The sequence below is a fragment of the Neoarius graeffei genome, chromosome 9 (assembly GCF_027579695.1).
Source record: "Neoarius graeffei isolate fNeoGra1 chromosome 9, fNeoGra1.pri, whole genome shotgun sequence".
NCBI classification, from domain to species: Eukaryota; Metazoa; Chordata; class Actinopteri; order Siluriformes; family Ariidae; genus Neoarius; species Neoarius graeffei.
The window spans coordinates 73,240,710-73,312,798 of NC_083577.1; the positions used below are offsets into that span (position 1 = coordinate 73,240,710).

The 72,089-nt window shown below is 44.1% G+C and overlaps 2 protein-coding genes across 2 annotated transcripts; both read right to left on the reverse strand.

Annotated features, from left to right (window-relative positions):
* Positions 1 to 26,595: 26,595 nt before the first annotated feature.
* On the reverse strand, positions 26,596 to 46,591 carry LOC132891343 (sterol 26-hydroxylase, mitochondrial-like). Its single transcript, XM_060928857.1, has 9 exons — positions 46,334 to 46,591; positions 45,981 to 46,171; positions 30,685 to 30,884; positions 30,347 to 30,544; positions 30,027 to 30,190; positions 29,753 to 29,919; positions 29,316 to 29,397; positions 29,029 to 29,229; positions 26,596 to 26,724 (listed from the first exon to the last, which is right to left on the reverse strand). Exons 1-9 carry the CDS (start codon positions 46,589 to 46,591, stop codon positions 26,596 to 26,598), a joined length of 1,590 nt encoding a protein of 529 aa, XP_060784840.1.
* Positions 46,592 to 55,616: 9,025 nt separating this feature from the next.
* LOC132891344 (general transcription factor II-I repeat domain-containing protein 2A-like) lies at positions 55,617 to 58,200 on the reverse strand. The gene is made up of 2 exons (XM_060928858.1): positions 55,997 to 58,200; positions 55,617 to 55,883 (listed from the first exon to the last, which is right to left on the reverse strand). The coding sequence occupies exon 1, from the start codon at positions 57,881 to 57,883 to the stop codon at positions 56,003 to 56,005; it is 1,881 nt and encodes a 626-aa protein (XP_060784841.1). The 5' UTR covers positions 57,884 to 58,200; the 3' UTR covers positions 55,617 to 55,883; positions 55,997 to 56,002.
* Positions 58,201 to 72,089: the final 13,889 nt, after the last annotated feature.

Genomic DNA, 72,089 nt, shown 5'->3' on the forward strand with positions numbered 1-72,089 from the left:
CCATACAGTTTTGAAGCCATCAGTTCCAAAAACATTTATCTTGGTCTCATCACTCCAGACTATAGAGTCCCAGTAGTCTTCATCTTTGTCAGCATGGGCCCTGGCAAACTCTAGGTGGGCTTTTTTGTGCCTGGGCTTTAGGAGAGGCTTCTTTCATGGACGGCATCCACGCATGCCATTCCTCTGCAGCGTACGCCATATTGTGTCATGGGAAATAGTCACCCCAGTTTGGCTTTCTACTTCTTTAGATAACTGCAGTGAACTTGTATGCTGATTTTCTTCAACCCTGCTCATCAGAAGACGCTCCTGTTGAGTTGTTAACTTCCGTGGACGACCTGGACGTCTCTGTGAGATGGTTGCAGTTCCATCTTTCTTCAATTTTTGTACCACTTTTGCTACAGTATTCTGACTGATAAGTAAAGCTTTGCTGATCTTCTTGTGGCCTTCACCTTTGTGGTGTAAAGAAATTATTTTCTTTGGGGAATTCTGAAGAGACAAGTTGAGCATTGCTCTCCATCCAGCATCCAGTCACTAAAAGAGGTTATTGTTGAAGAATGGAAAAAGATTGATATTGCAAAATGTCGCCAACTTGTTCATTCCATGCTTAGAAGACTTGGTGCTGTCATTAAAAATCATGGAGGCCATACAAAGTACTAGATGTAGTAGCTTTTGTTGTGGGGTGTACTCATTTTTGCACCACCCTAATTTGAGTAAAACTGAAAAATGTGTAATCTAAAGTAATATTATTAAGCTTACTTTCACATTATAAGTTAAACAGATGTTATATTAAACTTTGTCTTGTCAACATTTTGGAAATTGTTTGTGTTCATTGAGATATTGTTTAAAATGTTACTTTTCAAAGGGGGTGTACTCATTTATGCTGAGCACTGTACTATATATTTTACACTATGTACTTGAATATGTACCACCCTGTTTTTTAAATTTATCTATCTATTTATTTTATTTTTTTAAGGATTGGAGCAGGTGGCACAGTGGTGTAGTGGTTAGCACTGTCACCTCACAGCAAGAAGGTCCTGGGCTCAAGCCCAGCAACTGGCAAGGTCCTTTCTGTGTGGAGTTTGCATGTTCTCCCTGTGTCTACGTGGGTTTCCTCCGGGTGCTCCGGTTTCCCCCACAGTCCAAAGACATGCATGTTAGGCTAATTGGTGGCTCTCAATTGACTGTAGGTATGAATGTGAATGGTTGTTTGTCTCTGTGTCAGCCCTGTGATAACCTGGCGACTTGTCCAGGGTGTACCCCATGTCTCGCCCATAGTCAGCTGGGATAGGCTCCAGCTTGCCTGCGACCCTGCAGAACAGGATAAGCAGCTACAGATAATGGTTGGATGGATTGGAGCAGTGGTGCTTGAAAGTTTGTGAACCCTTTAGAATTTTCTATATTTCTGCATAAATGATCTAAAACATCATCAGAGTTTCACACAAGTCCTCAAAGTAGATAAAGAGAACCCAGTTAAACAAATGATGCAAAAATATAATACTTGGTCATTTGTTCATTGAGGAAAATGATCCAATATTACATATCTGTGAGTGGCAAAATTATGTGAACCTTTGCTTTCAGTATCTGGTGTGAACCCCTTGTGCAGCAATAACTGCAACTAAACATTTCTGGTAACTGTTGATCAGTCCTGCACACTGGCTTGGAGGAATTGATCTTTGTTGGTTGACCATTCCTGGGGAGGGTAACGATGGTCATGAATTTCCTCCATTTGTACACAATCTCTCTGACTGTGGATTGGTGGAGTCCAAACTCTTTAGAGATGGTTTTGTAACCTTTTCCAGCCTGATGAGCATCAACAACGCTTTTCTGAGGTCCTCAGAAATCTCTTTTGTTCATGCCATGATACACTTCCACAAACCTGTGTTGTGAAGATCAGACTTTGATAGATCCCTGTTCTTTAAATAAAACAGGGTGCCCACTCACACCTGATTGTCATCCTGTTGATTGAAAACACCTGACTCTAATTTCACCTTCAAATTAACTGCTCATCCTAGAGTTTCACATACTGCTGCCACTCACAGATATGTAATATTGGATCACTTTCCTCAATAAATAAATAAATAAATAAATAAATAACCAAGCATAATGTTTTTGTCTCATTTGTTTAATTGGGTTCTCTTTATCTACTTTTAGGACTTGTGTGCAAATCTGATGATGTTTCAGGTCATATTTATGCAGAAATGTAGAAAATTCTAAAGGGTTCACAAACTTTCAAGTATCACTGTATTATATCAATACCTGAAACTCCCTCACAAACCTCAGGCTTTGATTCAAAATGTCTGGTTTATAGGTTTTACTATGTTCGACACATTTTGAATGTGATCTCTATCAAGTATAAAACTATTATTTGCTAATTTAAATTGACTCCTCTGACAACCTCTGACAGCAAAATTAAAAGGGAGATCCAGAATGTAACACAGACAAGAGGGTGTCCTGGGAGATAAAATGACCAGCCATGGAGCCCATGGGGTGGGGCGACAGCTTCCGGACGCTGGTATTGGAGGTCGGTTGGCCGTTGCATTTGGCCAGCAACTCCAGGATGCCTGCTGGCAGTGGCTGAGGGCGGAAGACCGTGATGCCAACAAGATCATCGATCTGGTGGCACTGGAACAGTTTATCTCTCGACTTCTGGAAGGAACGGCGGAATGGGTCCAGTGTCACCGCCTGGCATTGCTGGAACGAGCCATCGAGCTGGCGGAGGACCATCTGGAGGCGGCTCCAACGGCAGGCAGACGAGGCATCTCCCCTCGCTTCTCTTCGAGGGGAGATGCCTTGCTTCTCTTTGTGCACAAGGGGTGAAAGTGTTGTGTGTGCACGGGGATGTTCACCATTACCCTCTAGTGTTTGTCCATATTCTATTCCGGGGCCAAATGCATAGAATAAAGGCGGTGGTTAGTCCTTGTCTCACCCACTCGTTGATTTTGGGTACCAATTGGCCAGGGTTTAAAAAACTGATGTAATATTTAACACTTAATGGGTCCTGCACTAGTAGGTCACGGGAAGATCCCGGTGTGGTATTGACTGGAGAAGCTGTCACAGAGCTGTCTATGTCAACACTGCGTCAGAAAGAGGAGCAGCCCGCTCCTCCTCCCTCTCTCGGGGATTCCCTTGGGGATTTCCATTTCCCGTTAGAGCAGTCGCGAGATGAGACTCTGCAGCATGCGTTTGACCAAGTGAGAGTAATCGATGGCCAAACTCTTTAGCGAAGCACGGCACCGACCTTCCCTTATTTTTTACTATTATTAAAGATAGATTGTACCGAGTGATGCAGGACACTCAAACTAATGAACGAATAGCCCAGTTGTTAATCCCAAAGAGCCGTAGGGAACTCGTATTCCATGCGGCTCACTTTAATCCCATGGCTGGACACTTAAGGCAAGATAAAACACTAGGCCGAATAATGGCCCAGTTCTATTGGCCAGGGATTCGTGGGGATGTCTGTTAGTGGTGTGTGGCATGCCATGAATGCCAATTAGTAAATCCCGCGGCCACTCCAAAAGTGCCGTTGCGCCCTCTCCCTCTAATCGAGACCCCACTTGAGCGAATTGGGATGGATCTCGTCTGGCCATTAGATCAGTCAGCACGGGAATGTCGCTTTATTTTAGTTCTGGTGGACTATGCAATGTGATATCCAGAAGCAGTGCCTGTCCGCAATATCTCAGCACGCAGTATTGCAGAAGTGCTCTTCCGCTTTATCTCCTGGATCGGGATTCAGGAAGAAATCCTGACAGACCAAGGCACTACATTTATGTCATGCACACTGCATGAACTGTATGGGTTACTGGGGATTAAGTCTATCCGCACCAGTGTCTATCACCCACAAACGGATGGTTTAGTAGAACGATTTAACCAAACACTCAAGAATATAATCTGGAAATTCATAAATGAAGATGTGCGTAATTGGGATAAGTGGCTCAAGCCCCTGTTATTCGCAGTACAAAAGATCCTGCAAGCCTCCACGGGGTTTTCTCCCTTTGAATTATTATATGGGCGTAAGCCACGTGGCATTCTGGATGTGCTATGGGAAAATTGGGAGGATGGACCTTCACCTAGTAAAAACAAAATCCAGTATGTTCTTGACCTGCACGCCAAACTCCACACCCTCATGCACCTAACCCAGGAGAATTTGCAGCAGGCGCAAGAACGTCAAAGCCGGCTGTATGACAGGGGCACGCACCTTTGAGAGTTCACGCCGGGAGACAAAGTGCTTGTATTATTGCCCATGTCAAGCTCCAAATTAGTCGGCAAGTGGCAAGGGCCCTTCGAAGTCACACAGCGAGTCAGGGACGTTGACTATGAGGTGAGGTGAACGGATAGGGGTGGGGTGCTGCAAATCTACCACCTCAACCTTTTAAGGCAAGGCAAGGCAAGTTTATTTATATAGCACATTTCATACACAGTGGCAGTTCAATGTGCTTTACAGAAGTAAAAGCAGAACAGTAAACAATAGAAAATAAAATTACATAAAATAATTGGGGAAGAAAAATAATAAGAATTAAACAATAGTAGAAATAAAATAATAAAATGAAATAAAAGTTCAAAAAAGGAATCAGCCTCGAGATTAATTATTATTATGGGTTTAACTCATAAAGCGCACTCTTCCCGTGGCTCTTCCACGAGGATCACCAAAAATCGTCCCGCAGAGAAAATCTACGAGGATCACCAAAAATCGTCCCGCAGACAAAATCTACGAGGATCACATAAAGCGCGCTCTTCCCGTGGCTCTTCCACGAGGATCACCAAAAATCGTCCCACAGACACAATCTACGAGGATCACCAAATAAAATCGTCCCTCAGACAAAATCTACGAGGATCACCAAAAATTGTCCCGCAGACAAAATCTACGAGGATCACAGTAACAAAGAATTAAAGTAAAAGTAAAATAATTAAAATCCAAGATTAAAAGGAAATTAAAATAAAGAAAGTAAAATCATTAAAATTAAAAGAAATTGTTAAAGGAAATTAATTACTTAGGTAAAAATTAATCAAGTGAAAGCATCTGAAAACAGCTTTGTCTTGAGCCTGGATTTAAAACTAACAACAGTAGGAGCATTTTTGATATCATCTGGAAGTTGGTGCCAAAGCTTAGCAGCATAGCAACTAAAGGCTGCTTCACCACACTTCGTTTTGACAGCTGGTATTACTAGCAAGTTTTTCTCCTGTGATCTTAGAGACCTAGTTGGTGCATATAATTGAAACATATCCAGTAGGTAGCTGGGTTCCATCCCATTTAATGTTTTAAATAGAAGAAGTAGTGCTTTAAAGTCAATTCTATAGCTCACTGGGAGCCAGTGCAGAGACCTTAGGATTGGAGTGATATGGACTACCCTTTTTGTTCTTGTAAGAACCCTTGCTGCTGCATTTTGGATTAGTTGAAGCTCTTTGATGGTCTTTTTTGGAAGACCTGTGAAAAGGCTATTGCAGTAATCAACCCTACTGGAGATGAAAGCATGAATAAGTTTTTCTAGATCATGTTTTGACATGAGACCCCTGAGTTTAGAAATGTTTTTTAGGTGATAGAATGCAGACTTTTTTACCACTTTCATATGACTGTTGAAGTTAAGTTCGCTGTCAATAAGGACACCAAGGTTTTTGACAGTATCCTTTGCTTTAAGCCCCTTAGTTTCAAGAACAGTGGCAATCCTAAGCCTTTCCTCCTTTTTGCCAAATATAATTGCTTCAGTTTTATCTGCATTCAGCTGAAGAAAATTGTGAGACATCCATTTGTTAATTTGGTTAATGCATCTATGAAGAGACTCAGAAGGGGCATAGTCATTAGGTGACATAGCTAAGTAAAGCTGAGTGTCATCTGCATAGCTATGGAAGTTTATTGAGTTATTCTTAATAATTTGTCCAAGTGGGAGCATATAAAGGTTGAATAGTAATGGTCCCAGGATTGAGCCCTGGGGAACCCCACAGTTCAAGGACACGGGTGATGAACTGTGGCCTCCAATGGCCACATAAAAAATCTTTGTTGTAGGTAAGATTTTAACCAGTTGATTACTATACCAGTAAATCCAACCCAATGCTCCAGTTGATGTAACAGTATGGAATGATCTACCGTGTCAAATGCAGCACTTAAGTCTAAAAGCACCAAGACTGATGTTTTACCAGCATCAGAATTTAGACGTAGGTCATTCATGACTTTAGTAAGAGCTGTTTCAGTGCTATGATTGGCACGAAAACCTGACTGAAACTTATCAAAACATCCGTTTAATGTCAGGAAGGCAGTTAATTGATTAAAAACAATTTTTTCAATTATTTTACCAACGAATGGCAAATTGGATATGGGCCTGTAGTTGTTGAGTACTGAGACATCCAGGTTATTCTTTTTCAGTAGGGGTTTTACAACCGCTTTTTTCAGAGATGAGGGAAACATGCCAGTTCGTAAGGAGGTGTTGATAATCTGAAGTACTTCGTCTGATATTAGGTGAAGAACAGATTTGAAAAAGACTGTAGGTAAAATGTCCAGTTCAGATGTGGAGGAGCTGAGACTTTGTACTGTTTTTCTCAGAGTCTCAACATCAATTAAACTAAATGTTGACATTGTATTACGACCCCCTCTCTCGTTATCCAATGGTTCCAGATTTTGAAGTGTTTGCACCTGTGTGGCTATATTCATACGTATTTTATCAATCTTTCCTTTGAAAAAAGATGCAAAGTCGTTGCATGTGTTAACTGAGAGAAATTCAGAAGGCATTTGTTTTGATGGGTTTGTTAGCTTTTCAACTGTAGAAAATAGCACACGGGCATTATTGATATTCCTATTAATAATGTCAGCAAAAAAAGACTGTCTTGCTTTAGAAATGTCTAAGTTGTATTTACATAACATCCCTTTGTAGAGTTGATAATGAATCTGGAGTTTAGATTTACGCCATTTTCTTTCAGACTTTCTACATTCCCTCTTTAACATTTTAACTGTTGGATTTAGTTTCCAGGGTGCTTTTCCTTTGTCTATGACTCTTTTGGTTTTTAAAGGAGCAATAGCATCCATAATATGATTCATTCTTGAATTAAAAATTTCCATTAGATCATCTGCACAATCTGAAGATTGACATGGGAGTTCTGAGAGTGCCTGCTCAAAAAGAGCTGCTGTGCCATTGGTAATTACCCTCTTTTTTACAGTCACAGACTTGTTTTGAAAGTGAGGGGAAATGGAAACATCAAAGAAAACACAGAAATGACCAGATATACCCAGGTCCATGACACTAGTAGATACATTAAGACCCTTAGTGATGACAAGGTTGAGGGTGTGGCCATGGGAGTGTGTTGGCCCTTGTACATGTTGTGTTAGGTTGAAGGCATCAATCAGTGTAAGAAATTCATTTGCATACGTGTTATCTGGATTATCAACATGGAAATTAAAATCCCCAGAAATAATAAGATTGTCAAACTCTAAACAAATATTTGACAACAGTTCCCCAAACTCCTCTAGGAACAGTGGTGCAGAAAGTCTTGGTGGTCTGTAAATAGTCAACACTAATATGTTAGAAGAACATTTTAGGATTGCACTTAGGTATTCAAAAGATGTAAAATCACCAAGAGTTGTCTGTTTGTACTGAAAACATGCCTTGTATATATTTGCTATTCCTCCTCCTCGTTTATTGGCTCTTCCAACACTCATGAAATCAAAGAGTGGGGGAGTTGCTTCAATAAGAGTAATAGAGCTACTTGATTGTTCAAGCCAAGTTTCAGTAAGAAGCATAAAATCCAGTTTGTGTGTACCGATGAAGTCATTAATTAAAAAAGGCTTATTAAGTGATCTTACATTCTGAAGAGCTAGTTTTACAGTGAATGTGGGGATAATTTCCACAGAAGCGTTCTGTGGTTGTTTTGGAACTGGAAGGAGATTTGATGAGTTTACCCCATTGATAGGATAAGAACACCTCTCCTTCTTGTTAGCACAGGAATAGAAAAGTACGTCGTGGGTACCAGCTTATTTTCAAAACTACCATCTGGACCCAGATTATATCAGTTCGTTCCAACATGAAGGTCTTCACTGCTGCTGGTGAACTGTAGCTGTGCACATGGTCCTTAAGTCTTATCTGTAATCACAGGGGGAGGTGGTGCCCTCTGTTTCTTGGGTGCTGTGGCAGTTGGATATATCATTAGAGATTTTGGGGTACACAAGGCCTGACCATGAGACAGCTCTGTGTATGGTACTTGATTTGAGTGTCCTCTTGGGCTTGCCAAAGACACTCGGCTTAAAGACAATAGTCTCTCCATTTTCTCAGGAAAACGCAGTCTGGGGGGGTGAAGGAGATACAGAGGGGCTTGGGGTTACATCCACTGCTGTTGTTGGTGATTGCCTATTGCCAGTCTCAGGAGGTTGTGGTGATGCTTGTTTATCTGATTGTCTTTCTGATAGTTCTGCCAGCTTACCCGTTAGCTCAGATATCATGTTGCTAGCCTTGGAAAGTGACAGGGATGTGTGTGGTGATAGATCCACCCTCTGATCATTTTCCTGAAGTGTATTGGGGGCAGATGAGTCAGCATGATCCTCTGTAGTTGCTGGGGGCTTAGTTGCCTTCGTTGGTGACAAGGAGTTTTGCTTGAATCCATCAGAGTGAGCGTTAGTCCTGCTTCTTTCTGCCTGCAGATTCACTGCTTGAGTTTGAACCTCAGCAGTGTGTTTCCGTATTGTTTTTGAGCCTTTGTTGATGTCCCTGGAAGGTTCAGTTTGTACCCAAACAGAGTTCGTATCAGTGTTGTTAGCTCCTTTCAGTGCAGCTACAGAGCGCTTATCAGAGAGTGTACCCAAGGTCGGCATAGAATGGTGGACAGAGTGTTGATAATGGTCTGCCAAGACTTTGGCACCAGTCCAGCTGAGTTCTGTGCTATTTGGGCTGAAAAAGGCTTTGCGTTTCCAGAAAAGTTTAAAGTTGTCAATAAAATTAATGCCAGAGGAAAACCATGTCTTTGCAAGCCAGGTGTTGAGACTGAGCAGTCGGGAAAACCCGTAATTGCCGATCACAGATCCTGGTAATGGACCACTGATAAAAAAAAGGCATTCCAAGTCCGTTTAGGGCAGAAAAAAGGTCTTTGAAAGATTTCCTCACAGTGAGCTGTTCCCTGAAAACATCATTTGCTCCAACATGCACAATAATGTGTTTAATTGATTTGTAGTTTGACAGCATTTTTGAAATGTTGTCTGTAGTCTCTGAGATGGAAGCGTAAGGAAAACAGCACACAACCATGGACTCTCCTCTAATATTTTCCACAGTGAAATCACCCACAACAAGGGTTGTAGGATTAACAGGTGTTGGTGGCTGCTTTCTACCTCTACTGCGAGCTTTATTTTTGTTATTCAAATTCAGCCACTTTCTAGGAACTACTGGTTCCATGTCTGTAAGGCACTGAAATCCGTTCTGGAGTGTAATGGGCTGTGTATATCTGTAGTTTTCAGCCCGGTGGTATTCATAGACTGTAGGTTTGACGGCATCAGACCGCAATGGAGTTGAAGTTAATGCCCTTTTGTTTTTGGGTCTAGCACCTTGTCTTTTCCAGCAATCAGTACTCACATTTTGCTTTGTGAAGTCAACTGATTCATCCAAGTTCCCATCATTCAGATGCTGAACATTCCCCGCATTCCCTTTAGCGGTATCGGCTGCTGGACTCCCTTCAATCCTTAATAGATGGGCATTAATCATAGATTCCAGGCTAGAAATTCTTTTTTCAAGCTCAGTCCATTTGTTACTAGAGTTCCTTGGTTTCCCCATTTTGCTATAATCCAGTCTTCTGTGTCAGTTGCTTTGTCTAACTTCTAGGTTATCTTGTTGAATGTAAGTAAAAAGAAAGCAAATAAGAAAAAATAGAGAAATGGTGAAAAAAGCAGAAAAGAGGAGTTCAAGCAGGAGCAAAGCAAAAAGCGTCCTAAAACGCTTTTTAAAACGCTGGAATGAGGGGGTCCCCGTGGCGGTGGCGTTGGTAGTCCCGGAGAAGGCGGATCTGGGGCCGGAGGTGAAAAAGATAACATCTCGGACCACTCCAGTCCCTTGTGGAGACCACCTCTCACCAGCCCAACTCACAGAGGTGGCCAAGTTGAAAAAGGAATTTTCTGACGTGTTCTCACCCCTTCCTGGTCATGCCCATCTCATAGAACACCACATCGAAACACCCCCAGGAGTGGTAGTGCGTAGCCGCCCTTACTGCTTGCCCAAACACAAGAAAAATGTGGTTCAGGATGAACTTAAGGCCATGCTTGAAATGGGCATAATTGAGGAGTCCCACAGTGACTGGAGCAGCCCAGTGGTCCTGGTTCCCAAGGCCGATGGGTCGGTCCGGTTCTGTGTGGACTACAGAAAAGTCAACGCGGTGTCTAAAGTTGACGCATACCCAATGCCTTGCACTGATGAGTTGCTTGACTGGCTAGGCACTGCTCGCTTTTATTCTACACTGGATCTAACAAAGGGATATTGGCAGATCCCCTCGACTCCTCTATCCCAAGAGAAAATGGCCTTTTCCACACCGTTTGGATTACACCAATTTGTCATGCTCCCTTTTGGGTTGTTTGGGGTGCCCGCTCCATTCCAGCAGCTTATGGACAGGGTCCTCCGCCCTCACGCTGCCTACGCGGCCGCATATCTAGATGACGTAATAATCTACAGTCATGATTGGCCGCGGCACTTGGAACACCTGAGGGCCATTCTAAAGTCACTGAGGCGAGCGGGCCTCACAGCTAACCCAAAAAAGTGTGCGATTGGGCGGGTGGAAGTATGATATCTGGGGTTCCACTTGGGCCATGGGCAGGTGCATCCCCAAATTAACAAGACTGCAGCGATTGTGGTCTGTCCGAGGCCCAAGACCAAAAAGTAGGTGAGACGGTTCTTGGGGCTGGCTGGCTATTATCATAGGTTTCTACCTAATTATTCGGACGTCACCAGCCCGCTAACCAATCTCACTAAAAAGGAGGCTCCAGATCCGGTCCAGTGGATGGAGCAGTGCCAACAGGCCTTCTCTGAGGTAAAAGCTGCACTGTGTGGGGGGCCACTTTTGCACTCCCCTGACTTCTCTCTCCCCTTTATTTTGCAGACTGATGCATTGGGCAGAGGGCTGGGGGCCGTTTTGTCCCAGAAGGTGGAGGGCGAGGAGCACCCCGTGCTGTACATCAGCCGGAAACTGTCGATGCGCGAAAGCGAGTACAGCACAATTGAGAAGGCGTGTCTTGCCATCAAGTTGGCGGTTCTTGCCCTCCAATACTACCTGGTGGGGCACCCTTTCACTCTCTGTTTGGACCACACGCCCCTCCAGTGGCTCCACCGCATGAAGGATGCCAATGCGCGGATCATCCGTTGGTATCTTGCCCTCCAGCCATTTATGTTCGAGGTGATCCACAGGCCGGGGGCACAGATGGTGGTGGTGGACTTCCTGTCCCCTCAGGGGGGGAGTCAGCTTCAGGCCGGATGGCTCCCCGGCCTGAGTCAGGCGGTGGGGGTATGTGGCAGTGGGGGCGTGGCCAAGCAGCAGTCTGTGAATGGAGGGCGGGGTCGGGGAAAGTAAGTGGCTAAGTCATTCCACCTGTTGTCAATTATTGTGTGCCTGTGTGTGTGTATGTTACAGGAATGGAGCATAAAAGGAGAGAGAGCAGAGAAAAGGGGTCTCTCCCTGACCACAATGCATGTGTGAGTGAGTGAGTGAGTGAGTGAGTGAGTGAGTGAAAGAAAGGAAGAAGAAAGAATGAAAGCTGAAAAGCTCAATAAAGAGTGTGTGTAAACATCAACTCTCGACTGCCGTGCTTTTGTGCTCCACCCACATCAGGAACTGTTACACTTTGTTATGTTAAAATTACTTTGTATTGGTTTAACATTAACTTATATGTTGAGATAACAGTGCAGTTCTCACTTGGCTTGTGTTTCAGTGGGCAACAAAAGCAAGGAAGGATAATAACCTAGGACTATGAACCCTTGTAACACAGGCTGTTGTAACAAAAATGCACTTGGTTTAGAAGGCACACTTGAACTTTATTTTAAATTTACTTTTTATTGGTTTAACATTAACTTCTATGTTGGGATAACAGTGCAGTTCTCACTGGGCTTGTGTTTACTGGGCAACAAAAGCAAGGAAGGATAATAGCTGAAAAATATTAACCCAATCTCAGATAAAATCGAGAAAGCATTTCACTGTGTAATCACCTGTCACTGACCGGCTGCATGAATCTACAGCCTAGCCAAGATTCTGTGTATTCTCCTCATGACCATGGGTGGTGCTGTTGTACTTTGTTAAACAAAAATCCAAGATACTTGCCTTACAACATTTTGTTAAAAAAATGATCATGTGTTTTAATGCTCTTTGGTATTTTAGTCTTTGAAAAAACAGCACTCTTATTTATTCAAGCTGCCCATGCTCTAGCCACAGAATGTGCATGTGGCAGCGGGGGCGTGGTCAAGTGCCGGTCTGTGACAGGAGGGTGGAGTCAGGGAAGGTAGGTGGCAGAATCACTACACCTGATGTCAATTAACCTGTGTTTGTGTGTCTTCCCAGTGAGGAAAGCTCTTCCCCGAACCAGATGCCGGTTGTGTGTGTGCCTGTGGTTACATTGCTAGATGTTCACTGAAAAGTGTGACAATAAACAAACGCTTTACCAACCTGAACTCTGTCCTGCCGTCTTCTGTGCTCCGCCCTTCTGTGAGAACCGCTACAGTGGTGCTGAAACCGGGGATTATCTGGAGCGCAGAAGCCGAACAGGCCCATGGAGTCCTCCCCGTTCGCGGACCTGGTCCACACCCTCGCCACGGCCCAGCAAAGCCAGCACCAGGCGCTAGTCACCCTCCAAAAGGAGCAGGAACAGCGGTTCGAGGCCCTGGTGTTGGCCCAGCAAGAAGATCGTCAGGCGTTCTGGCATCTCCTCATGTCGGCGGGGCCCACCATTGCTCCCACCGCAGGCCCTTCCCCCCTCACCCTAACAAAGATGGGCCCGCAGGATGACCCCGAGGCATTCCTCACGCTCTTTGAGCAAGTCGCGGAGACCCCGGGGTGGCCGATGGAACAGCGCGCGGAGCGCCTCCTCCCCCTGCTAACGGGAGAGGTGCAGCTGGCCGCGCTACAGCTCCCCGCCGACTGCCGGCTGGCCTACGTGGACCTTCGCTGGGCCGTCCTCCAGCGTGTGGGGCACACCCCCGAGCAGCAGCGTCAGCGCTTCCGTGCTTTGTGCTTGGAGGAAGTCGGCTGACCGTTCGCGTTTGGTCAGCAACTTCGGGACGCCTGCTGGCGGTGGTTGAGGGCCGACAACCGTGACGCCGAGGGAATCATCGACCAGGTGGTACTGGAACAATTCATCGCACGCTTGCCAGCAGGAACCGCGGAGTGGGTCCAGTGCCACCGCCCGGCTTCGCTGGATAAGGCAATCAAGCTGGCGGGGGACCATTTGGCGGCTGTCCCGGTGGCAGGACAGCAGGACAGCCTCTTCTCTCCTCTCCTCTTCTCTCTCTCTCTCTCTCTCCCTCTCCTCCTGTGTCTCATCCTCGCCCCATTCCCCCACCATGGAGGCGGGGGCTGGCCCCACCCCTGCCGGCCTGCCGCACCTGCGGTGCCCTCCCATTTCTCCCTTCTGTGTCTGTCTCTCCCCCCCTCAGGTGAGTGAGCCCCAGAACACTGGTGTGGAGAGGAAGCCCGGGCCGGTTTGCTGGCACTGCGGGGAGCCGGGCCACCTCCAACAGCAGTGCACGGTAATGGAGGTGGGTGCGGTGGTTCGGATCCCTGATGCGCCAGGAGCCGCCCTCGATTGGGCTGGAGCGTATCGCATACTGGTGAGTATTCAAGGGGATACATATCAGGCGTGGGTGGATTCTGGTTGTAATCAGACCTCAATTCACCAAAGCCTGGTGCAAGAAGAGGCATTGGGGGGAGCACAGGGGGTGAAGATGTTGTGTGTGCACGGGGATGTTCAGAGCTACCCTTTGGTGTCGGTCCACATTTTTTTCCGAGGGGAAAAATTTATAGTAAAGGTGGCGGTTAATCCCTGCCTCACCCACTCGATAATTTTGGGGACTGATTGGCCGGGAGTCATTTAGTGCAGAGTGGGTTCTGCCATAGTTCAGCAGGGGGAGGTCCCGGTGTCGCCTTGGCAGGAGCAGCTGTCACAGAGCCGTCTACGTCATCTCCGTGTCAGAGTGAGGAGCCACAGGCTCCTCCTCCCTCTCTCGGGGAATCCCTGGCGGATTTCCCGTTAGAGCAGTCGTGAGACGAGACTCTGCGGCATGCATTTGACCAAGTGAGAGTAATCAATGGTCAAACGCTCCCGCTGAACGCCACCCAGTCCTTCCCCTATTTTTCTATTATGAAAGATAGATTATACCGAGTGACGCAGGACAGTCAGACGAAAGAGCAAATCACACAGCTTTTGATTCCAAAGAGCCACCGGGAATTGGTATTCCAGGCGGCTTACTTTAATCCCATGGCTGGACACTTAGGGCAGGATAAGACACTAGCCCGAATAATGGCCCGATTCTATTGGCTGGGGATTTGCGGCAATGTCTGTAGGTGGTGTACTGCGTGCTGCGAATGCCAGTTAGTAAATCCAGCAGCCATTCCAAAAGCGCCTTTGCGCCCTCTACCATTAATCGAGACCCCGTTCGAAAGAATTGGGATGGATCTCGTCGGGCCATTAGATCGGTCAACACGAGGGTACTGCTTTATATTAGTTCTGGTGGACTATATATACTATAGTATACTATATATACTATACTGAGATATATACTATATCTCAGCACGCAGTATTGCGGAGGCACTCTTCCGCGTCATCTCCCGAGTTGGAATCCTGAAAGAGATTCTGACTGATCAAGGCACCGTGTTTATGTCACGAACACTGAACAAACTGTATGGGCTATTAGGTATTAAGCCGATCCGCACCAGCGTGTATCACCCACAAACGGACGGTTTAGTTGAACGGTTCAATCGCACCCTCAAGAATATAATTAAAAAATTCGTAAGTGAGGACGCATGTAACTGGGATAAATGGCTCGAACCCTTGTTATTTGCAGTGCGAGAGGTCCCCCAAGCCTCCACGGGGTTCTCCCTGTTTGAATTATTACCGTATATGGGCGTAAGCCGTGCAGCATTTTAGATGTGCTGCGAGAAAATTGGGAGGAGGGACCTTCACCAAGTAAAAATGAAATTCAATACATTATTGACCTGCGCGCAAAACTCCACACACTCACACACCTAACCCAGGAGAATTTGTGGCAGGCCCAAGAATGGCAAACCCGCCTGTACGACTGGGGTACGTGCCTTAGGGAGTTCGCACCGGGAGATAAAGTACTCATACTGTTGCCCACATTGAGCTCCAAATTGATCGCCAAGTGGCAAGGACCCTTTGAGGTCACATGGCGAGTCGGGGACGTCGACTATGAGGTGAGGCGAACGGACAGGGGTGGGGCGCTACAGATTTACCACCTCAATCTACTCAAACTCTGGAACGAGGAGGTCCCCTTAGCATTGGTGTCAGTGGTTCTGGAGAAGGCGGAGCTGGGGCCGGAGGTTCAAAAGGGGGCATTGGCATCGCATACCTCTCCGGTCCCCTGTGGAGACCACCTCTCCCCGACCCAACTCGCAGAGGTTGCCCAGTTGCAGACTGAGTTTTCGGACGTGTTCTCACCCCTGCCTGGCCGCACCGACCTCATAGAGCACCACATTGAGACGCCCCCGGGGGTGGTAGTGCGTAGCCGCCCTTACAGGCTACCCGAACACAAGAAAAAAGTGGTTCGGGAAGAACTTGAGGCCATGCTCGAAATGGGCATCTTCAAGGAGTCCCACAGTGACTGAAGCAGCCTGGTGGTCTTGGTACCCAAGGCCGACGGGTCGGTCCGGTTCTGTGTGGACTATAGAAAAGTCAACACAGTGTCTAAATTCGACGCGTACCCAATGCCTCGTATTGATGAGTTGCTCAATCGACTAGGCACGGCTCGCTTTTATTCGACACTGGATTTAACGAAGGAATATGTGACCCCTCACCGAATCCAGGGACACATGTCGGCCGAAACGAATCCAAGATAATCGCAAAAGAAGCATTTTTTTTTCCAAATTTGTGATTTTTGTTTTTTTCCGTCATGTGCAAGTTGAGAGCTTGAAGAATGCAATCAGTATTTCAGATAATAGATTGTTTTGTTGGAAAAGCATACATTTTTTGTTGCAAATTGTCTCGTTTTTGTCAGGACTGTAGCCTGCTGGGGGGTGTGGGTAAATTACCATATGGGCCATTCACATGATGATTTAAGTCTTTTTTTTTTTTGCGAATCAGCTGTATGATACGGGCTGAGCGCATGGCTAATTAACTGCATACAGGCATGTAATTTCACTATGGAATGAGGAAGTTAAACAGAGCGCAGAGGAGCTGAAACACTGCGAAGCAAACAGACACTCGGTATTTACATCGGAGATAACCATTTCTAGCAAAAAAAAAAATGCAACCTCGTTTTCCAGATTGAATGGAATACTTGAATGATCGGATGATACACGGACCGTTCTAGGACTACTTTCCATCGGAGGCATTGATGTGTGCAAGGTGCTGTTTCTCTTTCTGATGGGATAAGTTTATTAATCTAAGGCTGTGTGGTTACTTTTGCATGTAACAGAGAGTGTTGTGGTTTGGTTAAGCCTAGGTCACAACCGGACGTATGATTTTTTGGCCGTGTGATTTTTGGCATTTCCCAAATCGCTGCGTTTTTTTTTTTGTTCATGGAGAAAGACGCGCGTTGGCCGTAAGTTTGTCTTGCAACCTGAAAAAAACGTAAGCGCCTGTAGAGTTTGTTTGACATGACAAAGAACCTCTGCGGCCGGTCTGCGGCTCGAAAATCAGCATGTCACACGCGCGCTCTCATGCGTTTCACGCGCTCTCATGCGTTTTTTGCATGTAGACCAGCCGTATGAGCACGTACGGCCGGTTGTGACCGAGGCTTTACATGAAACTAGCGTTGTGTTAGTTGTGTCATCATTGTGCTATCTTTCTTTCTTACAGTGTAGTTTTTCAACCACAAAACGTTAAAGTATACTTTAGGACTTATTTTTGTACTTCATAATTGTTTTGGGCATACTTTGCATGGAAGGAAAATTGACGTGGTGATCTTTGTTTACATGAAAGTAGCATCGTGCTAGCTAGTCGGGGGTAGGGCTTTCCTTAATATCATGCAGATGAGCACCATTATGTGCGGTGGGGGTATGTTGCAGCGGGGGCGTGGTCAAGCGCCGGTCTGTGACAGGAGGGTGGAGTCAGGGAAGGTAAGTGGCAGAATCACTACACCTGATGTCAATTAACCTGTGTTTGTGTGTCTTCCCAGTGACCGCGCCCTACTTAAGGAGGGAGAGCGAGAGCAGAGGAAGCTCTTCCCCGAACCAGATGCCAGTTATGTGTGTCTGTGGTTACATTGCTAGATGTTCACTGAAAAGTGTGACAATAACAAACGCTTTACCAACCTGAACTCTGTCCTGCTGTCTTCTGTGCTCCACCCTTCTGTGAGAACTGCTACAGTGCATTATTCATTGCTCATGAACTTTGTACTAATTAGCAGTGACTCTTCCCTTATGGAGGCAAGTGTACCTAAACCATGGCAGCAAAATGCCCATCATATTTTCCTTTAATTTGTCACTCATCTGTATTTTGTCATTGCAAAGATCCAAGACTTTAATTTAAAAATAATGCCAGGTCCTACATGTGAGCAGAAGAATAGATTTATTGATGATCCAGCAAATCATGAAATAAATAAGGTGGTCTTGAGAACAACTGAGTTGCTGAGAGTTCAGTTCTCCTTTTGATATTCTTTTTGGCCTTTCTCTAGTATATGCAATTTACTAGTATCAGTTGGCCACTCCTCTATATTTTTAGACAATGCTTTTATGATGACCATTGTTTTTATCTGACCATCCTTGTCCTCTTGACCAAACCTCACCTCTCATGAAGCCCATTATAATACATTTTTCATCGGTCAATAATAAAAAATAATATAGATACAGTATGTAGGCACTGCCTCAAAGTGGTGCCCCTGATGAGTGTAAGAACAAAATATTTGCAAGAGCACAAAATCAAGCTGAATAGAATAATATTATAGCATATGAACCATCAAATTGTGTAGCGTAGCATATTTCAGGTCAATAAATTGCTGTATTGTCTTGTGACCATGATACCAATAATGAGATACACATCACAGTTTATTCCATTCTTTGACATCGCATGCCATGCGCCAGAAACAACACCAAGACATTTATTTTGGTGTGACTCTGCTAGGTGCCTGGTCTTCAGCAGTGAACCAGTGCTTTCACTTTACATCGTTACTATATAGTTACAATTGAATGTCAAACTTGATATATCAAACAGTTGTCTGGTTACATATTTCACGTCCACATGCTTTGGGGCTCGGAGCGTGCAGCTGCAGTTTGTAAAGTGCGCTTCACACCATTAGGACTAATTACCATGCGCCTGTTCCTGATTAGAGCTCAGTCACAGCACATACATACAGTATGTATAAGGACTCTCAGTAACACACAGACTTTGTGAAAGCCTTGTATTTTATATTACTTTTCTGGCTTTTACTGTGTTTGTGTTTTTGGACTTTGAGTATTGTATTAGCTCTGATATCCTGTCCGGGCCTCGTTTGACCACTGCCTGTTATTCAACTCTGCCTTTGTCTATGTTATGAATCTGTTTGCTAGCATGTTTTCAATAAAACTCTTTCTGCGCTTACATCTGTCTACTGCCCTTACATGACAGAAACTGTCAGCTGTCCAATAAGCTAGTGGACTAATAATACAACCCCGATTCCAAAAAAGTTGGGACAATGTACAAATTGTAAATAAAAATGGAATGCAATAATTTACAAATCTCAAAAACTGATATTGTATTCACAGTAGAACATAGACAACATATCAAATTTCAAAAGTGAGACATTTTGAAATTTCATGTCAAATATTGGCTCATTTGAAATTTCATGACAGCAACACATCTCAAAAAAGTTGGGACGGGGCAATAAGAGGCTGGAAAAGTTAAAGGTACAAAAAAGGAACAGCTGGAGGACCAAATTGCAACTCGTTAGGTCAATTGGTAATAGGTCATTAACATGACTGGGTATAAAAAGAGCATCTTGGAGTGGCAGCAGCTCTCAGAAGTAAAGATGGGAAGAGGATCACCAATCCCCCTAATTCTGTGCCGACAAATAGTGGAGCAATATCAGAAAGGAGTTCGACAGTGTAAAATTGCAAAGAGTTTGAACATATCATCATCTACAGTGCATAATATCATCAAAAGATTCAGAGAATCTGGAAGAATCTCTGTGCGTAAGGGTCAAGGCCAGAAAACCATACTGGGTGCCCGTGATCTTCGGGCCCTTAGACGGCACTGCATCACATACAGGCATGCTTCTGTATTGGAAATCACAAAATGGGCTCAGGAATATTTCCAGAGAACATTATCTGTGAACACAATTCACCGTGCCATCCGCCATTGCCAGCTAAAACTCTATAGTTCAAAGAAGAAGCCATATCTAAACATGATCCAGAAGTGCAGACGTCTTCTCTGGGCCAAGGCTCATTTAAAATGGACTGTGGCAAAGTGGAAAACTGTTCTGTAGTCAGACGAATCAAAATTTGAAGTTCTTTATGGAAATCAGGGATGCCGTGTCATTCGGACTAAAAAGGAGAAGGACGACCCAAGTTGTTATCAGTGCTCAGTTCAGAAGCCTGCATCTCTGATGGTATGGGGTTGCATTAGTGCGTGTGGCATTGACAGCTTACACATCTGGAAAGACACCATCAATGCTGAAAGGTATATCCAGGTTCTAGAGCAGTATATGCTTCCATCCAGACAACGTCTCTTTCAGGGAAGACCTTGCATTTTCCAACATGACAATGCCAAACCACATACTGCATCAATTACAGCATCATGGCTGCATAGAAGAAGGGTCCGGGTACTGAACTGGCCAGCCTGCAGTCCAGATCTTTCACCCATAGAAAACATTTGGTGCATCATAAAATGGAAGAAACAACAAAAAAGACCTAAGATAGTTGAGCAACTAGAATCCTACATTAGACAAGAATGGGTTAACATTCCTGTCCCTAAACTTGAGCAACTTGTCTCCTCAGTCCCCAGACGTTTACAGACTGTTGGAAAGAGAAAAGGGGATGTCTCACAGTGGTAAACATGGCCTTATCCCAACTTTTTTGAGATGTGTTGTTGTCATGAAATTTAAAATCACCTAATTTTTCTCTTTAAATGATACATTTTCTCAGTTTAAACATTTGATATGCCATCTATGTTCTATTCTGAATAAAATATGGAATTTTGAAACTTCCACATCATTGCATTCCGTTTTTATTTACAATTTGTACTTTGTCCCAACTTTTTTGGAATCGGGGTTGTACTGTTTTAACTAGTTTTAAATGAAACTGTCATGAATATTTTCGTGTTAGTAAATAATCCCATGTTATTTTTAAAAAGCAAATTAAAAATAAGCGCTGGATAAAAAAAAACAAAACTATCTTATGTAAATAAAGGTACAAATTTTATTGTCCAGTGATCAAGCGTTGATGAGATATGTTGCCTTGCACTTACGATCGGGTACCCTGTGCTGGTACACATTCGTCGTTCAGACGGATGGACATTGTATGGTCAAAAAGCCATTAAAAACAGGTCGGTGCATTTCTCTTAAGTATGGGGTCATGCCAGGGCTTTACATTAACTTTTTTGCTCACCGGCCACTGTGGCTAATGGTTTTCCCGAGTCACTAGCCATTCAGCCTTTTCACTAGCCACAATTTTGTTGCCAGGAAATCAAAGTTTTTTATTCACCATGATATGTTAAAGTTTGGAAGATCTAGATTTAATTATGAATGAAAGCATATAATGTATCTCTACAGTAGCACTCATGTATTCAGTGCTGTTAAGGTAGCTCCCTATATGAAAACATGCAACCAATTCAGACAAAAATATAAACAGAGTATTCTGTTTACTGAACTCAAATTCAAGCCCCTTACAATATGAAATATCGTATAATATGAAAAATAACATTCAGTACAACTGAACTGATTCTAATATTAAAAATCCAGTTCAAAACATTTATCATTGAAAAACATTTGATGTTTTGATATGTAAGTATTATGTGTATTATCAAGTATTATTATGTATATTATGTATTATCTATTAATAGTGTGTGTGTGTGTGTGTGTGTGTGTGTGTGTGTGTGTGTGTGTGTGTGTGAGAACATGTGTAGAGAGAGGGACATTAAATGTCCTCATTATATTCATTATCAGATGAGTCTGAATGGTCCATGAAAAATGGTCTTCGTGACCTGAGGCTTCCAGCAGGCCATAAGTTGATAGCTGGGGCAAGATCAACTTCTTTCCAATCGTGTGAACGTTTCTAAACAGCAGCTCCATCCTCTCCAGCTCAGCCGACTTCATGACAGCCAGGGACTGAAAGCAGTGCTGTCCTGTAGTGAACCAGCCATCTTCACCTGTTTTTATGTTATAGTACCGATGTGTGCATTTGACTTTTCGTGGTCCTTTATAGTTTTGAGTTTAAAATTACTGGTGCCTGTCTTTGCCAGACTTTCTACAGTCTTCGCAGTACATGGTATTTTCGGTTTTGCTATGAACTAGCCAATCTCGCCCGAACTTCCATTTGTCATTGAACTGTCTTATCTTCCTATTAGTGTCTTGTTCATCTTCATGCCGTAGCCAGCTCTGAGGCCCCCGTGGTCTGGACCTCAGTCATTTTTAAGAGCTGAAAATACATTTGTACGCTAAATATTCAACTGGATAAAAAAAGAATAACATTAAAACGTCTCCGTAAAAAGTGCATTGTTAATGATGTTAAACATTGATTCTGTCTTCGGTGTCTGTTTCGTGCACGTGGCTCTAAGACCAAGAACACAAAACCGAATGAGCGCGCAACTCGGCAGAGGAATGCAGTGCAGGAGACACGGCTTTTCCATGGTAACCATCAGTGCACTTTCATGAAGCTGTTAAATTAACATTTTCGAAGCAGCACAGTTTTGTCCTCATTGCTTGGGCCAGATCAACCCATTAAACAAGCTTAAATTATTCTTACTCTTGCCACATACATGATTTTTTTTTCAAAACTGATGATATTCAGTTCAAAGACCATTAAAAGTAATTTCAGGAATAGCTCTCTTGTATGACGTGTAATTCACCCCTCTCATTTAAATAAGTCAAATTTTTCGGCACGCGCTTTGCGCATCACGGACCTTGGTGATTTTAAAATGCTGCTCCGGCCCTGCTCATCTCTGCCCCTTTTTTCCTGAGCAGCAGATTTGAAACTCCAGCTACAGTATATGCTGCCACATAGTGCGCTTGGTCATCAGAAACTTTGTTGCTTCGTTCATTAACCACAGGTTACCGTATCATTGATTTTATCTGAGACGTTAATGAACATTCTAAACAATTCTAACATGTTGTCAGAATGTTTATGCAGGTGCTCATGGGAGTTGTAGGCATGTAATATTACATTGCAATGCATTTATTATATCAGATGCCTTCAGAGAAAACTACAATTAAAATATATTGTCATACCACAGAATAAACCACCCGCCAAAGTGGCTAGTGGGACTAAAGTCATTACCCGCCAAAGCCGAATTTTACCCGCATTTGGCGGGTGGGCAGATGCTAATGTAAAGCCCTGGGTCACGCTCCACACATGCAAAGGATCTCTGCTATAAGGGACTTTCTGTCCCCACGAGCATATGTATCAGGGAAAAAAGTCTCTACAACACACATATGTAATAATGTAATGTAATAATAATGTAATGTATATAAAATCATTTTTACACAGGTTAGGTCAGTGGACTTGTATAGCCATGACAACTGTTTGTTTCTTTGGTCAATTAAGCATTTCTGTATATATTTGAAGGTATGATTTGGATCAATGCTTACTGTAGCTGGAAAATCCAACCATAGCTCAGTTTAGCTTCTTGGTATTTTCATTTAAAATCCCCTAGCACTTCATGGAGTCCATGATACTGTGTACTTGCCCGCCGATGGGGGGGGGGACAAACGGGTATGTTGTCCCGGGCCCAGGAATGGGGAGGGCCCAGAACTGGGCTCTCATGAAGTTGCGATTATTTTATTTCATTTCAAAATGTGTTGATTTGGGGCAGAAATGTGCTATACAGGGCTGTGAAATTTCCGCGGATTCGCGGAATTCCGTGGATTCTGTCGCGAAAAATATTATCTTCACAAAACGTCTATTTTTGCATTAAAAATCATTGGGGGGTGGGGGTCTAGTCGGTTTTAATCGCCTTGCACGAGACTGGCGGCTCAATACAACCAGACTCGCAGAGTTTTATGCCAGCTGAGCGTGGAACACGTCTTGACTGCGACAGGAGTGCATGACAGAGCTAAAAATAGCTATTGCGTGACCTGGCATCACGTATGTAAATTTTGTACTTACAGGGTGTAAGATCAGACATAGTCAAGATGCCATCAAAAAGGAAAGCTAAGGAGGTGTTTGAGAGAGATACAAAGAGGGCTAGAAAAGAACACACAGACAGACTGAAGGAAAAGATGAAAAAGAATAAGTTTGCAAAACTGAAAGAGATGGTGTTAAAGAAAAGAAAATTAAAAGACTTTCATTAGATGCTGTTTGACAGACTATGAACATTTTGTAAATAGCTTTAATAGAGGAATGCAAATACTATAGAACTAATAACTAATAGCCTTACTGAAAGATGAATTGAAAGAAATAGCTGGGAGTGATGCAAAGAGGAATAGAAGGAGCCAGAAGTAAAAGAAAAGATGTAAATAATATATTAGATAAGAAACATTAGTTTTTTAAAACTTTTGCTCCGTAGACAAGAGACATTGTGACAGATTCTTGGAAAAAGCCAGGACATAATACAAGAATTAAGTGTAATTTGGAAGACAACAGGTATCTCTCACTTAAATATTGAGCATGATTTTTCACAAAGTAATTTTGAAAGGCCCATCAAAGTTTTCTTTTATTAACATTTCTTTAAATTGTTATTTACACATTTTTTTTTACTTTTATTTTGATTAAGAGATAAAATACATAGGCACTTCTTAGATATTTCAAGGTATTTTACATGGATCTTTTATTTTAAAAGAGAAAACTGTTGATAGGTATTTTATATGGCAAAATGAAGACCAAGACTAGTCAAATATTTACTTGTTGAGATCAATTTTTTACTTGCAGGAAATGCTCAGAATACACCATATAACACCTAAAATGGCTTGGTGTCTGGGGCCCTGTGGGCCCCAGACTCCCGGCTTATGCTGGGGGGCTGTGCCCCCCAGACCCCCCCTTTTCCTTGGATTTCTTATTTACAATTTCACAGCCCTGGCTATATTTGCATTCAATAAATGATTTCTAGATCTTTTGCCTTTATTGTCTTTGAAAAAGGTGTCAAGAACCCCCTACCACCCCTAATGCAAAAATGGTTTGGTCTGACTCTTTGATTAAGGGGAAAAAAACGACATCGTTCGATCATAGCGCTTCGACAATCGGCGTGCGTGCCATTTGCCAACATGCACAAGTCAGGAGCACAGAAAAGAAAAGAGAAAAAGAGAGGAAGAAACTAAGAGACTCAGGGGCTCACTGCATAAATATTTTTAAAAAGATTCAGATGATGCAGCAGGTACTAGCAAAGGCAGTGGGGCAGCTGAGGCAGGTAAGACACAGCCAACTTTTTCCAGCCCCGTAAAGTAACCCCAACCAAGGCACACGCGGCACGCAATTCATGTTACAAATGAGGGGAGAGCAAGTCACACTGAACACCATATCAAATGCACAGGGCATTGAATCATTTCTTAACCACAATGGCTTAATAACATTGTGTTTCATATATCTGATTGAAGCTAAAATGAAATGGTTGTTGACCGGTTGAATGGTTTTTGAATACCTGTCATTTAAGGGTTGGAGTGAGTAGAGACTGGGATAAGAGAGGTGGGTGTGTGTGTGGGTTGGCCTGGGGGGGGGGGGGGGGGGGTTGTTGGGGGGGCCCATTCAGAGCATTTTGTCCCGGGCCCAGCCAAAGCTGTCAGCGGCCCTGACTGTGTATACTAACAAGGTTCCCAGGGCCTTTAATCATGAAGCAGACTGTATACTGTATCTTTGGTAAGGTGAAGCTACACTGAACTTTATTATATTACATCTCATAAAGTGCACTGGAGGGGCGGCACGGTGGTGTAGTGGTTAGCGCTGTCGCCTCACACCAAGAAGGTCCGTGTTTGAGCTCCGTGGCTGGCGAGGGCCTTTCTGTGTGGAGTTTGCATGTTCTCCCCGTGTCCGCGTGGGTTTCCTCTGGGTGCTCCGGTTGGTTTCCCCCACAGTCCAAAGACATGCAGGTTAGCTTTAACTAGTGACTCTAAATTGACCGTAGGTATGAATGGTTGTCTGCGTCTATGTGTCAGCCCTGTGATGACCTGGCGACTTGTCCAGGGTGTACCCCGCCTTTCGCCCATAGCCAGCTGGGATAGGCTCCAGCTTGCCTGCAACCCTGTAGAACAGGATAAAGCAGCTAGAGATAATGAGATGAGATGAGAAAGTCATCTCTCATCTCATCTCATTATCTCTAGCCGCTTTATCCTTCTACAGGGTCGCAGGCAAGCTGGAGCCTATCCCAGCTGACTACGGGCGAAAGGCGGGGTACACCCTGGACAAGTTGCCAGGTCATCACAGGGCTGACACATAGACACAGACAACCATTCACACTCACGGTCAATTTAGAGTCACCAGTTAACCTAACCTGCATGTCTTTGGACTGTGGGGGAAACCGGAGCACCCGGAGGAAACCCACACGGACACGGGGAGAACATGCAAACTCCACACAGAAAGGCCCTCGCTGGCCCCGGGGCTCGAACCCAGGACCTTCTTGCTGTGAGGCGACAGCGCTAACCACTACACCACCGTGCCGCCCAGATGAGAAAGTGCACTGGAAAAATAAACCAGTAGAAATACACTTGAGTGTGCGTGTGTTTGTGTGTGTGTGTGTGTAAATTAAATATCAGAGATACAAAATGCATGTCATAGAAAAATAATTATAGATAATTACTGATCACATGTAGTATTCATTAACCTGCAGTTAATGCAATGCTCAGACACAAACTGTACACATTATGTTCATGGCTCTTTATAGTACATTATATTGATAGAATATTCTTAAAATTTCAGGTACTATTTCTAATACTACACCATCATAACATGCCATTGGTGCTATCTGATTTTTTTTTAATCTAATGTTTTTTAGACACTGAAAAAGTGAAATTTCAAAATCACAAAAGTACATGCTCTATGTGTTTTACACTTGCATCAATACATACACACACACACCAATGTGATTACAGAGTGTATTTATGCAAAGAATTGTTAGAATGACTGAGATTGAGTTCCTTACAGGTGACAGAACAGTTTTTGTACATTTGCCACTTTTGGCCAAGCACCACTCTCTTCAGGTGCCTCGTTTATGAATATGTTAATATAATGGCACGACACTGTGATACCATAGCACTGTGCATGTGTATCTCTTTGGCAAATGAGACTTACAAAGAGTTTTTATGGAGGGTGTATGGATTTCTTCATTGGCTTTGTTTGGTGGATGTTCAAACTCAGCTCAGAGCAGCTTTAAGTGGTCATATTTTTCCGCTCCAGAAAGTGGAAATTGACTGTTCTGTCTGGTACAAGCCCGCTACGACTTAGAACTTTGAACTCTCCCACTTTAGAATCCAGCTTGACTTCAAACAGCTGTATGATCTAGATAATCAAAACAACGTGCAACATTTGAAAGCCTCAGATATCAGAAAAAATATCAAAACATAAAAATATGCACACACATATGAATGTGTGAAAATTCTACACACCCCTGTTAAAACTGCATGTTTTTGTGATGTAAAAAATATAGCCAAGTGTGGCAGCGGGGGCATGGTCAAGCATTGGTCTGTGAATGGAGGGCAGAGTCAGGGAAGGTAAGTGGCAGAATCACTGCACCTGACGTGAATTAACCTGTGTTTGTGTGTCTCCCCCAGTGACCGCGCCCTATACATAAAAGGAGAGAGAGAGAGTAGAGAAAGGGAACTCTCCCCAACCTGGACACTTGTGTGTGTGGGTGAGCAAAGTAAGCTGCTGAAAAGCGCAAAATAAAAGTGTTTGTAAGAACTCAGTTCTGGCCTGCCGTGCTTCTGTGCTCCACCCACCTTCAACTATTCCTACACCAAGATAAATCATGTCAAATCTTTTTCCACCTTTAATGTGATATAGCAAACAGGAAAAATTCAAGTGACATACAGATGTTTTGGGAAAAATGTTTTTGAAAAAAAAGAAAAAGAAATAACATGTGTGTGTAACAGGGTTAAAATATTTTATTTTGTTTATTTCATGTTTTATTTACATTTATATCACTGTATGTGACAGCTGAGTGTTTAGTTATTGGAAAAGAAAAATACATGTCATACTATATTGTTCCATTCGCTTGAATGTAAAATACTATATATAAAAGGTTATAATGGTTTCCTATGGTTCCATTCGCTTGAATGTAAAGTGGGTCTGTGGAAACCTATTGACGGGTGTTTTACCTAGAGACAGCCTTGTCAGTGAACCTGGGTTGGACAAGTAAATCCTGATTTATAATGATTGGACGAGAATTACCCAAGCCCGAGTCTGCGCAATGCATAAGGTTTTTCAGAATGCTGTTCGGGATTGAAGAGTGCAGACACACGGTTTAGCCTCGGAATACTAATGAGACCTTTTATTAGGTATATATCCGCTCCCACTTCAAGGGAGTAGCCTGTAAGATTTTTAAAGTGTCGGCTAGACACTTACAGTCAAACGAGAGTAAGGTAAATGGTTCTAGTAGGGAACAGTTAGCTAAACATAGTGGCTACATTGGATGCTAATGCACTGTAGATAGCTACCGTGCAGGTGCGTGGACATTGCCAGTGCTACTTTGGTTGACAACGGAGAGTACCGCTCAGCTGACAAAGCTGGGCAGAAGAGGCTCCATGGAAATCGACGTATCCCGCGATGGTGTGAGGCGCGAAGCTGCACCGCTGTGTAATGCTGGTGGCCACCGACGGCACTCAGCCTTAGTTCTACAGCAACGAGGTAGCTAATGGCGCCTGTTTTTTTCTTTGGCTCATTTGAGTGAAGCTGTTCGTGGCCTCTCCAATCACAAGCAACAAACAGGCCTGCAACGTAAAGACATTTACTGCCAGCACAGAAGTGTGTGCTGGACTGTGAACTGTGTGGTAAACTGTTGTTTGATTACGTATGGTTATGTTTATTGAATTGAAAAAGTATTGCGAATGTTGACGTCTAAAGCATATATGGAAGATAATTTGAGTTTACTCATACAGGATCTTTTAAGTTGCATGTGTGTACTGAGTACTGAGTTCAGTGTAGAAAACAAATAAGAGAAAGAAGCTGGGACGTTTAATTCAATCATTCTTTGTTACTTTTTGTTCATTAACGATTTTTTCCAGTAAAATACTATTGGGCTTGCTATACTTTATGGTGACAGTGTTTGTTTATTCGGGTACATTCATTTTCAGACAGTGTATATATACAACCCAATGACTATAATAATCTATTATTGGTAACTTAGACATTAAGGTAAAAGAACTCAGGGCACCCCTCATAAGCTTATATTTACCACCGTGATAAAGGGGCGCTACATGTGCACACCCCTTAACTAAACTTTTTATTAAAGCATGTTCTGCTTGTAATACAGCACTCAGTATTTTGGGTGTCCACCAAATGATCAAATCTTGATCTTTAACAATTTTATTTCATTCTTCCTTGCAAAAATGCTATAAATCAGTCAAATTACATGGGGATCTCCTGTGCACAGCCCTCTTGAAAGAATTCCACAGGTTTTCACAGGTTTTGTGTCAAAATAGACTGATATTTGGAACCATCTTTGATTCCCTTGATGATTAAAGTACATTTTCACAGTGGTGTGTAGAATTTTTTATATCTGTTGTAACTGCTGAATAACTGCTGTTAAATAAATAGACAGATAACATTTGTTATATGATCCAGTAAGGTCCTCGGGTTTCTTACCCTTGCCAGAGCCAAGTGTATCTCCAGTTGAGCTATTCGTTTACCAAGACACCCTCTCACTCCAAATCCAAATGGAATGGATCCAAATGGGTTAGGTTTCTCCCTCCCATCCCGTAACCAGCGTTCAGGCTTGAAGATGCTTGATTCAGGGAATACTGTCTCATCATGACTGATTGCATAATGATGCACTTCAAAGCTGGTCTGTTCATAAGAGTTGTTGATTAGTTAAACAGTGATTTATGGAGAATGATACATTTTATAAATAAAATAGGGAGAAAATACAGTACCTTCTTAGGGAAGAAGTGTCCTCCAATAATCACATCATTTTCTGATAAAAGGCGTACATTCTTGGTAACAACTGGGTACATTCTAAACATAATCATAAAATTATATATATATATATATATATATATATATATATATATATATATATATATATATATATATATATATATATGATGGATAAAATAATAAATAAATATATATATGATGGATAAAATAATACATTTATATAGATAAAATAGGTAGCAGACAATGACACATTAATGCTAAATATCCATACTGCCCAGGATATCAGTACACCTCTGAATTGCACTTGTCTTTGATGAAATATAGGAAAAAGTGAAATATAGTGAAAAACGCCATATGTCCTGGATATCAGGTACATGCTATATGGTACTTAAATACAATATGCAAGTACTTATTAATTTTCTTTTCTATAAACCTTAGAGTCTCCTTGATGACAGCCTTGAGGTAGGGCATGCTGTTTATGTCCTCAGCTGTTGGAATTTTGTCCCCCTTGATGATGCTCTTAATTTCCTGATACAGTGTGTCCTGTGACTTTGGATCTTGTGACAGCAGGTACAAGGCCCAAAACATAGTGTTGGATGTCTTAAGAGACAGGACAATTCATTTTGTTTTAGTTTTCATTATACTTTGATCACTGTAGGTTTTGTACTAATTAGCAAAATTAGATAGTAGTGTAAAGTTATCCTTACTGTGTCCACTCCTGCCAGAAGCAGTTCAGCAATGCTTCCATACACCTCCTTCTTGCTCATGTTGGTGTTGGAGAGCAAGTAGCTGAGATAGTCTCCTGCAACTTCCTGACCTGCATCCAGGCGCATCTGAATGTCCTCCATCTTCCTGTCAATGATCTTGCATGCTGTTCAAAATCATGCAGATATTTCTCTCAATAAACTCAAAGAAGAGGTAACAGACTACTATTAGACTAAAACAAAAAATAATAAGTCATATCTATGTGTGACAGAGGAAGAGAGGTGGGAAACTAATTGTTCCAACAATATTTTTATCATCTCACCAAATCTGAAGATTCCATCCCAACCACTTATGTAACACCGCCAGAATGGCAAATAATTGCGAGTCCACTTGGGTAGCAGAGACACAGGCAGAGTATAAGTGAATATCTGGACAATGGCATTAATGAAGTTTTGAGTCTCTGCTGGAATCTCATTTTCAAGACAGCCAGTACGAGTCTCAAACAGAATGCTGGAGATTCCTGAATAAGCAAGCATATGTCTCATCTTACATTTGTATCATCACATACAATATAAAACATGTAATTATATGAGCAGTCTATATATAATCCAGCTAGTTATAACTGTTGTGCAGTTATAATTAAGACTCAACAGACCATACCTTCTAGAGAGAAACGGTACAGCTCATTGGACATGTTGGGTACCAGGTCTCCAGTGGAGCTCATCTTGCGTAAATGGCATATCCGTTTGATAAAATCTGTGACCACCTCATTAACCACATTCTCATACTTCACAGTGTCCTTTGGATGTAGCATCCGTTTGTTCAACACTGATCGGAGTTTGTACCATTTCTCTCCTTCTCTAGTTAGACAAAAAAACCCACAACATATTACTATCAGAATTTCCCACGACTGAAACTTGTTGGTAGAAACTAGGAGAAGTGTTTATGAATGATTCAGGGGGGCCAGTGTTAGACAGGTGCTGTGGCATGCATCAAGGGTGTGGTGCATTATGAAGTGATTGAGACTACGCCTTACTCTTTACAGTGTAAACGCTGAAAGGCTTCTCTTTCTAGATGGTGAATATTACAGTCATTCTGGGTGCTCAGTGTCATTGTCTTTAATCCAAAGAATCCTATTTGTCATACAATTGCTGACATTTATGTATAAAGGATATTAAATAACAAACAGATGTACTTGGCATTGAAAAAAAATCAGTTAGTTCACTTTGTCTAATTTACAAATGAAAATATGTGCAATGTACATGGCATTGTGTAGAACTGAATGATATAAAGGTATCTATTTTGTGTATTTAAAAATAGTCAAGAACATCCAAATATTATATTGTACACTGTTTTTTATTTTAATTTTGATCATTATTATTTTTATTTTTAGCATTTGGTTCGTATGGCAACTGCATCTCTAAATCAGCACATACTCCTTGTGGCAGCAGGGGCGTAATCGAGCGTCAACTGTGGGCTGTGAGGAGTCGGGTAGAACTGGCAGATTACACATGATGAGTTTCACCTGTGTGTGATTACTGGCATTTTACTTATGTGTGTCATTTGTGTATTTTCAGAGAAGCCAGTAACCAGAGAGAGAGAGAGAGAGATAGAGAGAGCAATAAAGTGTAATGTGTGCATGTGTTCTTAGATTAGTGTGAAGTCACTGCAAAATGAAATTAAAGAAAAATAAAAATGCACTTTGAGTTGTCAAGCCTGTCATTTCCTAATTTCCCACAAGCCGCAAACAGTGTTACACTGGTGCCAAAACCTGTGTATTGACAAAGAAACAGCATCATGGATTCCATGCCAGTTGTAGACATCCTCCAGACCCTTGTCAGCAGTCACCAGACACAACATCAGGCCCTCATCACACTGCATGCAAAACAAGAGCATCATTTCCAAGTTCTACTGCAGGCCCAGGCAGAAGACCAGCAGGCGATCTGGAGCCTGGTCCAACTAGAGGATACTCCAGCAACTACTCCCTGCGATACTGTAGCCAAACTCCATATTCTGCTGCACTGAATGTGTCTGCAGGTTGACCCTTAGGCCTTCGTGGAGCTCTTTGAGTGTGTCACCGAACCGTTCTTGTGGCCAACCTCGCAGTGGATGATCCACTTATTGCTCCTCCTGTCGGGTGAAGCCTAGCTCATGGCTCAACAGCTCCCAGCTGCCAACCTGCTGGGGTATCCGGACATGAAGCAGGCTATTCTGCAGCAGGTTGGCTGCACCCTGGAACAACATTGCCAGCACTTCCACACACCGGCATACAAGGAGATTGGTTGCCCATCCACCTTTGCCCAACAGCTCCAAGATGCCTGCTGATTGTGGCTGCTAACAAAAGAGTTCGACATCAATGACATCATCGAGTGAGTGGTACTGGAGCAGTTTCTCATTCAGGTGCTTCATCCTGGGTCCATTGCCATGTGCAGCATCGCTGGAGGAGGCAATCTGGCTGTCCGAAGCCATCTGGCAGCATTTCTGGGAGCAGGCACTCTCACTCCTTCTGTCTCTCATTCTCTTCCATCTCTCCCCTCCCCTACCCCTGCACCATGGAAATGGGGGCCAATTCCCCCAAAGCCCACTCTCCAAACCTGTATCTACCCCTGTTTTCCCCCACCCCATTGTGCCTTCATGCATATATTGTCACTAACCCTCTCTGTCTCCACAAGTGTAGCCATCTGTGCTCACCAAAAGCCCCTGGAAGGTCTGCAGGTGCAGCAGGGAAGCTGGGCATTTCCAAGATCAGCATTCCCATAATGAGGCAGGTATTCTGATCTGCATACATAACGCACCTCGGACCTCCCCCAGTTTATCAGGAGCATACTGAGTGGCAGTGAGAATTCAAGGGGCTACACAGCAGGCCTTTGTGGACTCAGGCAGTAATCAGACCACAATTCATCAAAGCCTAATTCAATGCGGAGCAGTGAGGCATGCACAATTTGTGAAGGTAAGGTGTTGTGGCAGCGGGGGCATGGTCAAGCGCCGGTCTGTGACAGGAGGGCGGAGTCAGGGAAGGTAAGTGGCAGAATCACTACACCTGATGTCAATTAACCTGTGTTTGTGTGTCTTCCCAGTGACCGCACCCTATATAAAGAGAGAGAGCAGAGGAAGGGAGCTCTCTCCTGAACCAGATGACTTGGGTGTGTGTGTGTATATGTATGTATGGAAGAGAGTGTTTGCATCTGAAAAGAGCAAAATAAAAAGAGTTATGGAACTTTATTCTGGCCTGTCATCTTTCTGTGCTCCTCCCCCTCCTACGAATTTCCACAGTGGTGCCGAAACCCAGGAAGGAGCACAGGAAAAGAACAGCCCCATGGAGTCCTCCCCCTTCGCAGACCTGGTCCACGCCCTCGCCACGGCCCAGCAGAGCCAGCACCAGACGCTAGTCACCCTCCAGAAGGAGCAAGAGCGCCGGTTTGAGGCCCTGGTGCTGGCACAGCAGGAAGATCGACGGGCGTTCCGGCACCTCCTCACATCGGCAGGGTCCACCATCTCCACCGCCGCGGGCCCTTCTTCTCTCACCCAAGCCAAGATGGGCCCGTAGGACGACCCCGAGGCCTTCCTCACGCTCTTTGAGCAGACAGCAGAGGCCTCAGGCTGGCCGGTGGAATAGCGAGCGGCGCTCCTCCTCCCCCTGCTAACGGGCAAGGCGCAGCTGGCCGCGCTACAGCTCCCCACTATGCAGACCTTCGCCGGGCCATCCTCCAGCGTGTGGGGCGCACCCCTGAACAACAGCGACGGCGCTTCCGTGCTCTGCGGCTGGAGGAAGTCGGCCGGCCGTTCGCGTTTGGCCAGCAACTCCGGGACGCCTTCTGGTGGTGGTTGAGGGCCAACAACCACGACGCCGAGGGAATCCTCGATCAGGTGGTGCTGGAGCAGTTCATCGGCTGCCTGCCTGCCAGAGGGAACCGCGGAGTGGGTCCAGTGCCACCACCTGGCGTCGCTGGATCAGGCCATCGAGTTGGCAGAGGACCATTTGGCGGCTGTTCCGATGGCAGGACAGCGGACATCCTCTTCTCTCCTCTCCTCTCTCTCTCTCCCCCTCTCTCCTCCTGTGTCTCGTCCTCGCCCCGTTCCCCCACCGCGGAGGCGGGGGCCGGCCCCACCCCAGCCTGCCCGTCGCACCCGCGGTGCCCTCCCGTTTTTCCTTTCTGTGTCTGTCTCTTCCCCCTCTCAGGTGAATGAGCCCCAGGGCGCCGGTGCAGAGAGGAAGCCCAGGCCGGTTTGCTGGCGCTGCGGGGAGCCAGGCCACCTCCAACAGCAGTGTTCGGCAATGGAAGTGGGCACGGTGGTTCGGATCCCTGACGCGCCAGGAGATGCCCTCGATCGGGCCGGAGCGTATCGCATACCTGTGAGTATCCAAGGGGATACATATCAGGCGTTGGTGGATTCTGGTTGTAATCAGACCTCAATTCACCAAAGCCTGGTGCAAGACGAGGCATTGGTGGGAGCACAGTGGGTGAAGGTGTTGTGTGTGCACGGGGATGTTCACAGCTACCCTTTGGTGTCAGTCCACATTTTTTTCCGAGGGAAAAAAATTTATAGTAAAGGCGGCGGTTAATCCTTGCCTCACCCACTCGATAATTTTGGGGACTGATTGGCCAGGATTTGGGGAGTTGATGAGTCATTTAGTGAAGAGTGGGTCCTGCCATAGTTCAGCAGGGGGAGGTCCCGGTGTAGCCTTGGCGGGAGCAGCTGTCACAGAGCCGTCTACGTCATCTCCACGTCAGAGTGAGGAGCCACAGGCTCCTCCTCCCTCTCTCGGGGAATCCCTGGCGGATTTCCCATTAGAGCAGTTGCGAGACAAGACTCTGCAGCATGCATTTGACCAAGTGAGAGTAATCGATGGTCAAATGCTCCTGCCAAACGCCACCCCGTCCTTCCCCTATTTTTCTATTATGAAAGATAGATTATACTGAGTGACGCAGGACACTCAGACGAAAGAGCAAATCACACAGCTTTTGATTCCAAAAAGCCGCCGGGAATTGATATTCCAGGTGGCTCACTTTAATCCCATGGCTGGACACTTAGGGCAGGATAAGACAGTAGCCCGAATAATGGCCCGATTCTATTGGCCGGGGATTCGCGGCGATGTCCGTAGGTGGTGTACGGCATGCCGCGAATGCCAGTTAGTAAATCCAGCGGCCATTCCAAAAGCGCCTTTGCGCCCTCTACCATTAATCAAGACCCTGTTTGAAAGAATTGGGATGTATCTTGTTGGGCCATTAGATCAGTCAACACGAGGGTACTGCTTTATATTAGTTCGGGTGGACTATGCAATGCGATACCTGGAAGCAGTGCCTCTTCACAATATCTCAGCATGCAGTATTGCGGAGGCACTCTTCCGCGTCATCTCCTGAGTTGGAATCCTGAAAGAGATTCTGACTGATCAAGGCACCTCGTTTATGTCACGAACACTGAACGAACTGTATGGGTTATTAGGTATTAAGCCGATCCGCACCAGCGTGTATCACCCACAAACGGACGGTTTAGTTGAACGGTTCAATCGCACCCTCAAGAATATAATTAAAAAATTCGTAAGTGAGGACGCACGTAACTGAGATAAATGGCTCGAACCCTTGTTATTTGCAGTGCGAGAGGTCCCCCAAGCCTCCACGGGGTTCTCCCTGTTTGAATTATTATATGGGCATAAGCCGCGCAGCATTTTAGATATGCTGCGAGACAATTGGGAGGAGGGACCTTCACCAAGTAAAAATGAAATTCAATACATTATTGACCTGCGTGCAAAACTCCACACACTCACACACCTAACCCAGGAGAATTTGCGGCAGGCCCAAGAATGGCAAACCCGCCTGTACAACAGGGGTACGCGCTTTAGGGAGTTCGCACTGGGAGATAAAGTACTCATACTGTTGCCCACATCGAGCTCCAAATTGATCACCAAGTGGCAAGGACCCTTTGAGGTCACACGGCGAGTCAGGGACGTCGACTATGAGGTGAGGCGAACGGACAGGGGTGGGGCGCTACAGATTTACCACCTCAATCTACTCAAACTCTGGAACAAGGAGGTTCCCGTAGCGTTAGTGTTGGTGGTTCTGGAGAAGGTGGAGCTGGGGCCGGAGGTTCAAAAGGGAGCATTGGCATCACATACCTCTCCGGTCCCCTGTGGAGACCACCTCTCCCCGACCCAACTCGCGGAGGTTGCCCAGTTGCAGACTGAGTTTTTGGACGTGTTCTCGCCCCTGCCCGGCCGCACCAACCTCATAGAGCGCCACATTGAGACACCCCCGGGGGTGATAGTGCATAGCCGCCCTTACAGGCTACCCGAACACAAGAAAAAAGTGGTTCGGGAAGAATTTGAGGCCATGCTCGAGATGGGCATCGTCGAGGAGTCCCACAGTGACTGGAGCAGCTCAGTGGTCTTGATTTCCAAGGCCGACGGGTTGGTCCGGTTCTGTGTGGACTACAGAAAAGTCAATGCAGTGTCTAAATTCGACGCGTACCCAATGCCTCGTATTGATGAGTTACTCGATCGTCTAGGCATGGCTCGCTTTTACTCGATGCTGGATTTGACAAAGGGTTATTGTCAGATCCCTTTGACTCCATTATCTCGAGAAAAAACGGCCTTTTCCACACCGTTTGGCTTAAACCAGTTTGTCACACTTCCTTTTGGGCTGTTTGGGGCACCCGCTACGTTTCAGCGGCTGATGGACAGGGTCCTCCGCCCCCACACCACCTATGCGGCCACATACCTCGACGATATCATTATTTATAGTAATGACTGGCAGCGGCACTTACAATACCTGAGGGCCATCCTTAGGTCACGGAGGCAAGCGGGTCTCACAGCCAACCCAAAGAAGTGTGCGATTGGGTGGGTGGAAGTACGGTATCTGGGCTTCCACTTGGGCAACAGGCAGGTGCGTCCCCAAATTAATAAGACAGCAGCAATTGCGGCCTGCCCGAGGCCCAAGACCAAAAAGGGGGTGAGACAGTTCCTGGGGCTGGCTGGCTACCATCATAGGTTTATACCTAATTATTCGGACGTCACCAGCCCGCTGACTGATCTCACTAAAAAGGGGGCACCAGATCCGGTCCAGTGGACGGAGCAATGCCAGAGGGCTTTCTCTGAGGTAAAGGCTGCACTGTGCGGGGGGGCCACTGTTACACTCCCCTGACTTTTCTCTCCCTTTTATGTTACAGACGGATGCATCGGACAGAGGGCTGGGGGCCGTGTTGTCCCAGGAGGTGGAAGACCGTCCAGTGCTGTACATCAGCAGAAAGCTGCCAGTACTCGAGGGGTGCTACAGCACGATTGAAAAGGAGTGCCTCGCGATCAAGTGGGTGGTCCTCGCCCTCCGCTACTACCTGCTGGGACGCCCTTTCACCCTCTGTTCGGACCACGCACCCCTCCAGTGGCTCCACTGCATGAAGGATGCCAACACGCGGATCACCCGTTGGTATCTGGCACTCCAACCCTTCAACTTCAAGGTGATCCACAGGCCGGGGGCGCAGATGGTTGTGGCAGACTTTCTCTCCCGTCAAGCGGGGGGGAGTCGGCTGCAGGCCGGACGGCTGCCCGGCCTGAGTCGGGCGGTGGGGGTATGTTGCAGCGGGGGCGTGGTCAAGCGCCGGTCTGTGACAGGAGGGCGGAGTCAGGGAAGGTAAGTGGCAGAATCACTACACCTGATGTCAATTAACCTGTGTTTGTGTGTCTTCCCAGTGACTGTGCCCTATATAAAGAGAGAGAGCAGAGGAAGGGAGCTCTCTCCTGAACCAGATGACATGGGGGTGTGTGTGTGTATATGTATGTATGGAAGAGAGTGTTTGCATCTGAAAAGAGCAAAATAAAAAGAGTTATGGAACTTTATTCTGGCCTGCCGTCTTTCTGTGCTCCTCCCCCTCCTACGAACTTCCACAGGTGTATACATGGAAATGTTCACAAGTATCCACTGGTGCCTGTCACTATCCAATCCATCATTATCCGGACTATGGTGTAGGACAGTGCAAAGCCAATTTGATGAAGAGGGATTGCCCAGAGACTGACAAGTGCAACTGTGGAGAAGTCCAGATTTTGGTCTATCTGCAGACGTGTGGTGGAGTGGGAGAGGAGTGCACCAAGGATGACCTATGTGAGGGAAGTGACATGGCAATGGTTGTGGCAAAGTGATGGCAGGATGTCATCTAGGAGTCTAACACACAAATGAATGACCAAATGAACTATCCTATTTATGGGCAAAAAGCAGAGTGTGGAGGTGGCGGTTCCTACATTCAGTGTTCCTACCCTCAATTTTAAGCTCCTTCCCTTCCATCTTTCACACTCTCTCCTAACACGCCTCCCCCCTCTCTTTCTCCTTCTCTGTTTTGGCGCAACAGTAGCACACTTTCCACCGGCACCCCGTTGACCAACAGTACCAGAGGCGGTCGTTGTTAACCCGGGCCCCGACCGATCCGGTATGGTATTTCTCTTTTCATTCCACATGTTAGATTTGGCACAGTTTTACGCCGGATGCCCTTCCTGGCGCAACCCTTTCCAATTTATCCGGGCTTGGGATTGGCACCAAGAGTACGCTTATACACCCCCAGTGGCTGGATTATGGTGTCTTGGAAGTTATTAGGGAAAAATTGGGAGGAGAGACCTTTGACAAGTAAAAGTGAAATTCAGTATTTTTTTTTTTTTACCTGAGAGCAAAAAATAACTCCACATGCTGAATCATCTAACCCAGAAGAATTTACTCCATGACATTCCCGGCTGTATAATGGGGGTCTAGGCTATGTGAATTTGCACGACAGAGCAAGGTTAGATGACATCATTTTTCTGGCCAGATAACTAAATAATTCTGGCTTGCGCTTAGCTAGCTTAGCCTGAGAATGCATGAGCTCGACACCATGGTAGCAAGTATGAAGTGACAGGGGCCCTTTCACATGACATCATTGTAACTGCAGATTTGTTTATCGGGCTTTGTGTTGGACAACAACAAACTTTGTGTTTGACAACAACTGGCACAAATGTATGCGAGTGATTGTAAGCCCAATTCAGTACATCTACAGATAAACTTGTAGAAGTTACATCTAAAAGAATAATGCCAGCGACCTGTAGTGCTTTGGGATGTAATAACAGATGTAGACATAAGCCTGGTTTAACTTTTCACCATTTCCCATTGAGCCCAGAAAGATGAGAAAATAGCGAGCTGCAGTTAAACGAGAAGACTGGATGCCAACAAAGCATTCCTTTGTGTGTGGAGAACATTTTATATCAGGTTCGTATAAAAGCTCTGTGAAACATTAAATTGTATATCTGGATGTGGGCTTTGGTTTAGACGTAATATATTTTATTAGATCTAATGCTTGGCTAGACCAGCATTTTTGTCCTGCACTGATAATGTAGACTAGGCTAAACACCATAAAATATGTGAGATCTAGGCCCTGGCTTGTTTATTACTATGAGAAGTCCATGTTTGAGCTTACCTTTGTCATAATAAGGTATTTTTCTTTATCGGGAATTTCCCATAACATTCTGGAATGCACAAAACCTGCCTTGAAATATTGGGAGGCATCTGTATTTTCATATGCCTTTAGCATCTCTGGTGTATTTACAAGCCACAAATACTAAATATGTAGTTCAGGATGTCATTGTGTCTCAAATCTGGAAGCTGGCTTACTGTACACTTTTCAAGTGGAACAAATACATTTGTGGGTAAACTAAGAAGAAGTCGTCTTTTTTTTGTCACATGTACACTCAAGCACAGTGGAATTCCTCCTCTGCATTTAAACCATCTGAAGTGATGAACACACACACACACACACACACACACACACACACACACACACACACACACACACAGAGAGAGCGCGCTAGCGAGCGAACACGCACAGTGAACATGAATACATTTGTGGGTAAATTATATGGATCTGTGATGCCTGCAGATTTCAGCTTTTAGATGTAATGCTGGTATAGGATAATTTTTTATTGTCACAATGTTTTCCGCATGTCACCACCTTGGTGTGACACAGTTCTATAGTTATGCTAATTAGTTAAAGCTCCTCACGTTCGGTGATTTCTGTAGGGCCATACTGTTGGTCTCAAGAGGTAGGAAAACGGTCCCAAAATGGAGAAAAGCGACCCTCAGCACATCAAAATGATCACATCTTGTCTGTATGATATTGTTCTTGCAAGACATAAGAAAATGTGATGCACAGTTAAAAAATTTTTATTTTTTAAATTAATTTTTTTTTAAATAAAAGGATGTAGCTAAAAGGAAAGTGAATTGTGTTCAAATACTGTTGAAGGTTGAACATCATTAAAAGCTTTTGGAAACATCAGTATGCATCACCATTGCCTGACTAGGGTTTAGCTACATCTCCTTTGGCCAAGTATTGTAATTTGTAAATAATATTCTGCTTAAAAGTGCAGAAAAACATCCTTAATGCGTGCATATGCATGCATATATGTGTGTGTGTGTGTTTGTGTGTGATATACAGTGGTGCTTGAAAGTTTGTGAACCCTTTAGAATTTTCTATATTTCTGCATAAATATGACCTTTATCATCAGAGTTTCACACAAGTCCTAAAAGTAGATAAAGAGAACCCAGTTAAACAAATGAGACAAAAATATTATAGTTGGTCATTTACTTATTGAGGAAAATGATCCAATATTACATATCTGTGAGTGGCAAAAGTATGTGAACCTTTGCTTTCAGTATCTGGTGTGATCCCCTTGTACAGCAATAACTGCAACTAAACATTTCCGGTAACTGTTGATCAGTCCTGCACACCAGCTTAGAGGAATTTTAGCCCATTCCTCTATACAGAACAGCTTCAACTCTGGGATGCTGGTGGGTTTCCTCACATGAACTGCTTGCTTCAGGTCCTTCCACAACATTTTGATTGGATTAAGGTCAGGATTTTGACTTGGCCATTCCAAAACATTAACTTTATTCTTCTTTAACTATTCTTTGGTAGAACGACTTGTGTGCTTTGGGTCATTGTCTTGCTGCATGACCCACCTTCTCTTGAGATTCAATTCATGGACAGATGTCCTGACATTTTCCTTTAGAATTTGCTGGTACTGTATAATTCAGAATTCATTGTTCCATCAATGATGGCAAGCTGTCCTGGCCCAGCTACAGCAAAACAGGCTCAAACCATGATACTACCACCACCATGTTTCACAGATGGGATAAGGTTCTTATGCTGGAATGCAGTGTTTTCCTTTCTCCAAACATAACACTTCTCATTTAAACCAAAAAGTTCTATTTTGGTCTCATCTGTCCACAAAACATTTTTCCAATAGCCTTCTGGCTTGTCCACGTGATCTTTAGCAAACTGCAGATGATCAGCAATGTTCTTTTTGGAGAGCAGTGGCTTTCTCCTTGCAACCCTGCCATGCACACCATTGTTGTTCAGTGTTCTCCTGATGGTGGACTCATGAACATTAACATTAGCCAATGTGAGAGAGGCCTTCAGTTGCTTAGAAGTTACCCTGGGGTCAGACCCATTGCAACAAGGTAGGCAGACTTGGCAATTGCCTAGGGCCCCAGCCCTCGAAGGGCCCCCGCTGCTGAAAGACTGGTTATGTATTCAATAGCAATGACAACTTTTTGAGTGCGGCAGCACAGCGCCTAATGACACTTGTTGAAATACCCTAGTTCCAAGGGGGGCCCCCTAATGCACAACAGCGCCTCCCTACATGCTTTGGCCGAAAAGTTCAATGACAGTCTGTTGTCAACCCCTCAATGCCCATCTCCGTCCAGTCAAGTGGTTGCAGAGCTCCGCGGCAAAAAAAAAAACAAACAAAATCAAATATGAAGCGAAATTACCCCTCAGGGAGCCAGAAGAGAAAGAAGAAAAGGGAAGAGGAAGACAGAAAAAAAACAAGACACTGGTAAGTGAGAATGTACACACTCATTAATACCAAGCGGGTCGACAAGCAAATTTGGTAGCTAGCTTACGTTAATGGTAGTTATCTTGTAGACAGTGTTTATAAAGTGATGTAAACGTTGTCATGCACAACAGGCTTACAAACTTGCAAGGACTGGCTAAAAATTCTAATATGTGCCACACAAATAGGTGAAAGACTGTCAACTTCTCCCAGATTAACTTATTGTGTTTATCAAAATGTCATAGTCAGAGTTAGTTTCAGCGAGCTGCATGGCTTTCATCAGAAGTAGCTAGTGTGTCGTGAGCATGAATGGAGTAGGACAGGGGATGGTTCACAAGAAAGCTCTTTTTTAAATAAATAGGCTACGTTTGTGACCTTGGTCGGATATTAATGCAGTAATTCAGCTAAAGAAACCCAAACTTTCTGCAAGGAAGCCCTGCTGCGATCAGCACAGCTAATGGCTACGACATGGCAAGTTTGCTTCGCTTGTGTCTCTGTATTGTTTTTGCTTCCATGATTCTAGTTGTGTATTCTTAAATTTTTATGTGTTTTTCTATACATTTTGCACTTTTCTGTGTGTGCTGGTTCTTATTAAGATTCTTATTCATGTTTGTAATCATTTAATCACCATTTGAAGTTATTTCTACTTGTGTATATACTGTAAATATTTAGTGTTGTGTTATTTGCACATTTTATATTACTTTGTCTTATTTTCATATTTGATTTATATATATATATATATATATATATATATATATATATATATGTGTGTGTGTGTGTGTGTGTGTATGTATTTTGTCTATTCTTGTGTTTAATTGGGTTTGATAATTATTTATAATAATGTAGAGTTCATTTACTAAGTAAAAATCGTAAGAATGATTACAATATGTGTGATGTTTATTTATTAAGTCTTCAGTGGGTAGGCAGCCATAAGGCCTTTCATCGAGGGGGGGATAATTATGGGCCCCAGATCCCCTTTACCTAGGGCCCCCAAATAGCTTGAAACGGGCCTGCCTGGGGTCCTTTGTGACCTCGCTGACTATTACACGCCTTGCTCTCGGTGTGATCTTTGTTGGTCAACCACTCCTGGGGAGGGTAACAATGCTCTTGAATTTCCTCCATTTGTACACAATCTGTCTGACTGCAGATTGATGGAGTCCAAACTCTTTAGAGATGGTTTTGTAACCTTTTCAAGGCTGATGAGCATCAACAACACTTTTTCTGAGGTCCTCAGAAATCTCCTTTGTTCGTGTCATGATACACTTCCACAAATGTGTTGTGTCATGAACCAGCTCAAATTCAAGACAAAAATCAGGGAGACCACACAAATAATCAAAGTTAACATATAAACTGAATGTATTTAACTAATATTAAATCAAACACAAAAAAACAATTAAAATTATGTAAGTCAGTAAAGTCAAAAGTGTAGTGAGTGTGTGAATATGAGGAAAGGTATTGTCAATGAGTACTTAAAATGAAAATAAGGCTAACAACACCCAAAACAAAACCCAACCTAAAATGTCCAGCCTAATGGAAGGAGAGAGAGAGAGAAAAAAAATCGACTGCATCAGTCCTGTTGTATAGTAATCAGGATCTGAGTAGGTGCAGGTGTAACATCCAGTCTCCTGACACAACAGGACCGCCTCCTAAGGAGGAAGAGGAAGGAACAACAAACAAGGAAAACCAAAACATCAAAGATGGGGTCATGGAGTCATCACAGTTGTGAAGATCAGACTTTGATAGATCCCTATTCTTTAAATAAAATGGGTGCCCACTCACACCTCATTGTCATCCCATTGATTGAAAACACCTGACTCTAATTTCACCTTCAAATTAACTGCTAATCCTAGAGGTTCACATACTTTTGCCACTCACAGATATGTCATATTGAATCATTTTCCTCAATAAATAAATTACCAAGTATAATGTTTTTGTCTCATTTGTTTAACTGGGTTCTCTTTTTCTACTTTTAGGACTTGTGTGAAAATCTAATGATGTTTTAGGTCATATTTATGCAGAAATATAGAAAGTGTTCACAAACTTTCAAGCACCACAGTATCAGTGTTGTAGTCAAGTCACTAAACCTCGAATCCAGTCTTGAGTCCCTAGTGTTCAAGTCTGAGTCAAGTCATTCAAAAAAATTTCGCGTTGAGTCCCAGTTGAGTCTGCTATTGATCTGAGTCAAGTCCGAGAACAAGACTCCAACCGCACCATTTGATGGTGACAGTTTTAGCATCATTAACATTAGTTTGTTCCTGAACATGATGTATGAACAAGTGAATGTTCATTCTCTTTGTCAAGGAGTGTGAAGTATTTTGTCAGAAATGGTTGGGAGACAGATGGAAGTGCAGAAGGTATGTTTATTAATACAAGTGAAGACAGGTAAAAAATCCAGAATGGCAGGCAAAATTGTAAAACAGTCTTTAACCTCTCCAGACAAAGAGCCAAGTCCAAAGTCCAGCTGAAATGCCTTCGAGACTTCCTCTTTGCTGATGATGCTGTTGTCACTGCCCACTCAGTCGACAACTTTTCGCAACTCATGACCCGGGTCAGCCAGGCCTGCCAAGACTTTGGCTTTACAATCAGCCTGAAGAAGACACAGGTCATGGTGCAAGATGCAGAATTTTCACCGCACATCTGCATCTCAAACCACAAACTGGATGTTGTCCATGACTTCATCTACCTAGGATCTACCATCTCTGACTCCCTTTCTCTTGACACTGAACTCAATAAGCAGATCGGCAAAGCCTCCACCACCATGGCCAGACTGACGAAGAGAGTGTGGACGAACAGCAAGCTGACAGAGCACACCAAGGTTCACATCTACAGCACTTGTGTTGTGAGCACCCTCCTGTATGGCAGTGAGTCTTGGACCATATGAGCCCAACAGGAACACAAGCCAAATGCCTGCCACATGCGCTGTCTTCAACACATCCTAGACATCAAGTGGCAGGACAAAGTTCCCAACACCACCGTCCTGGAGAAAGCTGGAATTCCTAGCTGTACAGCTTGCTGAATCAGAGATGCATGCGCTGGCTCGGAAACGTTGTGTGTATGGACGATGGCCGGATCCCAAAAGACCTCCTGTATGGCGAACTGGCACAGGGAAAACAGCCCATAGGCAGACCCCAGCTGTGATACAAAGACGTTTGCAAAAGAGACTTGAAGGCCTTGAACATCGACACAAACATCTGGGAAACCTTGGCTTCAGAGCAAACAACCTGGAGACAAGCAGTACACAAAGGACTCTCCAGCTTGGAAGAGACACTTGCCCAACAGTCCGAAGCCAGGAGACAGAGACAGATAACCTTCAACCAGACTGACAGACCATCCTCAGTCTTCATCTGCCAACTGTGCCGGAGGACTGCCATTCCCGCATCGGACTCATTAGTCACACTCGACACTGTTCCCGATCCTGATTGACAACCAGGGTGCAGACCCATAGTCTCCCGAGACTGAAGGATGCCTACTAGGTTACAAAAAAATCAAGAAGAAATCAGAGTCCTCGACTCCAATTTATGAGTCCAAATGCAGTTAATGTACAAGTCCAAGTCCAAGTAAAAATTAGGCCACAAGTCAGACTCAAGTACTACAAGCCTGATAAAACCCCAATTCCAAAAAATTGGGATGCTGTGTAAACTGTAACTAAAAAGAGAAAGCAATATATCTTCACATTGTGTTTTACACAATGCCACAACTGTTTGTAATTGGGGTTTCATTCATAGATAGATAGATAGATAGATAGATAGATAGATAGATAGATAGATAGATAGATAGATAGATAGATAGATAGATAGATAGATAATAGAGAGAGAGAAAGAGAAATTTGTCTCAAATTGGAAATGTACTTTTAGATTATAATTCAAATATACAATTTCATCATTCAAGTTGTCAGTGAGTGCACCAGAAGCTCTAGGAGTCATCCAGAGCCAATTCAAAGACCTGAATCATTTGTGAATGTTTACTACTGATGTGTCAATGTTGCAGCCCATTCATGAACAGGGAAAGTGACTCAGACCATGATTAAATCAGGTTTATTAGAGTAAGCCTTAAAATTAAATAAAACAGCAAACAAAAATACTCATACACACAAAGAAACACCAGTGTGGCTTACTCAGTAACTGGCCCGTAACCCAGACTGTTCATATCTCGGTATTCAGTCCATAGAGTAATTTCTCCTCTGCTAGGGAATTTATCATCTTTCCTCATCAGCTCCTCCAGCAGTCCCACACTATTCAGTGAAATTGTTTGCTTCTTGCCAACTCTTACTTTATATATGGGCCCATAAAGCTGCTTTTCATATAACTAGAGAAATTACAAAAAGAAAAAAGATTTTACTCTGCAAATCTTAATCACTCACAAATGGTACTAAGTATCAAGATGACTATGACTAACCAAAGAAAATAAACCACACAGCAGTGAGATGCCTCTACATGCGCAGAGTCTCCAACACTTTGCATACTGTACCTGCAGCTCATGGGTGCGATTGTAGTACCCTTTAAAGATCAGCATGTACAGCATTCTGGGAAGAGTGATCTCAGGGAGGTCAGCCTCTGTCCTGATGCTCCCATGACGAACAGAAGCTGATGCATTTCCACCTGCATTTCTCTTTAAGTCCAGACTAGCTGTAGTGGACCTAAGGAACACCCGAAGAACTGTTGCCTCAGTTGAACGCAGCATTAGATGTCCTGCCATTAGTGGATTAGGACCTGAATATCTAAACATCAGCTCGTGTTTCACTTTGCAGAAAGAAGGAGGAAGGAAAACACTCTGGAATATTACTTTTCACTTAAAAGAATACAGGCTGCTATAACAACACTGTGCCTGAAGAACACCGTTGAACTTTGATACGTGAAGATTATTTATTTAGTGGTTCAATGCAGTTTGCCACATGATCAGATAAAAAGTAAATGATATACCAGATTTGCACTTCAGAAATATAAACAAGTTCACAAACTGACATTTCAGGCCAAATACTCTGACACTCAGTAAAAAAAAAAACCCAATGTTTTTGGTTTCCAAATGAAAAGTTCAAGGTTGACAATGCTGATTTTATGATTTCTCTAAAATTATTGTTCTGAGGCACTTAAAATTAATTATGAAAAAAATGAGCTAGATTATATGAGGAGCAAAGCTTACTTGGAAATAACTGTAATATGATGCAAATTCATTTCCAGATCTAGATATTCATAAGTATAAGCTGGGTGGTAACACACTTTGAAGTAATTAATATTTGAAAAACATTGGATTTACTCCATACACTCTGGGGTTTATGTAGCAAACTGTCAGGTATGTGGCCGTAGATGGATGTAAGTGCAGAATGTCACGCTTCCGGGCTCACCCAACACTCAGGACTCTACTTCCCACAATCCCCCTCACACACCAGTCACTACCATGTGCACTCCATCAGCCAACCTGGAGCCACTCCCTAGGAGTGGTTCCCCCGAGTTCTAATCACCATCACCTGTACCTTTTTGTTTATGTCTGTATTTATACCCCTTTGTTTGTTTTGTTCTTTGCATAGTATTGCCTCTACATTTCGTGAGCCTACTGAGCATTATTATACTGATTGATTACCTGTGTATGACTCTTTTTGCCTTCCTGTTTTTTCCCGTTTTGCCTAGCCCTTGTGTTTGTTTGCCCGTTTCTCTTGCTTCCTGGTTTTTCGATCCTTGCCTGTTTCCCAATTACGATTTGCCTAGCCTTGTGTTTAGCTTGCCTGTGTTTACTGATTCCTGGTTCTTGGACTCTTGCCTGTTTCCTGACCACGATTTGTCTAGCCCTCATTACTGTTTTGGATCTCTCGGTATTGACCTGGCCTGGCTTTTGTACATTGTCTTTTTTCATTGTTCTCATTAAAACCTTGAGTTCACAATCCGCGAGCATCTGGTTTGTTACAGCCGCATTACAGAATACTGTGCCATCATGCAGATGGCGGATTACACGGAGCTACATGTAGTGCTTAGCAGCCAAGGACAGATGCTTGGACAACATCACCAGCTTTTCGACTCTGTGACTCAGGCCAAGTTTACATTAGACCGTATCTGTCTCGTTTTCTTCGCGGATGCACTGTCCATTTACATTAAACCGCCTGGAAATGCCGGGAAATGGGAATCCGCCAGGGTCCACATATTCAATCCAGATTGTGTCAGCTCCGGTGCTGTGTAAACATTGAGAATACGCGGATACACTGTGCTGAGCTCTAGCTGGTGTCGTCATTGGACAACGTCACTGTGACATCCACCTTCCTGATTCGCTGGCGTTGGTCATGTGACGCGACTGCTGAAAAACGGCGCGGACTTCCGCCTTGTATCACCTTTCATTAAAGAGTATAAAAGTATGAAAATACTGATGCAAATACTGCCCAATGTGTAGTTATGATTGTCTTTAGGCTTGCCATCCTTCCACTTGCAAGTGGTAAGTGATATGCGCTGGGATCACACACACAGCGGCTCAGTCCCGAATCACAGCTTGTGCACTTCACTCGCGTGCTCTGTGAGCTGCGCAGGGCCGGAGTGCGCACCCTCCAGAGGGCACTCGCTGTTCAGAGCGGAGTGATTTGGAGCGCAGGATGCCTGCGGAGCCAAGCGTATCTGTATATTGGTGTTGCTGTGTGCACGCAAATCGTGTATTGGTGTTGCTGTGTGCACACTAATCATTTTAAAAACGTTAATCTGATGATCCGCTGATACGGTCTAATGTAAACATGGGCTCAGTCCAACCAGACTCTTAGGCTACGTTTACATTACGTCGAATCAGCGGATCATCAGATTAACGTTCTTAAAACGATTTGCGTTTACACTAAAACCGTTAGCCGTGCACACAGCAACACCAATACACGGATACGCTCGGCTCCGCAGGCATCCTGCGCTCCAAATCACTCCGCCCTGAACAGCGAGTGCCCTCTGGAGGGTGCGCACTCCGGCCCTGCGCAGCTCACACAGCGCGCGAGTGAAGTGCACAAGCCACGATTCGGGACTGAGCCGCTGTGTGTGTGATCCCAGCGCATATCACTTACTACTTGCAAGTGGAAGGATGGCAAGCCTAAAGACAATCATAACTACACAATGGGCAGTATTTGCATCAGTATTTGCAGTATTTTCATACTTTTATACTCTTTAATGAAAGGTGATACAAGGCGGAAGTCCGCGCCGTTTTTCAGCAGTCGCGTCACATGACCAACGCCAGCGAATCAGGAAGGTGGATGTCACAGTGACGTTGTCCAATGAGGACGCCAGCTAGAGCTCAGCACAGCGTATTCGCGTATCTCAATGTTTACACAGCACCGGACCAGATACGATCTAGATTGAATACGTGGACGCTGGCGGATTCCCGTTTCCCGGCTTTTCCAGGTGGTTTAATGTAAACGGACAGTGCATCCGCGAAGAAAACGAGACAGATACGGTCTAATGTAAACGTAGCCTTATGCAACAGCAAGGTGAGGCAAGGCAAGGCAAGGCAAGGCAAGGCAAGTTTATTTATATAGCACATTTCATACACAATGGCAGTTCAATGTGCTTTACAGAAGTAAAAACAAAAACAGTAAACAATAGAGAAATAAAATTACATAAAATAATTTTATCTTTATTCTAAAATAATTAATTAAAAGAATTAAAAGAAAATAATAAGAATTAAACAATAGTAGAAATAAAATATTAAAATGCCAAAAAGAAAAAGGAGAAAGAGAAAGAAAAAAAAAACCGAGCAGAATAAAATAGAATAAAGTTAAAATAAATTTAAAACATGCAGAGAAAAAGATTATAAAAAATGTAAAATATTAATTATTTAACAGAAAGCATCTGAAAACAGCTTGGTCTTTAACCTAGATTTGAAGCTGCCAACAGCAGGAGCATTTTTAATGTCCTCTGGCAGTTGGTTCCATAGCTGCACTGCATAGTAGCTAAAAGCTGCTTCACCACACTTTGTTTTAACAACTGGTTTTAATAGTAAATTTTTCTGTTGCGATCTGGTAGATCTGATTGGGTTAGGCCGCTGCAACATATCAGAGAGGTAATTGGGCCCTGTACCATTTAGAGATTTGTACACCAGCAGCAATGCTTTAAAGTCAATTCTGTAGCTTACTGGAAGCCAGTGAAGGGACCTTAGAATTGGAGTAATGTGCTCTGTTCTTTTTGTTCGTGTGAGAACCCTCGCCGCTGCATTTTGAACCAGCTGAAGTCGTTTAATGGTCTTTTTTGGCAGGCCTGTGAAAAGGCCATTGCAGTAATCAACCCTACTAGAGATGAAGGCATGTATTAGTTTTTCCAGATCATGTTTTGACATAAGTCCTCTTAGTTTGGAAATGTTTTTTAGGTGATAAAATGCCGTTTTAGTGATTGCTTTCATGTGACTGTCAAAGTTTAGCTCGCTGTCAATGAAAACACCAAGATTTTTAACCATTTCTTTAGTTTTAATCCCTTTTGTGTCAAGAATAGTGGTAATCCTGAGTCTTTCATCTTTTTTTCCAAATAGAATAATTTCTGTTTTATCTGTGTTCAGCTGAAGAAAATTTTGTGACATCCAGCTATTGATTTGATCGATACACTGGTAGAGACATTCAAGGGGGGCATAATCATTTGGTGATAGAGCAAAATAAATTTGGGTATCATCTGCATAGCAGTGATACAGAATTGAATTTTTATTGATAATTTGCCCAAGTGGGAGCATATAAAGGTTGAAAAGTAATGGTCCAAGAATCGACCCCTGGGGGACACCACAGGTCAAGGGCATTGACGTTGAGGAACAATTTCCCAGGGTAACAAAGAAGCTTCTATCTTTTAAGTATGATTTTGACCAATTGATAACTTTACCAGTCAATCCAACCCAGTGTTCAAGTTGATATAGCAGTATGTTGTGATCAACAGTATCAAAAGCTGCACTGAGGTCCAGTAATACCAGGACCGATGTTTTGCCTGCATCAGTATTAAGACGTATGTCATTTATAACTTTAATCAGCGCTGTTTCAGTGCTATGATTGGCACGAAATCCTGACTGAAAATTATCAAAACGGCTGTTTGATATCAAGAAGGCAGTTAATTGATTGAAGACAATTTTTTCCAGGATTTTCCCGATAAATGGTAGATTTGATATTGGCCTGTAATTATTTAACACTGAAGGATCCAGATTATTTTTTTTAAGAAGGGGCTTTACAACAGCTTTTTTTAGGGACACAGGAACAACACCAGTCTCCAAGGATGTATTTATGATTTGAAGCACATCTGTAATTATAAGATGAAGAACAGACTTAAAAAAGTTGGTGGGCAGAATGTCCAGTTCAGATGTTGAGGAACTGAGATTTTGTACAGTTTTTTCAAGAGTCTCATAATCAACTAAACAAAATTCTGACATTGTGTTAAAGTTATCTATCTGTGTCATTGGTGATTGCAGTTTTTCAATTTTTTGCAACTGAGATATATTATGAGAAATATTCTGCCGTATTTTATCAATTTTACCTTTGAAGAAGGATGCAAACTCATTGCATTTATTAACTGAGAGAAGTTCAGGTGCTAATTGTGGTGGGGGATTAGTTAGCTTCTCTACTGTTGAAAATAGCACACGGGCATTGTTCATATTCCTGCTGATGATATTGGAGAAGAAAGACTGTCTTGCTTTACGAATTTCATAATTATAATTACAAAGCATCTCTTTATGGATTTGATAATGGATGTGAAGTTTAGATTTGCGCCATTTTCTTTCAGTCTTTCTACATTCTCTCTTTAGCAGTTTAACAGCCGGGTACTGCTTCCATGGTGCTTTCTGCTTATCATTGATTCTTTTGATTTTGAATGGAGCAATATCATCCATAATTTGGGTCATATTTAAATTAAAAAATTCCAGTAAATCATCTACAGAGTCTGACATTTTGGTTGAGTTCTGAGAGAGAGCTTGCTTAAAAAGAGCACATGTGTTGTCGTTTATGACTCTCCTGCCTATAGTCGTTGAGCTATTCTGAATGTGAGGAGACATAGAAACTTCAAAGAAAACACAGAAATGGTCAGATAAGGCCAGGTCAACAACAGTATAAGAAACAGTAAGACCCTTTGTGATGACGAGGTCAAGAGTATGACCACGAGAGTGGGTCGGTCCCTGTACATGTTGTACCAGGTTAAAGTTATCAATAATTGCAAATAGTTCTTTGGCATAAATGTTATCAGTATTATCTACATGTAAGTTAAAATCCCCAGATATAATAAGACAATCAAACTCTAAGCAAATGACTGATAACAATTCACCAAACTCTTCAAGAAAGACTTTGGCTGGATGTCTCGGAGGCCTGTAAATAGTTAATAATAATATGTTAGGAGAGCATGTAACAAGTGCACATAAGTGTTCAAAGGACATAAAATCACCAAGTGAGGATTGTTTACATTGAAAAGAGACTTTGAAAATATTTGCGATCCCTCCACCTTTCCCTTGTCGGGTAACATTCAAAAAATTAAAATTTGGGGGAGCTGCTTCGATAAGGGTGGTAGCACTATTTGCTTGATCCAGCCAGGTTTCAGTTAGAAGCAAAAAATCAAGATTGTGTTTACAAATAAGATCATTAATTAAAAATGACTTGTTTAAAAGTGATCTAATATTCAGAAGGGCTAGTTTTACAGTAATATTTGGTTGTGCACTCTGATGCTGTTTTAAAACAGGAAGGAGATTAAATTGGTTCACCCCCAGGGTTAAATGTGCTCTATGTTTTCTGTTTCTTATCAACACAGGAATAGTGTCAACATCGGATCCCTGCTTTTTTCTACATCCATTTGCAGGGACCCAGAGTACATCAAACAAGACTTTCTAAATGTTCCATTTGGTTTGAGGGTGAAAGGACTGGAGATGACATGTATCTTTTGGATGGTGAAAAAGATTTGTAGCCAGCTGAAAGTCCTGGACGAACACAATTTCGATGAACTGGGTACACTGCTTGTCGCGACAAATTTGGACTAGAAAAAGAGAGCGTAGCCATAGGAAGCAGTTTTTTCATGCTATTTGGGAAATCCATCCGAGGAGAAGTGGAGTCATCTGTCTTTGAATGTTGGGAGGCCTGCAAGTCAGATGTTTGTGTGTCCTTGATGACGACTTGCAAAGATGATTGTTTAGGCTTTGTAACTATGTCAGTCTGCGACATCTTATCAACTGTTTTCCTCGGTGCTGGCTGAGAAAAGATTGCAAGTTTGTAGTGGTCTGCTAAGACTTTGGCTCCAATCCAGCTGAGTTCAGTGCTATTTGGCTTGTAGAATTCTTTGCGATTCCAAAAAAGATTAAAATTGTCTATGAAATTCATACTAAATGAAGAACAAGTTTTTCCAAGCCAGGTGTTAAGACTGAAGAGTCGAGAAAAAGCAAAACTTCCTCTCGCTGGGAGTGGGCCACTGATAAAAGATTGAATTCCAGTCTTGTAGAGCTCAGAAAAAAGTTTTCTGAAATCATCTTGGACAAACAGCTGTTCTCTGAAAACATCGTTTGCTCCCACATGTACAACGATACGCTTAATCGTTTTATGCTCGGACATGAGTTTCAAAATGCTGTCTTTGGTGTCAGAGATGGATGCATTTGGAAGACAACAAATAATCATCTCATAACCTTTTAATTGTCTTACAGTGGAATCACCAAGAACAAGGGTTGTGGGATCAGGTGGTGTTACGAGCTGCTTTTTGCCTCTTCTCACAGCTCTTCGATCTTGGTGCGATCTCTTTTTACTATGTGTTTGTCCACTTGACAAATCCTCTTCCACATCCCTGAGGCATTCAAATTTGTTCTGAAGCTTTATGGGCTGTGGATTTTCCATAGGATTGTAGATCCTATTGTAATTTGTAGAACGAGCTGGTGTTGAAGTAATTACTCTTCTGTTTTTGTTTTTAGGCTTAGCACCCATCATTTGCCAGTTTTCAGTACTCACATTTTGTACAGGTTGAGTTATGAATTCTTCCACTTGGTCTGTAATGTCCTCAGTCTGTCGGAGCGCAATCTCTGCATTCTCAGCCACTGTTTCTGTACTCCTTTCCTGAGATATCGCTTTTAATTCGTCCGTTTTTGGCAAAGCATTAATCTTTGATTCCAGAATAGAAATCCTCTGTTCTAATTCCATGCATTTTCTGCAGGATTTTTTGCTTCCTGGCATTTAAAAAAAAAAAAAAAAAAGTGGAAATTAAAATTAAATTTAAAAGCTTATAAAGATGAAGAAAAGAGAAGAGAAAAAAAAGTGGAAATTCAATGAGAAAGTAAAGTATAGAAATAAAGATTAAGAAAGCAGGAGCAAAGCAAAGAAGCGTCCTACTCGCTTGAGTAGGAGGAGCAAAAAAAGGTGAGCAGCAAAACCAGTTGGTGCAAATTGTTGAAAGCATGAGAGAAATCACCACTCAACTCCAACGACTCAGCAATGACTCAGTACACATGGATGTGAGTGGCCGCTCGAGCTGTGCCAGGCTCAAGCATGTGAAGGTGTGACAGACCCCTTCCCCTCCCCCAGAGCTCTCTCCGAGAGCTAAAATCCTTCTTGAGTTGCCCCAGGGTTAAGGACCTGGCATGGAAAGATGTCCCCTCAGAGCTCTGCTCAGGCTCTGGGTGGATGTGGCACCAGAACCTGAGCTTTGGGTCAGGCCTTGAACAGGCACAAGGACACAGATCGAGGCTTGGTTCTGGTTGAGCCTTAAACAGGGGTATGAGGATGGTTGGGGGCTCCAGGCTAGACAAGTGTAGGTACAGTTTGCCACCTACTGTCTAAGAACTACAACTCCCAGCCAACTTCCACGTTGACCTATGTCACGCCTGGGCGGGATCATTTACATCACATCCTCCATGATTCCATAAAGGGACCTTGAAATCCACCATATCTTTCTCTTTGGCATCTGAAACTACATGGAACAGACCTAAAAGGAGGCACTCGCTATCGGACCATCCGAAACCACGACTTCTTTCTTGCAAGATCTACGTTTCAGCGCGTTTTCCTTTTTGTTTACCCTTGATCACGGTAGACGCCGGAAACACGCGATCTTTAACTCAAGCGAATTATAACCGGTTTTCAGTTATTCCTTATGAGTACGTACGAAACTACAGCCCACAAAGGCAGTTTAATTTGTAACTAAGAAGTGGCTGGACCCTTCTAAACTAGTGCATGTTGTTTGATCAGAGTTTTCCTTCCCACAAGCTACGAAGCCTCTTCAAGGATCCTCTGTTTCCCACAGAAGTTTTTCCAAGCTCCTGTGAACTCAGCCTCTCCGAGGACTCTCTGCTTTCTACAAAAAGGCGAGATTTTTGAAGTAAGACTGGCTTTTGGGCAAGAAGACTAGTCTTAGGAATGAGTTTATTTACTTAGTGAGAATTTACACTCAGGGATTGTGTAAGTGTGCACACTGATTTTGAGTTTCTATCATTTGTTCTATTGTTGGTCTCAATTGTTTAATACAGGGGTGCTCACACTTTTTCAGTATGCGAGCTACTTATAAAATGACCAAGTCAAAATGATCTACCGACCCACAGAACCGTGTGTTATTTTTAAATTTATTGAAGATTCTTAATATGTACACTCTATGCTTATGTACCTTGCATAACTGCATGAGCCAATATTACAACAAAATAAGCTATGAACATGTTTTTGTAATTACCATATAATAATAACAACAACAATAATAATAATACATCTGTTTTTTGTAGCTCTTCATGTGTTATAGGAGGATCAACACACACACACACACACACACACACGCACACACAATAATAATAATAATAATAATAATAATAATAATAACGATAATAATACATATTTTATTTAGCTTTTCATTGTGCTCAAAGACAAATGGCCTTTGCAAGAGGATCAAAATACACACACACACACACAGACACACACACAGACACACACACAGAGAGAGAGAGAGAGAGAGAGAGAGAGAGAGAGAGAGATAAATGTGAAGGTCAGTCCTATCTGAGTTACGATGTCCAGGGGGTGGGAGTTCCAAAGGGTGGGCGCAGTGATGTTGCTCTTTCTCTGTCCGGTATTTGATTGTGATGATGGGGGTGAGGAGGTTAGCATCTGCAAACATATAATGAACACATGTACAATGTGTGTCAATGTACATTGCATAACTGCATTAACCAATTTTGCACAGCATTTAACAAATAACTTATTATTAATATTATTATTACCTGAGTTTAATTTGATGACTTGCACTGCATTGAGTCGGCCAGGGATGCGTAGTCCGGACGGTAGCTGCTGACAGCCAGCCTCAAGCACATTTCCAAATGTTCATCAGTCATGGTGGAACGATACTGGGACTTGATGATCTTCATGTGGGAAAAGGCTGATTCGCACAGATAAGTTGAGCCGAATAATGCAGTCAGGGAAGTAGCACATTTCCTCATGTTGGGGTACTTTTTCTCTGTGAGTAAGTTCCAGAAGTGTCCATGAGCTCTGGCCTTCAGCTCAATGTCAGCTTGTAGTGATAAAATCTCATCTTCCACTCCAGATGAATTCAGGTGAAACAGTGTTGCGATTTTTGACGCAAGTGAATCAATCTCGGCATCTTCTTGAAACGGATAGCACATGAATGTAGCCACTGGCTCGAGTGTAGCAAAGTCTTGGAAACGTCTGTCGAACTCGGACAGGCAGTTGTCAATCTGCTCTGTGTAGCGTGCGCTGCTTAGTTGCGCACAGGCCTTCCCTTGCGTCTCCAACTCTGACTTCAGGTTCGGGAAATTTGCCAAATCATGGCGCTGAAGCTTTGAGGACAGATGTTTGATTTTACGTTTGAAGGCATTGACTGAGCTGATCATGTCGGTCACCGTTTTGTCTTTTCCTTGCAGCTCTTGATTAAGGTCATTCAGCTTGTTTGTAAGATCGGTTAAAAAAGCCAGATCTAGCAGCCACTGTTCATCATTCAGCTGTTTGTATTCTGCATGTCCAGTTTCACGAAAAAACTCCTTGATTTCTGGACAGAGCTCTCGGAATCGTTGCAAGAATTTCCCGCGACTAAGCCACCTCACGTCAGTGTGTAGCAACAACTCAAAGTGGTCGCTGTCAGCCTTCTCCAGATGTGCGCGGAATAGCCGTCTTTGAAGTGCTTTGGCTCTAATTGAGCAGGCGATCTTCGTCGCCACGTCCATGATCTCTTTCATGTTCAGCATCTTCGCGCAAAGTGCTTGTTGGTGGATTATGCAGTGGTAATTCACGAAGTCTGGGAAAGCATCGTCCTGTCTGCACTTGGCAATAAACCCATTCACGCGACCAACCATTGCGGGGGCTCCATCCGTGGTGATGGACACTAATTTGTACAGTGGGAGCTGAGTGTTCTCGATGAAGTTTTTAAATGACAGAAAAATGTCCTCTCCTCGCGCATGTTCCTTCAAGGGAATCACTGTCAATAGCTCTTCCTTTGCCGTCATGTCGCTGAACACCATACGAATATAAACGCATACCTGGGCTGTGTCACTGACGTCCGTAGACTCGTCCAACTGCAGTGAAAAGCACTCGCAATCTCCGATGTCCTTCCACATCTGCTGGGTTACATCCTCAGCCATGGCTTCACAGCGCCTTGTAACTGTGTGTCGTGAAAGTTGCAGGGCTTTGATTGAAGACATTATTTCGGCCTTATTTTTAAAATCTCCAAACAACGACTCTGCTGCTTCAACGAATGCCTCTTTCATTATCTCTCCCTCTTGGAATGACTTCATGTTTTTCACGATGACACGACTCACTCTGAATGAGGCTTCGGTAGCCGCTTTAGCTTTCGATGAATGCTGTGTGAAAAGTGACTGCTGTCCGGACAACTGCGATTTCAATTCCTTCACCTTCCTCTTTCTTAATTCACTTTTCGGTGGGAAGTCCGCCTCGTATTTCCCATGAACTGTCCGAAAATGCCTCTCCACATTTCCCTTCTTTGGAATAGCAATGCTAGACTGACAGATCAGGCAAACGCACTTCGAAAAGGACATAGTGAAAAAAAACTCTTCCTCCCATTCAATATGGTAGTGATAGGTTTTTTGCTTCTTATTTGGTAGGCCGACATCTCCCCCACTCATTTTAGAATGGCTCATTTTTTTTTTCTTTCTTTGATTCCGCAAAAAAATAAAAGACGTAGCCTACTTAACAAGTTTGTTGTTGTGCTGCACTTCGCACTGTCGTTTGAGTGGTAACCTAGGCAACAGGGTGTGTCTGATAAAATCTGTTGACTTGTGATTGGCTGCCCTGTACATCAATCAAGTGATGGAGTGGCTGATAGGCTGCCTGTCCCCATGTCACGGTTAGGCCTACTAACTAGCAAGTGCAGGAGGAACAGGGGACTTTTTTTTTTTTAAGTGGTCTGCGATCTACCTATATTGGCCTCGCGATCGACTGGTAGATCGCGATCGACGTATTGAGCACCCCCGGTTTAATAGATAGGTTTTGCATGCTCTCTCTTTCTTCCTAACATTTTAATTTCATTATTTACCCATATTTTGACCTCATTAAGATTTCAGTAAATTGAATAATACTATAAAGCTAGTGGGTTAGCTGTCTAGGGAAACCCCTTTTGTCTCCAGGGACCAGGATTCACCACGTGGTCACACACACTAGGCCTCACATATGCTTTAGCTAGCAAACCAAAGCTAACTCTCTTTGTTCTGTAAGGAGACACGTGGTAACCCCCCCCTTTGTTCTTTATCACGAGGTCTTTTGTCTCAACTTTAGATAATATTCTAAGTCCTGATTCAATTCAACCTTTATAGCACACTCTCCCGTGCCCACATTCAAATCTACATATCACGGATGACCATTTGAATGTATTTTAATTGTTAACATTTAATTTTATTACACATACACACACGCTAACACACAACCACGTGGCTACTAGGCCTCAAAAGTACCACGTGGCTACTAGGCCTCAAAAGCACATGTTAGCTAGCCTTCCTTTGTCTAGTTAGCACACAAAGCTAATCAGTTGTTTACACACACAAACACATGCTAGCTAGCTTTCCTTTGTCTAGTTAGCACACAAAGCTAATCATTTGCTTACACACACAAACATGCTGGCTAGCCTTCCTTTGTCTAATTAGCCTACAAAGCTAATCTTTTGTCTACACACACACACACACACACACACACACACACACACACACACACACACACACACACTCTGTTTACAGAAGATTTCATCTGCTGCTATTCAATTTTTATCTTTGTTATAATAAATTCCATTATCATTGAAACTGTGTGTGTTTGTCTGCTGTTCCGATATTTCTTGAAGTCGCCCAGATCTCAAAAGAACTCTTAAGGTGTATATGAATACTATTAGCTGCAGCTTGGTAAGTGACCATAATAATTCTGAATATACCAGATAATGGTATGATTCACTAAAAGATTCACTTTAAATGATTCACTTTAAATGATTCACTTTAAATGATTCAATTCAAATGATTCAATTTAAACGATTCAATGGTATGATTCAATTCAAATGATTCAAATTAAATGATTCAATGGGATTGATTCAATTTAATTATTAAAGATTGATCACTTAACACCAATCTACATACACAAACATAATACACCTACATAAATTGGTGCCCCGTGTGAGGAGATTGGTTTGTCGACTTCTTGAGTATTGTTGCAACAGATAAACTACCAGTTTGATTGAGCAACTGCTAAGGTATATCCCCAGGTGTGTTAAAACGGTTGACAGTAGTGTGATAACCATATCACAAATACTAACAACCTATTGATAATTTAGGATAAGAGAGCATTTCCAAACAAAACAAACCTTGTTACTTAATTAATTACATAGTTAATGTTAATTAATAATAATTGATTAATAATTAACTCATTGATTGATTAATTACCCAACACCCAACCTAAGTAAAATGGCATCCCCTTGTGTCTCAGAGACTGAAGACAATGCCCAAGACGTGTCTCTCTTTGAGGTCATCGCAGACTTCATTCACTGCTCTGACTCCGAAAGGGCAACCATTAGGAGCATGAGTAGGCATGATTGCCAAGCTAACATAATCAACTCAATAAAACAAATGAGAGATCCAAAGAGAACAATGATTAGTGTCCAAGAGGCACTAGGTAAGCTATTCCTGTTACACTTCCAGGATACTGACCTAGAGATCAGATCCCTCCATGGAGAAGTTGGTAGACTGACCTCCAGCAACGCCGAGCTGGCAGCCGAGGTCAATGATTTATATAGGGAGCGTAGTCTTTTGAAGGACTCCCTTGATGAGTGCGCCGAAAGGCTAGAGAAAGCCGAGAAGGGCGCCGGAAGGGCTGCCAAGGAGCAGACCCCCCAAGAAGGGTGCGAGGGGCGTGAGAGACCCCCAACCATGCGTCAAAGCTTAGAGCGGGAAGAGGCGTCCGAACCGGACACCGCGGATTACCTGGTCGAGCACCAGACATCCCGCCAAACTCCATCAACTCGCTACACGACTCCGTCGTTGTTTAGCCAGGGTGGAATCATCCTGCGCTCATCCCAAGCCCAGGCCCGTAGCACACCCAGGTCAGTGCGCTACAGCTTCCCTGATCCACCATCGGGTGAATCAGACTATGACTCTCATGCGGAACGGGAGCAATTCCAGAGTAGCTCAGATAGTGAGTGCTCAGGAGAGCAAAGGAGGCCACGTAAGGACACGCACCAAGCCCTCCACATACGGCAAATTGACCTACTTGCCAAAGATATTGAGCGATTCGATCCTGACAATAAAAGAACCAATGTAAATGATTATTTATGAGAAATTGACCGATGCCTGATGGACCTACCGAGAGCCACAACGCAAGAGAAGCTTAAACTGGTCTGGAAGACCTCCAGTAGCAGCGTTCGTGCCTTTTTAGAGACACTACTGCCAAATGTTCGCGATAGTTATTCACAACTTCGCAATTACATGAGGGAAGAATATGCGCCGTACACAGATGAAACCTCCGCGACGTTGTGTGCAATACAAATCAGGCAGAAATGGTCTGAGGCACCTCATGAGTATTATAGATGGCTATGTACCGCCTACTTCCAGGGTAGCAACGCACCAGGTTTAGAAGATGATAGAGGCTTCAAATCCCTTTTCTTACATAACCTCCACCCATGCGTGCGGAATCAAGTCACACTGATGTGTTGGCAAGGTTGCTACTCGATGAGGGAAATTAGGCAACTAGCCCAAATGACCTGGGAGACCATCGTCAAACCCACAGACAGAAACAATGATGATCCCAGAGTCCTTAGTCTCCAGGGTGCAAATGGGCCCCCGCTAACCTTAGAAGGAAGGGAAGCTCCAAAAAGGGGACCCAACCGGAGAAATCCTGGTCCGAACCGCCCTTCACCGAACCATCACCAGGATGAAGGGAAGAAGCGGCACGGTAAGGCCAAAAAGGACTGAGGGCAAGGCCATAGTGACTATGGCAACCGCTCCTCATACGAAAAGGGTCATAAGGAACAAGGCGGTCAGCAGCAAGATTGTTATCCCCGCTCTGGCCAGAAGCGTCAGGAGCGCGCCGACCGTAGCTCTAAACGTAGGGGCAAAGGTAACCGACATAGTGACTCAGACCAACCTGATGAGTCCCACTCAGAACTGGACTCTTTGAAGGCCTGCTTGGCTGAATTTAGAAGACTGTTACAAAAACAGTCAAATTCCTCAACAGATAAAACAAAAGAGCCCAAGAAGGATGATGAAGGCCGCCCGTTGGCATGACTAGGCTGGGAACCACGAGTATATCTCGTGAAATGGGGAGAAGATTTCTGTGAAACCGCAGGCGATGGTCCGGATGTAGAGCCCCCCCTGGTGGTGAAGGCACACCCACAAAATGCACCTCTGATGCAGTTCTTAGGTGATCTAGTTAGAAGGGGCAATGCTAAGCGCATTTACACCACCGTGGTGGTCGAGGGTACAATCACCCTCCACGCCCTCCTGGATACTGGATCAGAGATCATGCTGATGTGTGCTAAAGTCTTTGCCACCATCTCTCAGACATGGCTCTCCCAAGGTGACCCAATTCCAACAAAGCCCTGCAATATAAACTTAATCAGCTTCACACAGAACAAAGCCCCAGTAACATGAATGGCATGGTTGAGACTCACATTCCAAGGTGTGTCAATTATACATCCCACCTACATCAGCTCTGTGGGTATTGAAGAACTACTGATTGGCCAAGACCTACTCGACAGGTTGGTGCCACTCATTGATTGTTGTCGCAGTCAATTGTGGGCCCAAATCACGACCCACCCGTCGTTGGGTCCCTCAAAACAGGCACGAGCCTGCTGCGATGAGATTAGTGCAGACACCGATCAACCAAGCACCATGGGAGACCAAATCCCCAACGAACTTCAGTTCAAGCCTCCGTACGCCGAGGCTGATGTCAGAACAACTGACATCGTGAACCCCCCTAGGGACCACAACTCTCTGGAAAACCACACCTCCTTCCTTTGCTCCTTGAGCAACTCAACCTCAGCTATGTACTGCCCTATTCTATCAGGTGAAGTGCGAGTCAATGGGATCACGGTCCTCAATGCAGCTATGATACTTTGGTCTGAGAAATCGGCCATCAGCCAGACTTTGTTTGACACGCTGTGTCAAAGCCATTCTTGCCCCATTTTCGGGCGGAAAAGCCACCGACTTCTCTCCGCCGAACAACCCCAAACCTCTGTTAAGGCTGTTGGCGTCTGTGCCGTAACCATGACAATCGGAACAAGAGAGTTCCTCCATTTCTTGAGCGTGGTCCCTCAACTCTCCAATTCACTCTTCATTGGAGCAGACATTCTGGTTAGGCTAGGAGCCCAGATAGACATGGTGAACCAGGTAATCTGGACTCAAGCCAACATCAACAAACATCCACTCCTCGCTGACCTCGAGCGCATGCACTCTGGACAAACCATTCCTCAAGCATGCCAGGTAGCTAGTGAGTTTGACGTTGTCATTCCTGCTAGGACGGCTGGTTTTCCCCTTAAGTTAGTCATTCTGAGAGGTCAAGAGCTCCCATCTTCAGAGGCTTTCTTCCAGCCTCTGCCCCCATTCTTGGAACGCAACTTAACAGTTTGTGGTACTCCTCTGCTTGAACTGAACCATCATTCCTCTTACATCCTGGTGCAAAACTTGACCAACTCTCCTCTCACCGTGCCTGCGCGCTGTCCCCTAGGTCTGCTGATAGACAGATCATTCCATGACTTTGAACTAACGATTCCAGTCATAGGCGAACTGCCTCTTTCTTTGGTCAGACTAGAAGACAGTAGAACCACCTTCTTTACCGTCCCTCATAACATGATTTGTATCGAGCTACACGACATGGTGTGCGATGACAGAGTTTTCATGGCCAAAGTTGACACCGAAGAGGGCATGATGGTATATGCACTCTCCTCTCAGCCAGATGAAAACACCCCTGCGTCAGACGCTGTAGATTCCTCAATAGGCGAACCATATCCAGGGTTCGACCTGGAGGTCAAACAACAGCTTACTAAGGCTGATAGCCTAACCTTGGACTCTCAGAAACAAAAACTCCACCAGTTGTTTTATGACTTCAAAGACATTTGGTCACGGGACTCTAATGACTGCGGAGTCACCGACCTCCACACTGTACGGATCCCCACAGATCCGGATGCACAACCAACGTTTGTGCGCCAGTAAAAAATCCCTCTAGCAGCTTATGACTCTATCCAAGAGATCATAAACACTTTGCTAGAGAAGCAGATCATTCGAGAATGTAATTCCACATACAATTCTCCCTTGTGGCCCGTGCTGAAGCCTAACGGCAAATGGCGCCTCACCATTGACTACAGGCAGTTGAATAAGCAAGTCCCCTTGTCAAGATGGCCAATGATCCATCTCGACCAGGAACTCGCCAAGGTGAGAGGCGCTAAGTTTTTCTCCACCGCCGACGTGGCCAGTGGATTCTGGACGATGAAAGTCGATCCTAAAGACCAGTATAAACTGGTGTTCTCCTTCGCAAATCGACAGTTCACCTGGAACCGGTGCCCTTCTGAGTACTCCAACTCACCAGCAGAATTCAACATATTCCTACACAAGGCCATGAGTGATGCTGCTGCTCGCGGAAACTTGATTTATGTTGACGACATCCTGATCAGATCGCAAACGTTCGAAGCTCATTTAATTGAGATTCGACATGTCCTTACTCAGCTTGCTAATGCTGGAGCCAAGCTCTCCATTACTAAGGGCCAGTGGTGTCGCACAAAAGTTGAATACGTTGGCCTGCTCGTGGGGCCTGATGGCATCGAACCCCAGTCAGGGAGTATCCAAGCCATCCAAAACATTAAAGCCCCCACTAATGTGTCAGAACTTAGGAGCTTCCTAGGCATCTGCAATTACTCCAGGCAGTTTATTGAGGACTACGCAGAAATTGCGAGACCACTCACAGAGCTTCTCCGAAAGGATAAGGAGTTCCAGTGGGACAGTCCTCAAGAACAGGCTTTCAGAGAGATGAAGCAGAAATTGTGCTCCGCCCCCTGCCTTGCTTATCCAGACAAGGACAAAGCATTTTACCTTGAAGCCAGCTTCTCCACTCACTGCCTAAGTGCTGCCTTATCACAGCAGTATGATAAGGACAGGCGAGTCATTGCATACGCTAGCCATTCACTTAGTAGTGTGGAGCTTAAATTCTCAAACTGCGAGAAAGCCCTCTTAACCACTGTTTGGGCTGTCGAACATTTCCGCAGCTACATTGGTGGTCAGAAAGTGGTGATAGAGACATCTCACCAACCTGTCTCTTTCTTAAACAGTCAAAGACTAAGAGACTGAAGGGTGTCCAATAGCCGCATTGCGGCATGGATGATGGCCTTACAGGGCTACGACATTGAGGTGAAGTATGCCCAAAACCATAAGATGGCACTGGGCCAAGGCTTAGCCGAATGCCAGCACTGCGATTGCAAAAAGGAGGCAGGACAGAATCCTGTCCTCTTAACAACACCCTCCCTTCCGTCAGACCACCACTATTATGACGATAACTCGTGCAAAGACCTCCCCATGGTCTACGTAGATGGTTGTTCCTCCCATCATGAGAATAAACTGCGAGCCGGCGTTGGTATTGTTTGGACAACAGGCCCTCTGGAAGGACAATACCAATACCAATTCGGAGCCAGGACAAGCCAATATGCAGAGATAGCGGTAGTGCTCATCGCTTTGCAACAAGCCACCGAAGTGGGCATTGAGCAACTAGTCATCTGCTCTGACTCCAACTATGCCCGTCACAGCTTCATTTCTCACTTCCCCACATGGAAAATGAATGACATGAAAAATGCTAGAGGAAAAGTAGTGAAACACTCTGAACTTTTCCTGGCATGTGACAAACTGGTGGCAGGCAAGGGAATGACTGTGTATTGGAAAAAGGTGAAAGGACACTCTCAAGTCTCTGGACCTGATAAAATTGGCAACGATGAGGCTGATCGCCTCGCCAAAGCAGGTGCTGTGGACGGTCCCCCCTGGGAGTTCCAGGAGGGATGGCTCCCTGAGAAACCGTGTCACGTCGTGAACGCCATTACTCGCCGACAGGCTAGAGAAAGGCGTGAAGACCTAACACCCCAGTCGTTGACCGTCCATTTAGGTAGACAACCAGGCGATGCAGATCTGGTAACTATGCAGGATAAGGACCCAACTATCAGCCAGATTCGCAACTTTGTTACAGACCCAAGGGCATTCCCCATATCAGAAGTGGTGCTACAACAGTCAAAAGACCTAAAACACCTCCATAACCTCCAGCACTACCTGAAACTTGAGAAAGGGCTCCTGGTGTATGTGCCTCGTGGCCAAGGACCACCCCGCTGGGTCGTCCCCATGAACCACAGGGGGATTGTCTTGCAATATGCTCATGACCGTCCATGTGGAGGCCATAGGAGCGCTAGGGCCACCTACAAAACCCTTCAGCCAATAGTCTATTGGCCTTTCATGATCAAAGACATAACCAAGTATGTCAAAGGATACCTGGTCTGTTGTCAATTTTGCCCATCCAAACCGCTAAATAGAGCTCCCCTGCAAAGTCGTGGAATTACCTTTCCCTGGTCCAACCTCCAAATGGACTGGATCGGTCCGGTCCCAAAATCTTCCCGGGGTAACAAATACCTCCTTACCATCACATGCGCTTTCACAAAATGGATAGAATGTCTACCAGCCCCTAATGATACCGCAGAGACTACTGCTCTCCTTCTCATGAACCATGTGTTCAGCCATTGGGGCCTTCCTCTATCCATCGACTCAGACAAGGGCACCCATTTCACTGCTGGTGTAATGCCTGCGCTGTGGAACATGTTAGGCGTTGAGGCGAAATTCCATATCGCGTACCACCCTCAATCCTCTGGTCAGGTTGAACGAGCCAATCAAACCATTGTGAGCATGCTGTGAAAGTATGTCACCCACCGTAGTAAAGATTGGGATGTGAAACTTCCCTTGGTGCTAATGGCCGTCAGGTCCACCCCTCATCGCACCACTGGAGTCACACCTTTTGAGATGATGACTGGGCGGGAAATGGTTCTCCCTCTGCATCTCCTATACAGACCAGAGGACATGAGCATCACCACTGCATGCACCGCACATCAATATGTCATCAACCTACAACGCCACCTACAATCCACCTTTGCATGGGCCCAAAAGAATCTCGAAATGAGCGTGAAAGGACAAAAGGCCTACTACGATCGAAAAGTCTCCCATCACGAATATCAAATAGGCGACAAAGTCCTCTACTTCAACTTTACCAAGCCAGTAGGAGTCTCAAAGAATTTCCTACCACACTGGTCGGGACCTTTCGAGATCGTGGGAAAACTGTCCCCCATCGCGTACCGCATTAGGACGTCCAGGCCTAATCATACGCCCTCCTACCGATGGGTTCATAGCAATCAAATCAAACCTTTTGAACAGTCCTCATTCCAAAAAGGGGGTGGACGATAGTTAGGCCCATCCAGTCCACCCAGCTTGTATGCCTCACTCACCCTTAAGCGTACACTAGCACTCCCAATCACATTTACCAACCCAATAAAATAAAAACCCTTTTGTATGTTACAGAATGGACTCCCTCGGAATCCTGTGCATCCTCCTCACCCTACAGCTGAGTCAGTCAAGTGAGGTGGTGGAGCCTGGCCCCCCAACTGGCATCATCCTGCAGGAGGATCCTGGGGTCCTTCTTACAAACTGTCGCATCCACATTCAACGAGTATACGCCCGACTAGACCCATGGGCCGTATACCGTAAACACCTCAAGTCACTGCCACATTCGATCGATGATAATGGACCAAATGGCGAGATATTTAATATAGTTGAACATGCTAGATGCACCACTATCCACATGCTAGAGCAGTTACAAAAATTCTTAGTCACCGAGGAAGAGCTGAGCGGTAAAACAAGTCAGAAAAGGTTCCTCGGGGGTTTACTTACCACTGCATCTGCCACTGGGTCCTTGTTCTCTATTGGTCTCTCTGCAGCCAACTCAGTCAGTCTGAGTACGGTGAAAAGAGAAGTTAGCATTCTGAAAGAGGAAATACCAGAGATCCGAGAGAAACTGTTTTCCCAACAAGAGGAGCTGCAGGGCTTAGGCAAAACCCTGCAGAGAACTATACTAACCATTAACATGCATTCTGCTCTAATCTATAACACTGTGCATGCCGTAGACAAATTGGCCGAAATAATCAAGCGCGAGATCAAATACATCAGAATAGTAAGGGATTTAATGCAAGACCTGCTTAGAGAAATTGGCAACTCGATCAGTACCCTGAGTAGTGGCAAGATCCCACCGTATCTCATACCCCTTAACATGGTAGAGAATATACTAAAATCCGCTACTACTACTAACGTGCATTCCTCACAAATACACCTGGCCTATAGTCTTGGCAGTGCTATCCCCATTTTTGTGAGTCCACAAGATTTAGAGATAGGTTTCATGCTAAATCTACCCATCATTGAGAAAACCAACATATATAGACTCAAGTCTGTCCTCAGCGTGGGTTTCTGGAAAAACAATGTCTGTATACACATACAGACACCACCCATGGTAACATTCCATGATGACAACCCCTCTGTCTACTTTATTCCCAACCTCGAGATGTGCACCGCCACTAAGGACATCCACTGGGTCTGCCCAAGCAACCCATTCATTAGAGACACGACAGATCGCCTGTGTGGTTTGAGGGCGAAAGTGCCTGAACAAAGGTGTGTAGGTCAAATGTCCGCAAAGGACGAGGATATGGAAACTAGAGTAGAGAGAGCTGGTAGTTGGTGGGTTGTTAACACTCCAAAAACTGAAGTCTTGATGTCATACAACCAGCACGACACAGCCACCAGAATGAAAATCCCAAACCAAACGGTGTTCCTTAGTGTACCACAGGGAGCCACCATTCACGTAGGTGATATCGCTCTACACCATCTTAGTACTGACAGGTACGATTCTGAGATTGAAATGATAGACGCATTCCAAGGTTATGATCTTGAGATCAATAACACTCTCCAACAGCAACTACTGGTTGAAGGGACCAAAACGGTGAAATTTAGTTTAGATCAGACTGGATTTTCAACTATGGTCTCCCGATACCGGGTCAAAGAGTCATCTGATCTAGGATATACCATAGGTCTGATTGCTTTGGGACTTCTTCTCAGTGGCTGGGTCTTAACCGCTGGCATCACATACATGCTACACAAATACATAACCACACTACATGACAAGCTGGATAAGGTGGTCTGCGTCCCTGACAGCTTTGGCCACAGTAGCGCACGCTTTCTGGCCAGACCACCTGCTGCTGTTACCTTGCCAGAAGATTAGGTTTAACAACCCAAACACTAACACCTCTTTTCTTTCCTCCACTTCTTCTCTTTTCTTGTTTTTTCTTTTCTTTGAGTAGGAAATGAAGTATATACTGTATATAGTGTTTACTGTTTAAAATTTTTGAGGTACCTCTGACCTAGTTAGATAGTGATTATATGCCCAAAATGCCTATAGTGATTATATGCCCAAAATGCCTCTACCTCCAACTGTCTTACTGGAACTCACAAGTTTACACAGTTTTCACAGGACACCATGGACTGTACAGAACAAGTCTACCTCAAGGACTATGGACACGGCGACTGTACGGTACGGTGCTCTCAGTGCTACGACTTCATCATACCCCTGAGACCAAAAGGGGGAATGTAGGTACAGTTCGCCACCTACTGTCTAAGAACTACAACTCCCAGCCAACTTCCGCGTTGACCTATGTCACGCCTGGGCGAGATCATTTACATCACATCCTCCATGATTCCATAAAGGGACCTGGAAATCCACCATATCTTTCTCTTTGGCGTCTGAAACTACACGGAACAGACCTAAAAGGAGGCACTCGCTATCGGACCGTCCGAAACCACGACTTCTTTCTTGCAAGATCTACGTTTCAGCGCGTTTTCCTTTTTGTTTACCCTTGATCACGGTAGACTCCGGAAACACGCGATCTTTAACTCAAGCGAGTTATAACCGGTTTTCAGTTATTGCTTATGAGTACGTACGAAACTGCAGCCCACAAAGGCAGTTTAATTTGTAACTAAGAAGCGGCTGGACCCTTCTAAACTAGTGCACGTTGTTTGATCAGAGTTTTCCTTCCCACGAGCTACGAAGCCTCTTCAAGGATCCTCTGTTTCCCACAGAAGTTTTTCCGAGCCCCTGTGAACTCAGCCTCTCCGAGGAGACTCTGTTTTCTACAAAAAGGCGAGATTTTTGAAGTAAGACTGGCTTTTGGGCAAGAAGACTAGTCTTAGGAATTAGTTTATTTACTTAGTGTGAATTTACACTCAGGGATTGTGCAAGTGTGCACACTGATTTTGAGTTTCTATCATTTGTTCTATTGTTGGTCTCAATTGTTTAATAGATAGGTTTTGCATGCATGCTCTCTCTTTCTTCCTAACATTTTAATTTCATTATTTACCCATATTTTGACCTCATTAAGATTTCAGTAAATTGAATAATACTATAAAGCTAGTGGGTTAGCTGTCTAGGGAAACCCCTTTTGTCTCCAGGGACCAGGATTCACCACGTGGTCACACACACTAGGCCTCACATATGCTTTAGCTAGCAAACCAAAGCTAACTCTCTTTGTTCTGTAAGGAGACACGTGGTAACCCCCCCCCCTTTGTTCTTTATCACGAGGTCTTTTGTCTCAACTTTAGATAATATTCTAAGTCCTGATTTAATTCAACCTTTATAGCGCACTCTCCCGTGCCCACATTCAAATCTGCATATCACGGATGACCATTTGAATGTATTTTAATTGTTAACATTTAATTTTATCACACATACACACACGCTCACACACAACCACGTGGCTACTAGGCCTCAAAAGCACCACGTGGCTACTAGGCCTCAAAAGCACATGTTAGCTAGCCTTCCTTTGTCTAGTTAGCACACAAAGCTAATCATTTGTTTACACACACAAACACATGCTAGCTAGCCTTCCTTTGTCTAATTAGCCTACAAAGCTAATCTTTTGTCTACACGCACACACACACACACACACACACACACACACACACTGTTTACAGAAGATTTCATCTGCTGCTATTCAATTTTTATCTTTGTTATAATAAATTCCATTATCATTGAAACTGTGTTTGTCTGCTGTTCCGATATTTCTTGAAGTCGCCCAGATCTCAAAATAACTCTTAAGGTGTATATGAATACTATTAGCTGCAGCTTGGTAAGTGACCATAATAATTCTGAATATACCAGATAATGGTATGATTCACTAAAAGATTCACTTTAAATGATTCAATTTAAATGATTCAATTTAAACGATTCAATTAGACTGATTCAATGGTAGGCGGCACGGTGGTGTAGTGGTTAGCGCTGTCGCCTCACAGCAAGAAGGTCCTGGGTTTGAGCCCCGGGGCCGGCGAGGGCCTTTCTGTGTGGAGTTTGCATGTTCTCCCCGTGTCCGCGTGGGTTTCCTCCGGGTGCTCCGGTTTCCCCCACAGTCCAAAGACATGCAGGTTAGGTTAACTGGTGACTCTAAATTGACTGTAGGTGTGAATGTGAGTGTGAATGGTTGTCTGTGTCTATGTGTCAGCCCTGTGATGACCTGGCGACTTGTCCAGGGTGTACCCCGCCTTTCGCCCGTAGTCAGCTGGGATAGGCTCCAGCTTGCCTGCGACCCTGTAGAAGGATAAAGCGGCTAGAGATAATGAGATGAGATGAGATGATTCAATGGTATGATTCAATTCAAATGATTCAAATTAAATGATTCAATGGGATTGATTCAATTTAATTATTAAAGATTGATCACTTAACACCAATCTACATACACATAAACATAATACACCTACACAAGGACTTGGACTTGGGCTCCAGACTGGACCTGGGCTTGGACATGGACTTGGGCTTGGACTTGGGCTCCAGATTGGACATGGACCTGGGCTTGGACTTGGGTTTTGGACTGGATATGGGCTCCAGACTAGAAATGGACTTGGGCTCCAGACTAGGCATGAATCTGGGCTTGAGTATGGGCATGGGGCCTAGCATCAGCATAGGCATAGATAGGAACATGGGCATGGACTCAGGCATTGGCATGGAATCAGGCATGAATCTGGGCTTGAGTATGAGCATGGACTCAAGCTTGTCCTCTGGCTTAGACTCTGACCTTGGCATGAACATGGACTTGGACATGGGCTTGGATCTTGGCATGGGCTCCAGCATAAGCATGGTCATGGACTTGGACATGAGCTTTGATCTTGGCATGGGCTTGGCTTGAGTGAGGATGTCCTCATTAAAGCCTTGCAGCGGATTGACGATCTCGTCCCTACTGAAGGCCAGTGGTGGAGCGATGACCTTGTCCTTGCTGAAGCCTGGTGGTGGTGTGATTACCTCGTCCCCAGCGAAGCCCCATGGCAGAGTGAAGAGTCTGTCCCCACTGAAGCCTGGCACAGAGTGATGACCTCTTCCCCGCTGAAGCCTGGCGGTGGAGCATTGACCTTGTCCCTGCTGAAGCCTGGTGGCAGAGTGACAACCTTGCCCTTGCTGAAGCCTGGCGGTGGAGCAATGACACATTCAAAGCCAGGCAGTGGAGCAAAGATGCTGTCCTCACTGAAATCTGGAGTAGAGGCCTATGGAGCAAGTGTTGGAGCAGAGGCCATCCCGTTGGCCTACTGAATCTCAGGCCCCCCAAAAAAATATTATGAGGGTCCTGCTTCCTGGAAGCCTTGAACCAGGACTTGAGTACATCATCGAATTATTTAGAGGTTCAGAGGTGTGGGTGCTGCACTCTGGCTTAGTCATCAGCCCACTGGCATGCCACACTGGTGAGCTAATGAATCATGCAGCCAACCCACCAGCTCTCCG

Bases quoted from the DNA above. Each gene is read 5' to 3' on its own strand.
- LOC132891343 (XM_060928857.1), bottom strand. From the start codon at position 46,591: ATGTTTAGATATTCAGGTCCTAATCCACTAATGGCAGGACATCTAATG. The intron at 30,191-30,346 runs GTGAGATGATAA...GATTTTGAACAG, and splicing joins GGATGGAATCTTCAGATTTG to CATGCAAGATCATTGACAGG. The intron at 29,920-30,026 runs GTAAGGATAACT...CTGTCTCTTAAG, and splicing joins TTCTGGCAGGAGTGGACACA to ACATCCAACACTATGTTTTG.
- LOC132891344 (XM_060928858.1), bottom strand. From the start codon at position 57,883: ATGAGCCATTCTAAAATGAGTGGGGGAGATGTCGGCCTACCAAATAAG.